Below are 72,089 nucleotides of genomic sequence, written 5' to 3' on the forward strand. Positions count from 1 at the left end.
ATACAATCTAAAAACACAATAATCAATTAATCTAACATCAAAAACATCAATTAATATATCAAAAAGCTAATCTACCCCAAAATTCTTGTAGGCCTGCCTGAATAGCCAGGTCTTTAGAGCTTGGCGGAAACCCATCAGGGAGGAGGCATGTCGAAGATCATAAGGGAGAGAGTTCCAGAGGGTGGGGGCCACAACCAAGAACGCCCTCTCCCTGGTCCTCACCAGCCTAGCTGTTTTGACTGGTGGGACCGAGAGGAGGTCCTGTGTGGCTGATCTTGTGAGGCGGCCTAATTGGTGATACTGGAGGTGGTCCTTCAGATAAACTGGGCCGAAACCGTATAGGGTTTTAAAGGTCAGTACCAACACCTTGAATTGGGTTCGGTAAACCACTGGTAGCCAGTGTAGGTCTATTAACACTGGGGTGATATGATCCCGGCGATGGCTATGCTTAATTAAACTTGCTGCCACATTCTGTACCAGCTGCAGTTTCCGGACCGTTTTCAAGGGTAACCCCACATAGAGCGCATTACAGTAGTCTAGACGAGAGGAGACCAGGGCATGTATCACCTGTGGGAGCAGATGTACAGGAAGGTAGGGTCGCAGCCTCTGTATCAGATGTAATTGATACCAAGCCACACGGCTCACTGCCGAAACCTGAGCCTCCATGGACAGCTGGGAGTCGAGAATGACCCCCAGGCTGCGGACCTGGTCCTTCAGGGGTAATTTCACCCCATTAAGCACCAAGTCGATGTCTCCCAGCCTTCTTTTGTCACCCACAAGCAACACCTTGGTCTTGTCGGGGTTTAGCTTCAGCCTGTTCTCGCCCATCCATCCACCCACGGCACTTGGACATGGTCTGCACAGCCAACTCTGGTGAAGATTTAAACGAGAGATAAAGCTGAGTGTCATCTGCATATTGATGACACTGCAGCCCAAAACTCCTAATGATGGCTCCCAGCGGCTTCACATAGATGTTAAAAAGCATGGGGGAGAGGATAGAACCCTGTGGCACTCCACAATTAAGAGGCCAAGGGTCTGAAACCTCATCCCCCAATGCCACCCGTTGGTATCTGCCTGAGAGATAGGAATGGACCCACCGTAAAACAGTGCCCCCCATTCCCAATCCCTCTAGGCGGTTTAACAAATACCATGGTCAACGGTATCGAAGGCCGCTGAGAGGTCCAGGAGGACGAGGAAGGTATATTCTCCCCTATCCAACGCCCTCCTTATATCATCCACCAGAGCGACCAAGGCTGTTTCAGTTCCATGTCCAGTCCTGAAGCCTGATTGGAATGGATCTAAATAATCTGCTTCATCCAAGTGAGCCTGTAACTGTTTGGCCACCACCCGCTCTATCACCTTGCCCAAGAATGGTAAGTTAGAGACTGGGCGAAAGTTGCTCAACTCTTGGGGATCCAAGGAGGATTTTTTCAAGATGGGCTTTATCACTGCCTCCTTGAGGGCTGATGGCATTGCACCCTCTTCCAAGGATGCATTTACCACTGCCTTGATCCCTTCGCCCAGTCTTCTTTACAGCTCATAATGAGCCATGAAGGGCAAGGATCCAGCAGACAAGTGGTTGGTTTCACAGTACAGAGCACCTTGTCCACTTCCTCAGCGAGGAGAGGCTGAAACCGATCCCACTGGACCGGTATGCAACTGGCCGACTCTGGTCCACTTCCTGTGTCCACGGTTAGTGGAATCATGCTCTTCAGGCGCTCGATTTTATCGGCAAAGTGTTTAGCAAATGTGTCACAGGAGGCTTTAGAATGTTCCATAGGTTCCTGAGCAACTGGACCGACCAGGCTTCGGACCACCTGGAACAACCTCCTGGGACAGCACTCTGCTTATGCAATAGGGGCAGCAAAGAAGTTCCTCTTCGTTGCCTTTGTTGCCACCTGGTAGGCTGCTATTGCTGCTCTAACCAGTGCCCGATCATCTTTGGTGCAAGATTTCCGCCACCGGCGCTCTAGTTGTCTCACCTCCTGTCTCAGACCCCGCAACCGTGGTGTATACCAGGGTGCTGTCTGAGTTCTATTCAGGGGGAGAGGACGTTTCGGAGCCACCCGGTCTACCACCCTAGTGATCTCCCTATTCCACTCCATCACCAGGGTTTTGACCGGGTGTCCTTCAGTCAGCTCCAAATCCCCCAGCACATTCAGGAATCCCTCAGATTCCATCAGGTGTCTGGGGCGGACCATCCTAATCGGTCCTTGACCCCTGCAGAGGGTGTGCGGCATTGAGAGGTCTATATTCACCAGATAGTGATCTGACCATGACACGGGATTAGACAAAACAGCCCCCATTTTCAGAGCACTTCCCTCCCCTCCCGAGACAAACACAAGGTCAATAGCATGACCGGCTACATGGGTGGGCCCTGTATTACTAAGGTGCAGTTCCAAAGAAGTCATGGTTTCAATGAAATCCCGAGGGGCTCCCATGAGAGCGGTCTCAGTGTGCACATTGAAATCCCCCAAAACCAATAGGTTGGGGGAGAGCAACCGCACCGCCGAGACCACCTTGAGCACCTCGGTCAGGGAGTCTACTGTGCAGCGGGGTGGGCGGTACACAAGTAGAATCCCTAAACTGCCCTTTGGGCCCAACCTCCAGTACATGCAATCAACAAACTTGGTCTTGTGGAGGGGGGGTCTGGTGAAAACCAAAGACTCCCGATAGATAACTGCCACACCCCCTCCCCGCCTACCAATCCTCGGCTGCTGTCTATACAGACATCGAAGACCATATGATTTACGACCTGGCTTCCTTCCTACATTTTTATGATGGCTGTTACTGGGCCCATCAGAGCCATTCCCTCAGTTCCTCTTACTGTGCACAAGCCTTTGTTAGTCGTTACCACCAAGTTTACGTCTCCCTCCCCCTTAGGATTCAGGGCCTGATCAGATGCCGGTATAATGTGGATCTGATGCTTTTTGCATATACTTTTAATTTGGACCGTTTGCATGACGTTTTTGCCAAAGCGAGTACATTCAGCTGCTTTTGCCTTTCATTCCAGATTAAATCAATGCGACAAAAACCCTGCTTCGCTGCGCTTCTACTGTGTATTACCTTTTAAACTCCTTTTTTTTGGCTGCACAGTTTCTTCACCATTAGATCATCCCTTTTCTCTGCCCCTTTAACTGTCTCTGGGCCTCATTTTGTTTCCTGCCATTGACAAAGCAACTTCCTTTCTCCTGCTTCCCCCCCATACATTTCCTGCCCTGCTCCTTTAAACAAAATCACATTCATCCAAATTATTCACCCTAGAATATCTAATTCTGTGAAAGCTCTCTGCATGTGATGTGAGCAGGCTTTCCCCCACCCCTTCATTCTCTCTCTTCTGCAGTAACACCAACAACTCCCCGAGGGTAGCAGGGAAGAGCTGGAGCTTGGGAAATTCCTTCCTGGCCGCCAGAGAGGGAGGCTCCCCTTCAGCCTTGGCCAGGTCTCTCGCTTGAGCTGGGGGGGGGTGTACTCAAGCTGCTATGTGCCTCTCGCTGGAGCTACACCCAGGCTTGGAGCGCGTGCAGCCACGGCAAGAGGAGGCTGGCAAAGGCGCTGCTGGGGTAATTTACAAGTGCCCAAAAGTGCAGGGGAAAAATGAGCTGCCCTGGTGTCTCATCCCAGCATCTGCTCCACTCATCCCACTCACGGAGAGCGATAATATTGAACGGTCAATGCTTCCTTTAGTAGCTGCTTTTAATGTCTCTCTAAAAATAATTGTTTGGGTTTTTTTTTATGTTTCCCAGAACGCATGCTGAGGCTTGTCCTGGGGTGCCAAAGGCACACCAATCTCATGCAGGGACAGCCTAACAGCCATGGGTGGGAGCAGGGGGGATGGGAGAAAGCCTGCACCGCAGGGAAGAGGGGCAGCTGTAGGCAATTCCCTTTCTTTCAAGCGCCTATTCCTCCCTTCATTTAGGGAAACACTGCCCCTTCCCTGCCTCCGCAGTTAACATTCTAATGTGTGGGCGCAGCAACAAGGAAACGCTGATAGCAATAAACGCACACGCATGTGAATGCTACAAAGAAAAACAGCCAATTTATTCATAGAGAGGGCGGAAGTATGTGAACTGTCAGAATCAATCGTGATGGGAAAAGCAGCATTTTTAATGCGGATCTTGGCTCATATGTGAACCAGCCCTCTGTTTAACCCTCTCCTGATGAGTTTCTCCATGCTGTGGCCAAACACATTCTTCCCAGTCCTTGTGAGGTGCGACCCATCACTTGCCAGCAGTTCATCTTCCAGGAAGCGTAACCCATGGTTCCAGAATTCAAATCTGTCATGTCGGCACCACCTTCGTAGCCCTTCATTCATCTGGAGTATTTTTCTTTCCCTTTCCACTCCTCTTCTAAGTACCAGAAGGATGGATGAGAAAACTGTCTGGACCACAATGTCCTTGAGTTTCCTTCCCAGAGCTTCAAAGTCTGATGCGATTTCTTCATAGCTCCGCTTCAGAGTATAATTCATTCCCACATGGATGAGAAGAAAGGGATGTATGTCATTGGCCTTCTGAGTGATGGCAAGCTTTCTGTCACATCTCTAATCCATCCTCCAGGGAGGCAGCATATGTGACGAGTCCATGGATCTTCTTGGCATACTTGGGTTTCAATCCCATGCAGTAGAGAATCTCCCACCACTACTACTCTTCTCTTTTTCTTGTGATGGGGTATGGTTTCATTGCCTGTACTCGACTGAGCTCCAGCCTCTCACTTGCTGTCCTGTGGGGTCTCCTGTAATTCTTCCCCTGCAAACTGTCCTCTAGTCTCATCCTCAAGTGTCTGGAAATGGTTCCATAGTTCTACTGGTGAAGCTTTTTCCTTCTAACTGTCACTTTTTCTAGCTTTTTCCTCCTGTCACCATTTTCCACGGTTTCCTCCACTTCGTTGTTGCTGTCCACAACAGTCTCCTCTTCTGCTTCAACTTGCTGCTGTTCTTCCATCTCCTGTACTTCTCTTTGCTGATGTTGGTTCTGCATGCTATCTAAGAATTCTTCATCTTCTCTTATACTCTTCGGTAAGGCCGTTTGCCATTCCAGGCTCCTCAGTTTTTCTTCCTACAAAAAGTACCCACTTCTAAGTACTGCTTGCACGCAGTTAGTGAAGGGAAACAGCTGTGAAAATCCTTCTGCAGTCAGGTGTATGAAAGGCCTTTTGCATTTCAAGATGACTTCATTTTTAATTTTTGTAATTTATGGCTTTTCCTAACATGTTTTAATGTGGCTTGGTGTTTTATTTCTCATTAGTTTTTATCTGCTCTTTTTATCTTATTGTTATATATATATTTTAAAAACACTTAAAAAAAACAATTTTGTCACTGATGTTGCAGCTTATAATTTGAAATAATATATAAAGTGATTCTTTTATTATATCATTTCAGTTTTGCCTCTAATGTTTTTGTCTTATTTATCTTATGCAATCTCCTACTGGAACATTTGCAATGAACCCTTTTCCTCACCTCTTGCAGAACACACCTTCCTTTTCTCGCCAACCTATATGTTATTCTTCTACATCTCATCAGTGACAGAGCAATATACTTTCCAATTTCTTATATCTTTTATCATCTGAAATTCATCTGATTCTCCTTGTCACTAACCAAAAACATTTGACCCATTGGTAGTTTCTGATGCCTCTTGTTCCTTTTTGCTTTCTAGGGCAGGTATTCCATTTTTAACATGACTCAGGGTGATGCATCTGACCTGGAGACCATACGTTCTGAAGCTTTCAAATGGCTGAAGCCCTTTTACTCAGAGAGTAACAGTTTCCTCGAGATCCAGCATGTGGAGGAAGAGCTACCTTGTGGAAAGGATCAGGAAGTCCTTGTGCATTACATTCTTGACCGGAAAGAACTGGGCCCTGAGGCTAATGTAGATTTCTATTACTTGGTGAGTGTCTACCAATCTGTCTTATTTGGGAAGGCCCCTGGAGCAGTGTCAGAAAGAGAAAAGAGAAAGAGTAAAAGAGAAAGAAAATAAAGAAACAAAAAAGAAAAACGTAATATAGAAGATCTTAAAAGCAATGACGTCACTAGGGTTGGTGTCACCCAGTGCGGTAACTCATGGTGTCACCCCCATAGACCTCCTCCCGTACCAGACCATACAGAATCCTTAGTAATGTTTTTTGTACTAATGTTACTCGTAAATCGTAATTCCCGTATATTACTGAATGTAATGGCAGTAGTAGTGACATAAACAACTAGCAAAATTAAAATTACACCTTTAAATTACAATTTCTTGCCCAAATTCTTGCTCTTATCACTAATGGGAATTAATTATCTTGCATATGCCCATAGTAAATTTTCAGATACTTTCAGACCCTCAGCAATTTTCAAGTGGTCTATGTAGAAGAAAAGTTTGGGAACCCCTGGAATAAGACATCTGCTTATGTCCCTATGCTGCTCTCGTCCCTCATTTTGGTGCCTGGGATGCATGCATGTGGACACACCTTTCAATTATGGAAAGTGATTCTTAATAATAAGTCTCCAGACACAAAGTTACATAGGTATTTATCAGTTGTTTAGTAGAAAATTCAGAGCTGCAGGGTCCCTTCATGATAGTTACAGCCACATACACCCTTTTTTACTCCTGGATTAAGAATGAGATCTTTGTTAATGCATTCTCTCACAACAACAAACATCTCTAGGAGCCAATCAGCATGAAAGTGGAGAGCGTTAGCAACTGAGAAGAGTCTTCTCAGTGGCTGACTCACCTCCTTTCACTCTGATTGGCTCCAATCAGCAGGAAAGGCAAGGAAGCATATTAGAAGACTCTTCTCAGTGACTAACACACTCCCTTTTCATGCTGACTGTAGGATGCTTGGAGACATAGGGACCCTGCTCCCCAAACAGCAGAGGGACTAAGATCCCCTGGGTGACTACCCTCCTGGTGTTTATGGACATGACCGTAATATATTTTGTGACGTGCAAGTTCGATATTATTTATTAAGTGTGTCTAGGATTACACTGATGGCATTCCCAAATATGTATTTTCACACAGACTTTGGTTTTCCATAACACAATGTTTGTCCAAGCCTCCACACTTGGGGGGGCACTACTTGCACACCCCTTCCATAAGCACATCAGAGTTGGATACACACCTGAACCAAGACCCAGACAAAAGGGCACTCAAAACAAAAAGGTAATTACAGTGGCTGAGTAGATCTTGTACAGTGGTTATACTGACTGGGCAGCCACTGTCCTTCATATTTTACAAAATACTTTTTCCTATACAAAGATTAAATTTCTGTGTATGAACAAGTAATATATGAAGTGGTCTCAATAGCGAGAAAAGTAAACAAGTGAATGGTGATCCAAATGTTTTTCATTCTCACGTTATGAAGCTAGCTGCCAGATGATGTATCACCTTCGCTACGCATGCAGCGTAGACTGAAAAAACAGCACCCAAGCCACCATTCAATACGTGCACCTGTTCTTTCCGACATGAATCTACAGGTCTCAAAAAGTAATGTGTGACAAAGTCCTCAAACACCTTATAACATGCCTCAAACATGGTCTCTTGTTCTACCAGCATGCCTTCATACCATCACTTTGCCAAAACATAAGGATAGGTAAATTGCTTTTAGGAAGGTTCACAATTATGATTTCCTATTTATTTAATCTAAAAATATTTAAAATACATAAAAACGGCCAGGGGAAGATATTGGAGAAATATAAAATAAATACAAATTAAAAGGGGGGGAGGTGAAGAGACCTGAAATGTGCTACTCACCATCTCTCAGCCTATCCTCCCCTTAGGATGAAAACAATGGAGAACCATGACCACCCCCAGGAAGAAGGGCACACTTAAAATGTAGAGGAAAAAATCATCTACAACCATAGTGTGAAATCAAATACTTATTGGGACACAGTATGAAGAAATATTTATATAAACATGACTCTCAAATATGTTTATGAATTACACAATCTGTAAATATATTTATAGTGCAATCCAATGTTTGTTTACTCAGAAGCAAGTCCCAATGTATTCAATGGGGCTTACTCAAACTGGGAAGTGTGCAGAGAACTACAGCCTCAAGTGATAAGGAACTTGTTCTTTCAACTTGTTCTTTTAAGTTGAGACCTTATCCCAGTCTGAGTCTGTGTTGGAATTGCTTTTTAATATGTTTTTAAGCCTTTTCTTTTTTAAAAAAATATTTTTTAAAGCTTTTAAAAAATATTTTCAAAGATGTTTTAATATATTTTAAAGTCTGTTTTTATGATGTTTTAAAGTGCTTTTAGTGCTTTTGTTTGCCACCCTGGGCTCCTACTGGGAGGAAGGGCAGGATATAAATCAAATAATAAACAAATAAACTTCATTCACCCAACCCAAAATTCAGAATCATGCCTCTTTAGGCTGTTTTCCAACTGTTTATTCTTGCTTTATGGTTATTGGATTTTAAATGGCGTTATTTCTTGTTGTGAGCTGCCTTGGTTTCCACACATACTGCAGATGTATAAATACATACAGCCCATATAATAGTTTATTGTCAAACCAGTTGGTCATTGCAGAAAAATCAGTATTAGTTTTTTAAAAATCAGTATTAGTTTCTTACAGAATAAAAACTGCCTACTTGCTTTAAAATAGGACTGGAGGCAGGGGAGGACAGAAAGAGAACACAAACACAATTCTTTTTTACATTCACTCCAAAGTCCCATTGATTTTCAGCACATTCATAACCATGTCTACTCAAAAGTAAATCCTATTGAATTCAATGGGATTTACTCTGAACATATGGGATTAGCAATGCTTTTACCCCCACAAAAGCAAGTATTGGGAAGGTTTTCAAAACACTGCCCAGGATCTGACTCCTACACACAAAAGGGGAAAAAACTGAAATGTATATACTTACCCAATTTATGAGATGTTCAGATAAACGGGGGGAAACCACCATTTTCTGGCCTTGCAATGAGGTTTACTAGACACTGCCACAGGTCAAACAAACACTTCACTGATTGGCTGCAATCCCGAATGGGCAGGGTTAAAGCTACGAAGTGCTATATAGTGGTTTAAAAAAAGATTTAATGGGGGCGGCTGACATTTTTATGTATATCTTGAGAACCGGACCACCTAGAAACTTAATTTTTTTTAAAATTAAAGCTGAGAATCACCCCCCCTCTGATGGTGCCACCCGGTGTGGTCCACACACACCACACACCCCTCGTGATGCCACTGGGTATGCTACAATATGACTCAGACTGCTATTTTTCTTTGTGAAGTTTTGGAACAACTCACCTGTTGCACAAGCATTGCCACATCCTGTGTTTTGAAGGTCCCTAATTCCATCGTAGAAGTTCCAATCACTTGCATTTCCCAGATTGCGGAAAGAAACAAAGTGATTTCCGGTGTTGAAAGTGATCCTTACCACTTTGTACCTGGAAAAAATAGTAAACATTTTTAAAATTAAGTACATTTTTGCAGTTCACAAAGTCACATATAGCCCAGCATCCTGTTCTCACCAGTGACCAACTAGATGCCTATTGGAATGCCAAAGAAGGTTATAAGGGGAACATCACTCTCCTCACATGTGTTCTCCATCAGCTGGTATTAAAAAAATACACATAAATATGTTCAATAGCAACCTATACAGAGACAGTTGAGATGTTATGGCTTAATCTGTAGTTAGTTTGCACACCATTACAAAGTCTGCAGTTTTCCTGTTTATGTTGCACATGTGGATTGGAAAACAGTAGAAAAGGTTGGAGGAGGAGAGGCTGTGGTGGAAGAGCCACCGCTTCCAAAGCACTGCTGGGTTTACACTGGACAGGAAAGTGGGACTCTTTCTTTCCCCTGCCCACCTTTTCCCCTGCCAGTACCTCTTTCTTTAAAGAATAAACACAATCTCTCCCTTCAGGGCCGGTTCTAAAGGGCAGCCAGGTGGGGCACTGGCCAAGGGCCCCTGGAGCTACAGGGGGCCCCTGAGGGGCCCCACCACTCCCCTTTCGCGATCCGCAGCAATAGCTGCAGATTGCAGGGGAGGAGCTTTCACCTGCCCGCCATTCCTTCGCCCCACCTACCTGTCTCCTGCCTTTTAGCATTGCCCTTAAGGAAGATGGCGGCTGAGGTTTCCCTAAGGTACTGAAGCCCCTGCCACCATCTTGGTTGATGGCAAAGATGCGCACACATAGCACGCACACGTGCCATCAACAAAGATAGCGGCGGAGGCTTCATCCCCTTAGGGAAACCGTGGCCGCCATCTTGGTTAATGGCAATGCTAAAAGACAGGAGTCAGGTAGGTGGGGGGCTGCGCGGATGCGCATGTGCACACACCAGGGCCCAGGCAAGCTGATGCCCAAGGGCCCCGGCATGCCTGGGGCCGTCCCTGTCTCCCTTTACCTCCATTGTGAGGAAAAAGAAATATTCCAGCTCCATTGCTGTGCTAATGTAGTTTTCCTCCAACTGTGTGTCAAAGATTGCTCCCCTGGGGCCCTTTGACCTCAGCACCCCAAGGGGGTTCTTTGCTTCTGAGAACAGTCCCAATTTCCTTGGGCCATTGCTTCCTGGGCAAACTCTCACTTTCCCAGGGCCAGGTTACACTCAATGCCAACCCTGGAAGGGGTACACTGCCGCCACCCCTTTACTAGCTCCCACTCTGAGTAAGGGGAACTCAGAGCACTAACTGAGATCCTAGAGCAGACTTATTGTTAAACTCTCTGCTGTAGAGCATTAACCAACATTAACCAACGGTAGTCAGTAGCGCCCAGTGATCAAGGACTGGATTTAGAGTCATAGCAATACACACCATTTATAAAAGGGTAATTTATTTAAAAGTAAAGAAAGGTAAATACAAAAGGAGAGCAGCATATATTTCCTTTAAAGCTGATTGCCCTCAACGGGGCTAAACAAGAGTTACATTTGCATAACAATTGTGAGAGATTCAAGCAGACAAGAACATAACAAGCCTGGTGTAACCCAGCTATACTCACTTGAGTATACTCAGTTGAACGCCTGGTTCCAAATAGGGTATCAGCATCTTCAGGCCAGTCAAGGTAGATGGAATAAGGGAACAAATAACTGAAGGATCACCCTTAATTCTTATGGGTTTAGCTGGCAACAGGGCCAATTAGCCATCCTAGGCCCCCTTCCGTGATCACCTTATTTGAAGATAAGGGGGGACTAGACAGTCCCACCCTGCGGTTCTGATCTGCAATACCCACTCTCCATGACTTTGATCTCAGGAAGCAGATAAGAAGTAACAGATAAGGTTCAGCTGCATCTTCTTGACATTAGCAAATTGCCTGTTTGGCACTAGATCTTCTCCAGCAGAGAATATCCCAGGGATCAGCTCCCAGAATTCCCTCTGGTTGAACCATTTTAGCTTGACCAAACGTAGCTCAAACTTAGCTATTCTTGACACTGTGGAATAAAATGACTTTGTATCGACTGGTCCAAAGCCAACTGACTTGCCCAAAATATGGGTCCTGGCTTAGGTTTAACATGGCCAAGGAAAGATCCACAATGGTGCTGTGGTTTCCCACCTTCTCACTGACGACTCAGACCCAGAAAATTCTTTATTCTTTATTTATTTATTTGCCTTGAAACTTTCAGAAAGCCCCAGAAAACCATGGCCCAATCTCTGTTACTCACTGACAAGCCCCTCTTCTGTTTCTAAAGTAACTAGCCCTAGTCAGCATCCATTTCCCTTCTGATACCACCTTAACCTCTTAATGCAAATCTCCCCATTCACTTCAGCTCAACCAACATCCTTCCCCCCCAATCTCTTTCCCTGACTGCATCCTAGAGTTTCTATGGGTTTCCATGCATGATTTTTAAAAATGGTAGCCTGTATGCTTCACTTTAACTCCATAAAATTTGCCTCTTGTTAGTATACTATTCTTGGTACTGATTTATTTTTCTCCCCTTCAGCCTGTGATTTTGAATCTATAGCGATGCAGTTTGTATTAGAGTTACCTGCTGAACAGGTTACACCAGTTTCTTTAACAAGTTAATTGTTTTGGCCAAACCACTTTCTTTGTGAGTTAATGGGACTGTTGAGTGGCCGATGTACATGTCTACAGATGTGGTCCACAGCAGTACTGTTGCTATATGGACTCTGGCAGGTGAGTGATCTCACCCCCCAGAGGGTGTTTGTTTTAGTCTGAACTGTAGCTGGGAACTGAAGAGACAGAAAGGCTTGCCCTGCTCTGTACACTCCCCAAGACACCTAATGGGGTAGCAAGATAGGCTGGGTTGTAAATGCTGTGAGTCTTTCCATTTTATGGTAAATAAAACCATTTCTCCTAAAGACAACAGTCTCCACTGATCTTCATAGAAAGGAAAACAAACTCAGGGTAAGTGCTTGAACCCCTGAAAGTCTCTCACAGTCCCAAAATTAAGGGCACGCACAACACTATTTATTAAGTTCTATGCCTGTCAATTAACATATGTTCAGATATAAGTATGCTTATTCCCTCGTCATACAATTAAATGTACATTGGATTTATCTTTGCTTTCCTGGCTAACTCTTGGGTGCCAAAATTCTGGAATGTATTCAAGTGTCAATGACCAAAGATTATAAAAAGGGTGTCAGGGTTGTATGTAGGAACTGTACACATGTGTGTAACTGAACATTTCATAACAAGATGATTTATAGCGCCTGGTACTTTAGGTTTGCTCTCAAAGTTGGAGATACCAAAATAAAGACTTAACAGCATCTTCTATTTGTACATTGTTGTACATTATTTTAGTACATCCCCTTCGGCATCTTCAACTTGAAGGTTGGCAGGAAAGAATTGTGAGTCATAAAGTACACTTACCTAATGCTATTAATACTAATCTGTGCTGGAAAGTTACAAGGATCAAATTGTTCCTTATTTCTTGGTTTTGTCTTGATTGCCACTGTGATGAGCAGGAAGCATGGGTCTCCATTAATAAAAGTCCAACTATTACAATAGTTATTGTATAGAAATAGAAAAGGACAACAAAATGGGAAGAACAAGAGCCCTATTCCAAAAGATTAGAGAAAAGAAAGGGAAATTTAAACCAAGAGTAGGGATGTTGTATAATCAACAGGGGAACACACTGACAGACCGAGATGAAATAAAGGGAAGTTGGAAGCAATACACTGAAGAACTCTATAAAAGAGATGCAAGGATGACAGATTCGTTCATGGAGGAACCATATGATGAAGAACCAGAAATTTTAGAATGAGAGGTGAAAGCTGCTCTTAAAATTCTTGGAAGAAACAAATCACCAGAAATGGATGGCATACCAATAGAGTTGCTACAAGCTACTGAGACTGAAACTCTGTCCAAATTTTGACAAACATTTCTCAAGAAATATGGAAAACTAAACAATGGCCCACAGACTGGAAGCGTTCAATATATATCCCACTTCCAAAGAAAGGGGATCCCAGAGAATGCAGTAATTATCAAACTATTGCCTTAATATCCCATGCAAGTAAAGTAATGCTCAAGATTCTACAACAGAGGCTCTTACCATATATGGAGCAAGAAATGCCAGATGTCCAACCTGGATTTAGAAAAGGAAGAGACACCAGAGATCATATCGCAAACATACATTGGATAATGGAACAGACCAAGGAATTTCAGAAGAAAATCACCCTGTGCTTTATAGACTACAGCAAAGCCTTTGACTGTGTAGATCATGAAAAACTATGGAATGCTTTAAAAGAAATGGGGGTGCCACAGCATCTGATTGTCCTGATGGGCAACCTATACTCTGGACAAGAGGCTACTGTAAGGACAGAATATGGAGAAACCGATTGGTTCCCCATCGGAAAGGGTGTGAGACAGGGGTGTATTTTATCACCCTATTTGTTTAATCTATATGCAGAACATATCATACGGAAAACAGGATTGGACCAAGATGGAGGTGTGAAAATTGGAGGGAGAAACATCAATAATTTAAGATATGCAGATGATACCATACTACTAGCAGAAACCAGTAATGATTTGAAATGAATGCTGGTGAAAGTTCAAGAGGAAAGCACAAAAGCAGGACTACAGCTGAACGTCAAAAAGACTAAAGTAATGACAACAGGAGATTTATGTAACTTTACAGTTGACAATGAGGACATTGAACTTGTCAAGGATTATCAATACCTCGGCACTGTCATTAACCAAAATGGAGACAGTCAAGAAATCAGAAGGTGGCTAGGACTGGGAAGGCAGCTGTGAGAGAACTTGGATGAGTGGGTGTGTATATGAGTGTGTGTTGTGAGTGAGTGTGTATGTTTGTATATATAAGTTGTTTGCATATATAAGTGTTTGTATATATGAGCTTATTATGTGCCTCGGAAAGAGGTTTTTCCATCAAGCGGGGGGGACTTGAGGGGGCCCCAATTACCGTAGTGATGGGCAGAGGGAGGTATGGCGTTGTGAGAAGGACGTGCCAGGTAAGGGGAACGCGGCCCAGACATGTAGTGGCTGTGCCTTGTTCCGGTCCTTCTCACACCCACAGGGATATTGGTTGTCCTCTCAGCCAACTCTCAGATCTCCAGTTGCTGCTCCTAAATGCCAGATCGGTACATAATAAAACCTCCCTCGTCCACGATTTGATTGTGGACGAGGCAGCCGATCTGGCATGTATAACCGAGACCTGGGTGGGTGAGCAGGGAGGAGTTAGTCTCTCCCAGCTCTGCCCACCGGGGTACTTGGTCCAGCATCATGGTAGATCTGAGGGTCGGGGAGGTGGGGTTGCTGTGGTCTATAAGAGTTCCATCTCACTCACCAAGCACCATGCCCATGCAGTTACTGGCCTGGAGTGTTTGCACCTTGTGCTGGGCCAGAGGGACAGGCTAGGAATCCTTTTGGTGTACCGCCCACCTTGCTGCCCAATGGCTTCCCTAACTGAGCTGACGGAAGTGGTCTCGGAGGTATTGCTGAGATCCCCCAGACTATTAGTACTGTCAACATCCATGCCGAGGCTACTTTGTCCGGGGCAGCTCAGGACTTCATGGCTTCCATGACAACCATGGGGCTGTCTCAATATGTTAGTGGTCCAACACATATGTCGGGGCATACTCTAGAACTTATCTTTGCTACTGGACATGGGGATAGTGATCTGGTTGTAGGGAGTTTTACATCTTTCCCTTTGTCATGGACAGATCACTGCTTGTTGAAGTTTAGACTTTCAGTAGCCTTTCCCCTCTGCAAGGGTGGGGGACCTATTAAATTGGTCCGCCCCCGGAGACTAATGAATCCTGAAGGTTTTCAAAGGGCTCTGGGGGATTTTCCGGCTGATAGGACTGGCGCTCCTGTTGAAGCCCTGGCTGATCTGTGGAATGGGGAGATGACCCGGGCTGTTGACATGATCGCTCCTGCGCGCCCTCTCCTGTGTAGAGCTCATACAGCTCCTTGGTATACTCCAGAGCTGAGAGCGATGAAACAGTATAGGAGGCGGCTTGAGCAGAGATGGAGACAAACTTCCCACGGATGTAATCATGCGTTGGTTAGTGCTTTTACCAAGCTGTATGTAGGAGCGGTGAGGGCAGTGAAAAAACAAAATTTTGCTGCCACTATTAAGTCATCTCTTTGCCGCCCAGCGGAGCTTTTGAGAGTTGTCCGAGGGCTACTCCATTCTGGCCTTCAGGACATGGTAGAATCATCGGTGGCCCGCTGTAATGAGTTTGCAGAGCACTTCCAGCGTAAGATCTCATGCATCCGCCGGGACTTGGACTCCCAATTTATAGCGGCTGATCCTAATGAGGTGTCTGGAGCACAGTCTTGTCATGTTTTATTGGATGAGTTCCAGTTGGTTCAGCTCGAGGACGTGGACAAGGTGCTTGGACAGGTATGTGCAACCACTTCGGTACTGGATCCTTGCCCCTCCTGGCTAATAAAAACCAGCAGGGATGGAACAGCTGGCTGGGCCAAGGAAGTGATAAATGCCTCTTTACGAGAGGGAGTGGTCCCTGGCTGTCTGAAAGAGGCAGCAGTGAGACCACTCCTGAAAAAACCTTCCTCGGACCCAGAAAATTTCAACAGCTACAGACGAGCAGCGAATGTTCCATTCCTGGGCAAGATCTTGGAACGAGTGGTTGCTGACCAGCTCCAGGCGCTATTGGATGAAACCGATTATCTAGATCCATTTCAATCTGGTTTTAGGCCCGGTTTTGGCACTGAGACGGCCTTGGTCGCCCTGTTTGATGACCTATGTCGGGAGAGAGACAGAGGGAGTGTAACTCTGCTGATTCTCCTTGACCTCTCAGCGGCTTTTGATACCATCGACCATGGTATCCTTCTGGAGAGGCTCGCGGAGTTGGGAGTTGGAGGCACTGCTTGGCAGTGGTTCTGCTCCTACTTGGCGGGTCATCTCCAGAAGGTAGTGCTTGGGGAACATTGCTCGACACCGTGGGCTCTCCAATGTGGAGTCCCGCAGGGATCGGTTTTGTCTCCCATGCTCTTTAACATCTACATGAAGCCGTTGGGTGCGGTCATCAGGAGTTTTGGAGTGTGTTGTCATCAGTATGCTGATGACACGCAGCTCTACTTCTCCTTTTCATCCTCTTCAGGTGAGGTTGTCGATGTGCTGAACCGTTACCTGGCCGCGACAATGGACTGGATGAGAGCTAACAAACTGAGGCTCAATCCTGACAAGACTGAGATGCTGTTGGTGGATGGTTTCTCTGATTGGATGGTGGATATATACCCTGTCCTGGATGGAGTTACACTCCCCCTAAAGGAGCGGGTTCGTAGTCTGGGAGTCTTCTTAGACTCTTCCCTTTCACTTGAGGCTCAAGTAGCCTCGGTGGCATGGAATGCATTCTACCAACTTCGGTTGGTAGCCCAGCTACATCCCTACTTGAGCAAGGAGGACCTTACATCAGTTGTACATGCTCTGGTAACCTCGCATTTGGATTACTGCAATGCGCTCTATGTAGGGCTGCCTTTGGAGACAGTTCGGAAGCTACAGCTAGTGCAAAATGCGGTGGCCAGATTGTTAACAAGGACCAAGCGGTCTGAGCACATAACACCTGTTCTGGCTCGCCTGCACTGGCTACCAATATGCTTCCGGGCCAGAGTCAAAGTGTTGGTATTAACCTATAAAGCCTTATACGGCACGGGACCACAATACCTGTCAGAACACCTCTCCCGATACAAACTGGCCCATACACTACATTCTACTATGAAGGCCCTCCTCTGGGTTCTGACTCATAGAGAGGCCCGGATGGTGATGGCAAGATCTAGGGCCTTCTCAGTGGTGGCCCCCGAACTCTGGAACAGTCTCCCCGAGGAGGTCCACTTGGTGCCGACATTGTTATCCTTTCAGCGCCAAGTTAAAACCTTCCTCTTTTCCGAGGCATTTTAATTTTAATTTTAACTTTAATTTTAATTTAAGCTAACTTAATTTTACATATGCTGTAATTGATTTTAGATTGCTTTATTTTTATATGTCTTTGTTGTATAATACTGTGTATTTTATTGTATTTCTTGTGTTCACCGCCCAGAGAGCTATTGCTAGTCGGGCGGTATAAAAGTCTAATAAATAAATAAATAAAATAAACTAGAAAAGGTCCTCAAATGCAAAGATGTATCACTGAACACTAAAGTCAGGATCATTCAGACCATGGGATTCCCAATTTCTATGTATGGATGTGAAAGTTGGACAGTGAAAAAAGCTGGTAAGAGAAAAATCAACTCTTTGAAATGTGGTGCTGGAGGAGAGCTTTGCGCATACCATGGACTGCGAAAAAGACAAATAATTGGGTGTTAGAACAAATTAAACCAGAACTGTCAAGTCAAGTCAAGTTTATTGCTTAGGGCCATAGGCCACCACAGGGTCATATATAGGGTACAAAGTATAAGATCCAAGTAGAAAACGTAAAAATATAGAATACAGGTATTAAAAAATTTTGAATTAAAAAACACAGTAGACAAGAAACAGTTTAAAACTAAGGACAACGAATAAAATTACATCATACTCCCATGGACACAAGGCCCAGGTCAGACCAGAGAAGATTTATCTTAAGACCTGACCTGTTTTTGAAACTTAATCCTGATTTTTGCCGCAGCAAAAGCAAAGTTAGCCACTTGCCTCGTAACAAAATTATCCGTGCCCACTAAGAGAACACAAACTCATTCCAGAATGGGCCTGTTCTCAAGAAGATGGTTAATAGGAGTAAAAAACTTGGACCGCAGATCATTATAAAGGGGACACCTCAGCAAGTAATGAGTAATACCCTCTATGTCACCCAAATTGCATATACAGTACCGAAGATGGATCGGTATATTTCCATATCTTCCTTCAAGAAGTGCAGAGGACATTGTTTGAAAGCGGATAGCTGTAAACGCTCTTCTCAAACAAGGAACTTCTAAGAAGGAGAAATAGGGCTCCATATTAAAGGTGGTTTTAAACATAGGGAACCAGCAGGAAAAGGATGACTAGGTGGAAGCATACAAATCCCATCGTTTGGCATAAAAAAGTATTTTATCCCTCAGTATCCTTTTAGCTCGTGGGGTTACAAAAGAGGGAGAGGACTCAATGCTTATCCCATAAAAAGCAAGGATTGATTTAATTCTAATTAACCAGGTAGATTGCAACAGATTTTGTAGTTGCTCATGGAGGCATTTTTTAGGCAGCCGGGAAGGATCCATGGCAGTTAATCTTAGCCAAAAGGGGGCAAGGGTAACATGGGCCAGGACTACTAAGGAATATAAACCATGTCTCAATCCTCAGGAAAGAAATCAGCGTTCCATGAGGGACTGCCAAGACCCTTCGAAGGAAGGCATTTTGGACTTTCTTGAGACAAAGAGGCTTTGCGTAACCCCAGATCTCAGCGCCATAGAGTAGCATAGGAATAATTTTCCTTTAAAACACCTCCAGAGCAGGTGGCACCAAGCTGCCTCCCTTAAATTTAAAAAAGTGCAACAGCGAATGAATGGAATTGATGGCTTTTAGTTTAGCTGCTGCAACATGTAAATTCCACGAAAGGGTGGAAGTAAAGGTAAGGCCCAGATAGGTAAAATGGAGCTGTTGATGAATAAGTCTACCATTTAGTTTCCATAGATGGAGTTTAGGTTGACGACCAAAAACTACAACTACCATCTTAGCGTAATTGATTGTTAAGTGCTCCTTCATGCAATAGGAACCCAGAGTTCTTAAAAGTCTCCTCATGCCTATTTGTGTGAGGAAAATTAAGGCAAGGTCGTCCGCGTATAGCAGTACCGAAATCTTTGAATCCAATAACGAGGGGGGAAAGAAATCGGGGCCTGCTAACACCTTTACAATATTATTGATGTATAGATTGAAAAGAAGCGGGGCCAAAAGGCACCCTTGGCGAACTCCTCTCTTTATGGGAACCGCGTCTGAGAGAAGACCATTAGGCCCCACTCTAATCCTAAGGTACGTATTAGTATGGAGTATACGTAGGAGACAGAGCAGACGACGGTCAATATTTGTGCACGCCGATTTCTGCCATAGCCTCTCTGTCGATTAGATCGAAGGCCGAGGAAAAGTTGACAAAGGTTACAAATAACTCTCTTCTCTTGTCAAGGGAGTACTTCTGGATTAAATGAGATAGGATAAAAGCATGATCAATGGTGGACTTACCCCTAAGGAATCCAGCTTGCTCTTCTGCGATAACCTTATTCTCGAGAGCCCAGGACTGTAATTTCCCCAGCAAATATTTGGCATAGTTTTGCCGCGACATCAATAAGGCTAATGGGTCTAAAGTTTTCCGGAGCATCTCTGGAGCCCTTTTTATGAATTGGGATCACGACACTGTTCTCCCAGCCTTTAGGGACAGAGCCAGACTGATTGATGTAGGTAAATAGCTTAGCAAACACAGGGGCCCACCAGTCAGGGGGCAGCTTTAAATAGTTCAGCCGGGATCATGTCCTAGCCTGGGGCTTTTTTAGAAGGAAGGGAGTTGATCAATGGGGAAAGCTCTTGTGGGTCCATCAGGGCCCACTCTTCACATGCCTGTAAGAGAGAATTGACATGAATGTCCGGCATAGAAGAGGCCACGCCGCCGGCAAAAAGGTCTGCAAAATACGAACACCAACGGGCCGCGGGGAATATTCCCCTTTAAGGCCTCTCGAAATTATAGCCCAGAAACTAGCTGGGTTGCGGTCAGCCAGCGCTGCTGCCAAATCCATCCATTGTTGGTGTATAAACTTTGCTTTTTTAGTACAAAGTAAATTCTTGTAGAGCCTACGTTGGGAGATATAACGACTGAGGTTTTCTGAGGAATCTACATTCTTAAGAATCTTATAACATCAGTCAACATCTTTTTAGATTGTGCACACTGGTTATCATACCACCCACAATACTTCCTTAAAGGGGGACAGGAGGTAGTCACCAATGGCCTCATATCCTCCAGTAAGATCGTATAAAGCTCAAGAGGATTTACAGAGGATAGGAGTTGATCACGCAGCCTTAAGGTGGCAGGAAAATATTAATGAGCAGTCATAACATCTTGCAACCTCCCATCCCAACGGAGCCTCCTCACCCCAAATGGAGAAAGATTGTCAGAGTGGATGCCACTGCGAATTAAAGGGGATAATGGGATGGAGAAAAGGGAGCAAATAGGCATATGGTCACTCTCAGATCTAACTAAGACTGTGAAGGCCTCAAAGTATTGACTTAACACAGGTGAAAGGAACATAAAATCAATGACACTCATCCCTCTGTGCCCATAAAACGTATATGAGTCTGCTAAAGGATGATTAGGAGAACCATTACAGATAATTAGGCAATGTTTAAAGATCAGGGCAAAAAGTGAACAACCTGCTGTGGATATTACTTGATCCCTAGAAGACCTAGGAGGGCAGAAGGATAGATCCTCCGGAGATAAGCCCAGTTTCATTCCCATTGTCAGACTGTTCGCGCCAAGCCTTGCATTGAAATCCCCAGTTAAAAGGATTAAAGGTTGTGAGACTTCCTGGAAAATATGAGATAGAGTCTGGTCCAACTCTGACCAGAATGCCATATCCTTTTGTCTACTCCAGAGCTTGGAAAAGTTACTTTTTTGAACTACAACTCCCATCAGCCCCAGCCAGCACGGCCACTGGATTGGGCTGATGGGAGTTGTAGTTCAAAAAAGTAACTTTTCCAAGCTCTGGTCTACTCCTTGCAGGAGGGGCATAGGCATTTATAAGAAATAATTGGAAATTCACTGACCAGGCAATTTGGACAACCAGAATGTTATTAGTGTCCAGAATTGACATTTAGGAGATGGTTAAATTTAAGTCTAGGGAGATCAGAGTGGCCAAACCACCCCTCGGTCTTCCTCCTTTAGCTGAAGGGACCGCAGGTAGAGAAAAGGACGCATACCCAGGGAGAGAAGGACAGAACTGGGAGGTAACCCAGGTTTCCTGAAAACATAATATCTGCGATTGCAAGCAAAATTCCTTAAAGGAAATATCTGGGAGTTTATTATGCCAGCCCGCCACATTCCATGAAGTGACCTTGGGGGGCAGCTGGTTTGGAGACAATCGCCGAGATGGAAGTCAAGGAGAAGGCGAGATAGTTGCGTTGTTCCGAGGTGAGGTCTGCATTTGAAAGTCATCAGAGCAATCAATTTTCTCACACAGGAAAGTTGGCCTACTAACATTTGAGATAGGAGCAGACAAATAGGGCAACGGAGCCATGGGAAGACATTTTGATGGATGGGGCTAATTCTGCGCTTTCCAGCAGTCTCAAATCCATCCAAGATGGGAAAGTATGAGTGTTCAAATACTCCCTGTTGGTTGTTGGCAAATTAACTTGTAGAAGAGAAGCTGGTGTAGGGCCTAATTCTGTGGAAGCCAAAGAACTGGAAACGGGCTGAGAGGTGCTTCTACTAGGTAGGTCCCTCTGGGATTCCAGAGTTACAAGAATCGGGACTTCCGAACGCAGAATCTTAAGTTCGAGGCAACGGGCAAGATGTCGTAGCCTCTCAATGATATCCCATTGCGTGGGGGCCAGGAGGGTAGCAAAGTTCATGAAAAGCTCCCTCTCCTCGTCTATAAGGAAAGAGAAAGCTTCAGTCAATTGGCCAGCCTTCAAACCACAAGAATAATTTGAGCAGGTAGCTGACTTGGGTGAGGGAGGAGGAGGAGGGCGGTGACTGGGTGCTGACGGAGTCGTTAGAGGAATCTTCTCAGGCGTAGACTGCTGAATAGAAAAGGGATCTTGTTTGAGCGTGGGGCACGATGTATAGGTGGCAGAGGATGAGCCGCTTGATGGAATCAAATATGTATCATGGACAGCCTTATCTGCAAAATGAGGATCCAGGGGGGACGGGACGGCGGTATTCTGGAAGTGCCTTTGAAGATAAATTCCCTTGGAAAGCATTCTGAGCCTATTCAGACATATAATACGGACTTTATCCGGGCCACTAAGGGTGAGAAGGATCCTTGAGCCCAGAAAGGTATTAGTTAGATAATCAACTTTATAGACGTCAGTCTCCTTTATCTGCCTCATAGACAACGCATGGAAAAGTGCAAGGATATGATGTTTCCGTTGAGGCTGAGGCTACCGGGAGTTGAGTCTGGGACAGTTTAAAAGAACAATTTTATTCCGGCTATAAGTTAGATTCCAATGAATATCTTTACTTTCAGCTTTGGTGGAGGCAATGGCCATCGGGGGAACAGTCCTAGGTGTTACAGGGGACTCCATACAGGTGCACAAAACATTGGGAGGCACCAAAGCAGGGGGAATATTCTGGGAGCAGTTAGATGTAGTACTAGGACGTCCCTGCTGTGAAACAACGTCTCTTTGGGGTATCCTAGATTTTAATATTGAGTCCAGTATTTTAAATAATTTGGCAAAGTTCATTTTCTGGGTCCTTGGCCGTTTATAATTCGTGACGTTTTTTGGCTTCTTTCCCAGAATGAGAGTTTTCCGCCTCGGTTGTCGTTTACGTATCCCATGAGGGTGGAGGAATAAGCGGGACAGCTGTGAATTGAGAATGCAACTTTTAAAATTCCTCAGTCAGGGTGGTAAGCAGGCTATTAGCTTCCATAATAAAAATTTTAATGCACAAGATGTCTCGCGGCAAGGCAGACAAAGCATCCAGCTGTGGAAGGTTCCCACCTCGAGGTTCAGTCTGTAAGCTGTCCAACAGGTGTAAATCAGGGGACCTTTGGTCAGGGATCCTAAAGGAGAGTTCAAGCAACGAGGGAGTTGATGGAGCCAAAGTCACTTTATTGTTTAACACTGTCGAGACGGAAGCTGTAGATTCACTGGGCGGAAAGACGGCCTGATCTAATTCCTGCGCCAGGGACCGTGAGGAAGGATGGATTATGTCCAATATGAAATTTTCTTTCAGGTCAGTGGACCAATCTAAGATCTCCTTCGCAACTGAACAGGAATCAGAACAAGAAGGAGGAGCGCTAGAAGGGACGCTACCGTTGGCGCATAAATTATTATTTCCCAGCATGAGTGGAGTCTTAGTATCTTTGTTCATCCGATGAAAAAATGAAGTAATTTTGGGTTGATGAATCGTCCCACAGGGTGGCCTGGAAGACAGGCTAGTTTCCTCAGTTAGGGAAAGGCCGAGATCTCTGTGCATCTTCCTCGTCAGAACCATTTGGGCTGTCAGCTGGCTTTAAGAGAACGCTGTCAAAAAAGGGATGAACTCAAAAAGGCAAAGTAAGGGGAGGATTATAACTCAACCGGAGTCTGTACAGGACGAGATGTTCCTTGTCTTCCTTATAAGAACATAAGAAGAGCCTGCTGGATCAGGCCAGTGGCCCTTCCCTTTCATGGGGTGTATGATTTGTTGTGGCCCAGAACAGATTTTGGGGTTGGCACCCCCAGTTACTTATTTTTTCTGCCTCTTTTTGTCCATGTTGGTTGTGGGTAGATGCCATTATTCGTGCCCTGCACCCAGGAGAAGCTCCGGGGTAGGTGGGACACACTGGTATATTATAGAGGATACCCTCCCCCCTTTTGTGGGATGTATGATTTATCCTGGCTGAACAGTTTTTTGAGTGGGGACCACCAGTTACTTATTTTTTTTCTGCCTCTTGGTTGTACATAGATGCCATTATTCATGTCCTGCGCCCAGCAGAAGCTCTGGGCCAGATGGAATGCATTGGTATGTTTTAGAGGACACCCTCCCCTTTTGTGGGGTACATGATTTGTCCTGGCCCAGAGCAGGTTTTCAGGTGGCACCCATAGTTACTTATTTTTTCCTGTATGCTTTTGTCTGCTTTGGTTTTGCATAGATGCCCTGATCCATGCCCTGTGCCCAGCAGAAGCTCTGGACCAGGCAGGACACAGTGGCACCTTGTAGAGGACACCCTCCCCTTTCCTGGGGTATATGATTTGTCCTGGCCCAGAGCAGATTTTGGGGTAGGTACACCGAGTTACTTATTTTTTTCTGCATCTTTTTGTCCATTTTGGTTGCGCGTAGATGCCCCTATGCATGCCCTGCACCCAACAGAAGCTCTGGGCCAGGTGGGACACACTGGCATCTTGTAGAGGACACCCTTCCCTTTCCTGGAGTGTATGATTTGTCCTGGCCCAGAGCAGAGTTTGGGGTGGACACCCCCAGTTACTTATTTTTTCTGCCTCTTTTTGTCCATGTTGGTTGTGGGTAGATGCCATTATTCGTGCCCTGCACCCAGCAAAAGGTTTGGGCCAGGTGGGACACACTGGTATATTATAGAGGACACCCCCCTTTCCTGGGGTGTATGAGTTGTCCTGGCCCAGAGCAGAGTTTGGGGTGGAACCCCCAGTTACTTATTTTTTATGATTTTATGACATCATTATGTATTTATGATAATATCAGAAGCATGATTATTTTGATTGCATAAATGTATCGTTATTCTTGACAGGGAGAGTCCCCCGATCACAGTGATATATCATACAGGGTACCTCAACATATATTTTGGGGTTCAGAGACATGTTAACTTTGGCTTGAAGTGCTGTAGCTGTCAACTTTTCTTCTTTTTTAGTGTTTTGAACTTTCAAGGAAAGAAGGAACTAGGAACTAGGAACCAACTTCAGCCTGTAATCTGGGTGTCGTAAGAGGTTTCTATGGTGCTGGCACACTGGAGTTTCACTTGTTAACATAAGCACTTTCTGGGGAATAGAAACTGAAAATAGTAAAGCTTTGTATAAAAGAAGTAACCAGTCTAAATGCTGAAGGTGCAGCAGGATGGAAGAGGCAAAATCCCAGATGAAGAAGAAAGGTAAAATTTGAGTTCTTTGGGTGGATTCAGTGAGGGTATTTTTCTCTCTCCAGGTAATGAAGTCAGCCCTCCTCCCGCTTCCCAGTGCACAATGGGTTTTGCAGCTCTTCAGTGGTGGAAAATACAGCAGAATTAAACTCATAAAAAGGATCCTACACCAGTATACTCCGGTGCCACAAAAGACAAATTAATAGAGTCTTAGTAATTTATTTATTTATTTATTATTAATTTTATTCCATTTATATACCACCCTTCGTCAAGAGACCCCAGGGTGGTTTACAACACAGAATGGAAGAAACACTATATATCAATACTTAACGTAATATCAATATAAAAAATTTAAACAGTTATAACGAGAAATACTCAGTAAAATACAAGGTCTCACAACGTAAGTTATTACCTACTTATCGCAGATTCAACTATAAAATGTCATACATATATCCTTTTATATATGTTTTTGTTGTATTATATTATGGGATCTTATTGTATATATGTGCGTTTTTGTTGTACACCGCCCAGAGAGCTATGCTAGTGGGGCGGTATAAAAATTTAACAAACAAACAAATAAATAAATAAAAATAAATATATAACAGCAACAACCTAAGATATAATTAAGGGAGGGGGAATGAAAGGTCTATCACTATTTAAATTAGTGACCACTCTGTTAAATCAGTTACTCACACTTCCAAAGAACTCACAACTGTGCATATTGGCCACTGTCATATCAGATAGTATTTTGGGCTTGGATTCCATATTCTTAGATGCAAGAGGCCTTTAGCCCCGGGGGGTGGGGGTGGGAGAAGAGAAGAGGATGATGACTAGCTTCTGTTGGTGGGCCATTCTGACAGGTGCCCACCTCTCAACCAGTCCAGCCAAGCAGGGCTTGAAGTTACCACTGATCAGTGCAGACTTCAAGCTCTTTCTGTGGGATTGGCTGTACTACGAAGTTCTCTCGATTCCAGCTGGCTTCCTCTCACCACCATTCAGCTGGTGGGTAGTGACAGCAAGCCTTCCTTGCCAGTGCATAATTGGAAGTGCAGTTTAAGGCTTTTGATTCTATATTGACAGCTGCATCTCCACCTGCCCCTCAGGTGGGTGTGGTTTGAGGGGGGAATGACCTCACAGATGAAATTGGGGGCCCTGTTGGTTTTCTTAGATCTGTGGGCTGGAGGTTTCTCATGCTTGCACTTTAGTCAATTACTTTAGTCAAGTGCATCACCTTCAACTTGCTTCTACAAATCTACAAATTAGAAGAGCTACACTGATTCGGAGACCTAATTACACAGCCACTCTCGTGGCTGTATACTATAGCCAGCATGGATATTTCACATTCCACAATGTTAAATTGAAAATACCCCCATGCCATTCTGATGCTTCCCATAAACTCATTCCAAAACAAAACCTTACAAAACTTATAGTCCTGAACTCAGAAACACTTACTTAACAACCCTCTCAATTGTCATGGTGATAAAGAAAACAGTCAGAGAGAATCAAGAGTTCAAAGTCTAAAAAGAGACAGAAAACCCCCAGAGCCCTTTTGGACTTTTTTCTGTCAGAGTTCTCATAATCTGTTAAAATTCATCAAAAATCATCCGTGTTTACAGAGTACCTGTAATCCTAATACTGAACTTGCCCCATACTCTGACCTTCATCTTCTGCAGTTTAAAAGTTAAAAAAAAATGCCTGGCTTATTTTTAATTAATTTAAGAAATTTTGGCTGGCACCAAATGATAACATGGGGCATGCTCAGTAAGAACCAACTGTCAGAGTTCTAAAAGCCTCACAGCTGCTGGGCTTGCCTAATCAGAGGGCCACACCCGCACCAGACTTTGATTTCATGTGAGACAGTCATGGCTTCCCTCAAAGAATCCTGGGAAGTGTAGTTTGTGAAGGGTGCTGAGAGGAGACTCCTATTCCCCTGAGAGAGCTCCAGTGGCCAGACTGGTTTAACAGTCAGCCATTCTGACTGAAGCTCTGTGAGGACCTCTCCTAGCAACTCTCACCACCCTTCATTAACTACACTTCCCAGGATTCTTTGGGAGAAGCCATGAGTACCTAAAGTGAAAGTCTGGTGTGGATATGGCCAGGGACAGCTTTGGTTTAAATTTGGGTGGGAGACTACATGTGCCTGCTGTAGAATAAAAAGGTGGGGGAAACGCTGAAAAGCAGTGATACTGTTCACAGTGTTTTCCTTTTGGAAAGGAAAGGGGCTTCCCCTCTGCCCAGTGCCCACCCACCCAATTTCCTCCCCTCCCTCCCCCTCCCCTGGGTCAGTGTTGGACTACGACCTGGGAGACCAGGGTTCGAATCTCCACACAGCCATGAAGCACACTGGGTGACCTTGGGCCAGTCACTGCCTCGCATCCTCAGAGGAAGGCAATGGTAAAACCACCTCTATACTGTTTACCATGAAAACCCTATTCATAGAGTTGCCATACATCGGGATTGACTTGAAGGCAGTCCATTTCCATTTTCAAACATGACTGCACAGAAATAAATCCCATTGAACTCAAAAAGTATGCAAACGATCAAACCCACCCTCCCTTCCCCGCCCTGCTATCCCCTCCCTATTGGCCCTTCCTTCCCCCTTCCTTTGCCCCTCCCTCCCCATCTCCCTCCCCTTCCAATTCACCTTCCCCTCCCCTTCCTCCTCCCCATGGTCAGTTGTACCTATCTTAAGCATGATTGCACAGACGTAAATACCACTGAACTCTATAAGCATGCAAATGATCAAACCTCCCCTCCCCTCCCCCTTCCTTTGCCCACCTCCAATACACTCCTTCCCCCTCCCCCTGCTCCTCCCCCATGGTCAGTTTTACTATCCTAACCATGATTGCATAGGAGTAAATCCCATTGAACTCAATAAGCATGCAAATGAGCAGACCTGCTTTTTCCCTCCTCCCCTTCTCCTCTCCCTTCCTCCTCCCCTCTCCACTTCCTTCTTCCTCTTCCCCTGCCCACACCAGCCCTCCCTCCCTTCTCCCCCTGGTCAGTTTTACCTATCCTAAGCATGATTGCACAAGAGTAAATCGCAGTGAATGTGATAAACATGCAAATGATCGAACCTGTCCTTCCCCATCCTGTTTGCTCCTATCTCTGTCCTCCCCTCTGTGTTTCTTCCCCTCCCTCCTCCCCTCCCCATCCCCTGTGGTCAGTTTCACCTATCCTAAGCATGATTGCAGGGGAGTAAATCCCACCCAATTCAATAAGCATGCAAATGATCAATCCATTCTCAGCAAGCTTGCACAGGATCCCATTTCTTACCTTCCGGATTAAAAAGCAGGGAAATTCACTAATAGGCAAAAAAAAATAAAAACCCTCTTGCAGTTTAAGAACATACCTATAGCCATCGGATATTTCTATCAAACTTTTAAAAGCAGGGAAAATGGGCAGCTATAGTGAATGCACCAGGGGAGAAGGAGACCTGACCTCCTCTCTGAGATATTGTCCTACCCTTGGAGCGGCGCGTGCCACCACGTGTGTACTGGACCCTTGCCCTTCCTGGCTCATTAGAAGTACCAGAGGGGGACTGGTCGATTGGCTCAGGGGAGTAGTTAATGCCTCTCTACAACAAGGCAGAATTCCATCATGCTTAAATGAGGCAGTTATAAGACCACTGCTGAAAAAGCCCTCCCTGGATCCCTCTTTACTAGCTAACTACCAGCCAGTCTCCAATATTCCATTTTTAAGCAAGATAATAGAGCGTGTGGTGGTCGCCCAACTCCAGAGATTCTTGGATGATACGGATTATCTGGATCCATTTCAATCTGGTTTCAGGCCTGGCTATGGGACAGAGACGGCTTTGGTCGCCTTGGTGGATGACCTACGCAGAGAACAGGACAGGGGGAGTGTGTCTCTGTTGGTTCTACTGGACCTCTCAGCGGCTTTCGATACCATCGATCATGGTATCCTTCTGGGCCGCCTTGCCGAGATGGGACTTGGGGGCACTGTGTTACAGTGGCTCCAGTTCTTCCTGGAGGACCGAACCCAGAAGGTGGTACTGGGGGACTCCTGCTCGACCCCCTGGCCATTGACCTATGGGGTCCCTCAGGGTTCCATTTTGTCCCCCATGTTATTCAACATCTACATGAAACCGCTGGGAGAGGTTGTCTGGGGTTTTGGGGTTCGGTGCCATCAGTATGCTGATGACACTCAACTCTATTTCTCTTTTCCACCTGAAGCCAAGGAAGCCGTACAGGTCCTAAACCAGTGTCTGGCATCAGTGATGGACTGGATGAGGGCAAACAAGTTGAGATTAAATCCTGACAAAACAGAGGTACTCCTGGTCAGTCGGAGGGCAGATCAGGGAATAGGGATTCAACCGGTGCTGGATGGGGTCGCACTCCCCCTGAAGTCTCAGGTTCGCAGTTTGGGTGTACTCCTGGACTCAGCTTTGAATTTGGAGACCCAGATTACTGCTGTATCCAGGAGCGCATTTGCCCAATTAAAACTGGTGCGCCAGCTGCACCCGTTCCTGGAGCTACCTGATCTGACTAGAGTGATGCATGCCTTGGTTTCCCTTTTAGAACCTATTAGTAACCTATTAGAATTCTTTGAGAGTGTCAACAAGCATATAGATAGAGGTGATCCAGTGGACATAGTGTACTTAGACTTTCAAAAAGCGTTTGACAAGGTACCTCACCAAAGGCTTCTGAGGAAGCTTAGCATTCATGGAATAAGAGGAGAGGTCCTCTTGTGGATAAGGAACTGGTTAAGAAGCAGAAAGCAGAGAGTAGGAATAAACGGACAGTTCTCCCGATGGAGGGCTGTAGAAAGTGGAGTCCCTCAAGGATCGGTATTGGGACCTGTACTTTTCAACTTGTTCATTAATGACCTAGAATTAGGAGTGAGCAGTGAAGTGGCCAAGTTTGCTGACGACACTAAATTGTTCAGGGTTGTTAAAACAAAAAGGGATTGCGAAGAGCTCCAAAAAGACCTCTCCAAACTGAGTGAATGGGCGGAAAAATGGCAAATGCAATTCAATATAAACAAGTGTAAAATTATGCATATTGGAGCAAAAAATCTTAATTTCACATATACGCTCATGGGGTCTGAACTGGCGGTGACCGACCAGGAGAGAGACCTCGGGGTTGTAGTGGACAGCACGATGAAAATGTCGACCCAGTGTGCGGCAGCTGTGAAAAAGGCAAATTCCATGCTAGCAATGATTAGGAAAGGTATTGAAAATAAAACAGCCGATATCATCATGCCGTTGTATAAATCTATGGTGCGGCCACATTTGGAATACTGTGTACAGTTCTGGTCGCCTCATCTCAAAAAGGATATTATAGAGTTGGAAAAGGTTCAGAGGAGGGCAACCAGAATGATCAGGGGGATGGAGCGACTCCCTTATGAGGAAAGGTTGCAGCATTTGGGGCTTTTTAGCTTGGAGAAAAGGCGGGTCAGAGGAGACATGATAGAATTGTATAAAATTATGCATGGCATTGAGGAAGTGGATAGAGAAAAGTTCTTCTCCCTCTCTCATAATGCTAGAACTCGTGGACATTCCAAGAAGCTGAATGTTGGAAGATTCAGGACAGACAAAAGGAAGTACTTCTTTACTCAGCGCATAGTTAAACTATGGAATTTGCTCCCACAAGATGCAGTAATGGCCACCAGCTTGGATGGCTTTAAAAGAAGATTAGACAAATTCATGGAGGACAGGGCTATCAATGGCTACTAGCCATGATGGCTGTGCTCTGCCACCCTAGTCAGAGGCAGCATGCTTCTGAAAACCAGTTGCCGGAAGCCTCAGGAGGGGAGAGTGTTCTTGCACTTGGGTCCTGCTTGCGGGCTTCCCCCAGGCACCTGGTTGGCCATTGTGAGAACAGGATGCTGGACTAGATGGGCCACTGGCCTGATCCAGCAGGCTCTTCTTATGTTCTTATGTTACATCCCGCTTAGACTACTGTAACACGCTCTACGTGGGGCTGCCTTTGAAGACTGTTCGGAAACTTAAATTGGTACAAAGAGCTGCAGCCAGAGTGCTAACCGGGGCTGGTTATAGGGACCATACAACTCCCCTGTTACAACAGCTCCACTGGCTGCCAATTTGTTTCCGGTCACAATTCAAAGAGCTGGTTTTGACCTACAAAGCCCTATATGGCTCAGGTCCAGACTATTTGACAGATCGTATCTCCCTACATGAACCTGTCCGGGATTTGAGATTTTCAGGTGAGGCCCTTCTTGTGTTCCCCACACCTTCGCAAGCACATATGATGCGGACACGAGATAGGGCCTTTACGGTGGCCGCCCCTAGGCTATGGAACTCCCTTCCGAGTGAGGTGTGATCAGCTCCCTCCTTGCCGTCTTTCCGGCGACAAGTAAAGACTGTTTTATTTCAATGGGCATTTGGGATAGAGAACAACCAGGATTAAGTGTCATAGGTTTGGTGATTACATTATATGATTTTATTATTTTAAATTGTCCGCTGTTTTTAACCTATATTTTATGGTTTTAATTTTTCTCATAGTTTAATTCTTTTTTAATAATATACTCTGTATGTTTTAATGATGTTGTTTTTAGTTGTAAGCCGCTCTGAGTCCTATTGGAAAAAGGGCGGGGTAGAAATAAAGTTTATATTATTATTATTATTATTATTATTATATTACCCTATGAATTTGTCAAAATGCAAACACCATTTGGGTTGGTCTTTCACAGTCCAATCCACTTCCTGTGTAGCTTGGAAGAATTTGGTAACATGTGCCTCTGAGCATATGGTGAGTGGTGGCAACACCTGCAATCAGCCCAAATAATAGAAAGAAGACATGTGCTGAGCTGATCTTGTTTTAGCATGGATGAAGCAATATTATTAAGACAGTTGATATAGTTCAGATGGTCACTTTAAAGATGTCTGATCTACTTTGCAATTTTAGTGAAGTTTTCTATAGAAATAATTTTCTTTTGTTTCTATTTCTGTGAGTATGTGAAATACAGCAACACTTTGCAAAATTTACACTAAAAAACTCCAAACATAATTGTGGAATAATGGCACTGACTTCTGCAGAATAGTCTCCAGTGTACTTCAGGAGTGTCTCAATTAGCACAAGATAAAACAGTGGGAGGTGAAATATATTCTAGCAAAATGCTAGGTGTGCTCTATGTTTTTAATTGACAGTGCCCACCTTGCCTTAAATAAAGTGGTTTAAACATAGCAGGCTGAAAACATGCATCCTCTTTTTTCCAACAGCTAGAGTCATTGCTGAAGTAGCAACATATTGTAACCAGTCTGATTTTACATCAAACTGCAGTTTCAGATTCAACTGTTAATGCACCCAAAAGAGAAATAGAACATAACCTCCAATTTGAAACACAAAAGGCTGTCTTCACCATCATAAGACATTGACCAATACAAAGACTTTGAAATTAATAAAAATAAATTTGATTTCTAGGATGAATAATGAGGGAAATAAAAATTTCTCATTTAGATTCTCTGTAGAAACATTAGTAACACAGGAAAGAAGCAAAGTAAGAAGAACACCAACAAACATAAAAAATATAATTCTCCATCTTTGGAGATGGCAGGGGTTGCCACCACTCACCATATGTTCAGAGGCACATGTTACCAAATTCTTCCAAGCTACACAGCAAGTGGATTGGACTGTGAAAGACCAACCCAAATGGTGTTTGCGTTTTGACCAATTTGTAGGGCAGTCCAATATCTCAGAGAGGAGGTCAGGTCTCCTGCTCCCCTGGTGCATTCATTATAGCTGCCCAATTTCCCTGCTTTTTACAGTTTGATAAAAATATCTGCGGGCTATAGGCACGTTCTTAAACTGCAAGGGTTTTTGCCTATTAGTGAATTACACTATAACTGTCACATATCAAGAATGGCCGATCCACCAGGGGGCGCGTGAAACCTGGCTGCAGCTTAGAGCAACTGCTCTGATTCCCGCCAAGCGCTTAACGGCAACTACAATGACTTTGTGGTAACACTTCTTGTTTCTTTCTTCGACCCCTGTTAAATGAAGCCCTGTAGCACGTCTGTGAGCACAATTTGCTAAGCTTTAAGGCCTTTTACTATCTTAATTTAGTGTTTTAAAAAATCGCACCTAACAAAGGCCCAAAATGGTGGCGAAAAACGGAAAAGCAGGGCAAGGGGAAATGGCGTCTGTTAACATAGAAAACCTGTTGGAAACAGTAATGACTCGAGTTCAGAGCATGCATACCCTATTAATAGCTTAATGGCAAAAAGCCTTTGATTCCACAAAGGATACACTGGATAATTTAGCACAAAAAAACCTGGCTATTGAAACGACAGCTAACGAAGCCATGGAATTAAGTGTTAAAACCTCTGACAAAGTCCAACTACTTTTAAAAGCTAACAGAGAATTAAACACAAAATTGGATGAACAGGAGAACAGAGCAAGACGTCGGAATGTACGCTTTCATGGGGTCCCCGAAGAAAAGGAACAGGGAGACATGATTACATTTCTTACAACATGGTGGTCCAAAGTACTCCCTGAAGTCCCTGTCACCCCACTAGATCTGGAGCGTGCTCACCGTAGCTTAGCACCCAAACCTAAAAGTACTGCAATGCCACGAGATATCATAGTGGCTTTTACTCATTTTCAATTAAAAGACGGATTTATGAGAGCCATTAGAGACAAAGGAGGCTTGAGATACGACAATAAAGAAATCATGGTTCTCCAAGACCTGAGTCTGGAAACTCTGAGGAAAAGACGAGAACTGAGGCCAGCAACAGAAAAACTGCAAACTGCTAAAATCAAATATCGCTGGGGTTTTCCTTTTCATCTCTGCATTGAAGTAGATGGCATATTACACACAGCTACCACAAAAAAAGAAACATGCCACACATCCTTCGCCTATTAAACTTAGAAATTCCTTGGGACACTGAAGAACTGGATAAAGAAGAGGAACAGCTAGATTTCCAAGATTCTGAAAAGTGGAATACAGTCTTCTCCAAGAAAAAACACCTCAGACTCAACAAACAAACAGAACCACTCTGCACTCCACGTCCTTTATGATCCAACTCTTTCACTCAGAGAGGAAAATGAAATTCATAACCAAATCCACAGGTCTAATATAACACGGTTTGTGTCATGTTTAACACCTCACTTAAGCAAATTTCATTATTACAGGTCACCTTTTCTTTTAAATGCGACCTGGTTTTTCAATTTAGCCATGTTAGGGCTTAAGACATTCTGTTGTAAAATATATATGTTATTTAACAATATTAAATATACAACAATTATAAAAAGGGGGGGAAGTAAGGGGAGGGGAAAAAATAAATAAATAAATAAAACAAGTCGAATTATAAATGGCGGGAACGGGGGGGGGAAATAATGTTAACTAGTGGTTTTTTATTTTATAACAGTTTTACCTGCATAGGATAACACACTCTTAAAGAGGTGTTACAGAGTCCCACCAAGAAATAGGGACTCTGCCAAAAGTGGGTTCAATGGTTCTATTCTGTATGATGTTAATAGTTGCTATTGTTTCTCTCGGCACATATCTGGCAAACTGAATTTGCTGATACTATGGGACATAAGTTATGTGGGCCGAAGCTGGGGAGTCATGCATCCCTCATATCATCCTTAATCTGATTATGGAAGGTAATGTAAAAATTTACACTCTGAATGCTAAAGGTTTGGGCAACCCAGTTAAAAGAAGAAGAATTTCCAATTTTATTTTAAAAGATAAGCCACACATAATTTTTCTCCAAGAAACAAAGAGATTTCACGACTCTTACCCCATAACTATTATAAAGAGCAATATTCCTCTCATGGTTCATCCAAAAGCAGAGGAGTAGCTATACTGATAGCACGGTCTCTCCCTTTTAAACACATACAGACCTATAAAGACACAGAAGGTCGTCTAATATTTGTTAAAGGACAACTGGGAAATCAAAAGTTGACTTTAGCATCCCTATATGCACCCAACAAAAAACAATTGCATTTCCTTACCTCTTCCTTATCAAAATTATTTGAATTTGCAGAAGGTGAATTGATAGTGGGGGGAGATTTAAACTGGGCTGCTGATCCAATATGGGACAAATCAGTAAACACCGCTTCAGCTATACCTACTCAGTCTACCAACAAAACTAACTTTCAAGATATCCTATCTAAATTCAACTTAGTGGATGCTTGGAGATCTTTACTACTCTTTTTACTCCTTTAGATATAAATGTTACTACAGAATAGATTACCTCCTCATAACTGACACTTTACAAACTACTTTACAGGAATCACAGATCGGGTCTTTCTTAATATCAGATCATGCTCCAGTATGGGCAATATTAACTATGAGAGAGAAAGATGAAATAACACCTACCTGGCAATTTGATAACTTTTTACTTACCAACCAATTAGCAACAGATGCTATCCAATTGGCCATTAGGGATTACTTTATGCACAATACAGGGATAGGAGTTAAAGAAAATATCATTTGGGATGCAATGAAAGCGGCAATACGAGGATGCTGTATTACAGAGAAAAATAAACTACAAAAACAAAAATCCATCCTAAAAAATAACCTATATGAAGAACTACAAAAGCTGGAACTTCAACATAAACAATCAGGCTCTATTAAAATTAGACATGAATTAGACACCATAAGGAAAAAAATAGAAGCCCTAGAAATCTCAAAAATATCAAAATCCATGATTTATCTCAAGCAAATTTTTTATGAAAAAGGTAATCGAAATTCCAAACTTCTAGCTAATCAACTACGTCATAAACTTTCTTCAAACAAAATATGGTGTGTGCAACAAAATAATGGCCAACTTACATATAAAACCCAAAAGATTCACTCTGAATTCATGTCTTACTACCAAACACTATACAAAGCCCCAGAACCTAAGAATACAAATATACAGCCTTTTCTCCAAAACTTAAAGCTTACAAAGCTAGATCATGACCAACAATCTATTCTAAACCAAAAGTTCACCGAGACTGAAATTAATGAAGTCATCAAGAAACTTAAAAATAATAAATCCCCTGCCAGATGGCTTTTCTACAGATTTCTATAAGAAATTCAAGGCACAACTGGTCCCCCATCTATCACGGATATTTAACACTATTAGGGAGGGTAAAGAGATCCCGTGAACTTGGAAAATATCACGCATAATAGTAATTCCCAAACCAGGGAAAAATCTGAATGACAAGAATAACTATAGACCAATTAACTTGTTGAACCAAGACCTAAAGATCTTTACCTCAGTTCTAGCAAACAGGCTTAGCCTCATCATGCCCGTTATTATCAACCCGGACCAAACTGGCTTTATTAAAGGCAGACAAATTTCAGACCCAATCAGACGGCTATTGAACATTATTTTGCATAGCAAAAAATATTATAAACCATTAGCAATATTTAAACTAGATGCCCTAAAGGCATTTGACTCGCTACACTGGGACTTCTTTTTCAGGTCTTGCAACACTACAAGTTTGGAAATACCTTCATTAACATTATACAAGGCCTATATAAACAAGGCTTAGCCAGCATCAGAATTAACGCATATGAATCAGGATTTATAAAAACTGAAAAGGGAACGAAACAAGGATGTCCCCTATTGCCACTTTTATTCGCCTTAACCATGGAACCTTTGGCTCAAGCGGTGAGAGAGGAATCCACCATTGAAGGATACAACTTTAATGGATCCACTCACAAAATAAGCCTGTTTGCTGATGATGTGGCCCTCCTTCTCTCAGATCCACTAGCGTCCTCAGATAGCTTAAAAAACTTATTTCAAAAATATAAGGACATGCCGGGATTCACCATTAATTACACCAAATCCGAATCCCTGTTTATAATCATAGGTCCTAATACACAAAAATTAGTTAAAGCAGCATTGGGAATCTCTATTTGTGCTAAAAAATTTAAATATCTAGGGGTCATTATATCAAAAAATATAAATAAATTATTTTATTTAAACTATAATCGAATTATTAGAAAACTTAAAAGTAATCTCAAATCTTGGAAAAATAACTCTCTCTCAATGCTAGGCAGAATAGCTGCATTATAGATGATGCTACTTCCTCGATTACTATTTCTATTTCAGGTTTTACCTATCAATATATCTAGCGATGTCATAAAATCATGGCAACGTACAATTATCAAATTTATTTTTCAACACAAAAAATCTAGATTAGCCCAAACTTTAATCTATAGAAAATCAAATTTAGGGGGATGGGGCATTCCAAACCTAACATATTATCACAATGCCTTTCAAATTTGTCAAATGGTGTACTTAATTAAAAACATAAAGGAGAAACACTGGGTGGAGATGGAAATCAACCTTGCCGCTGATGCTTCACTTAGGTCCTTATCCTTTCCCTCAGTAAGACAGCAAACTATCAATAACATGACCAATCCATTTACTAAATGTATGTTTCAGATCTGGAAATTATGGCAGAACAGATTGGCCCCCATAATTTCACCTTTGATACCTATTGCCTTTCATCCCAAATTTTATACTACTGACAGGGAATATCAGCTAAAAGAATGGAGTATGAGGGGACTCCATAGATTATGTGATTTCTTTGCAAACTCTCTTCCCCTTTCAGTTGAACAATTAAAACTGAAATTGAGAGGAATAAAACTGGACTGGCTAACATTAGCCCAGGTCCGCAGCTTTATTATTTTAAAATACACGAAACAACAAGCAACAAGATCTCTAACACAATTTGAGCACTTACTCCAAGATACACACAAGGGAGAAAAAGGTCTGGTCTCCAAAATTTACTCCATTTTGCTTAACTCATCTCTAAAATCCACTCTTTCTCTCAAGGAAATATGGGAGACAGATCTGGTCTCTGAAATACAACTTCGAGACTGGGATAGATTATGGGAAACGAAACCGTTTAAGACTGTCTCTAGCTATGTCAAAGAACATTCATTGAAAATGATACATCGATGGTATCGCACACCTGTCCAGATATCACACATGTTTTCCACGGCCTCTCCACTATGCTGGAGGGCCTGTGGGAACAAAGGAACATATTTTCATCTCTGGTGGGAATGTGAAACAATACAAGCTTTTTGGCTCAGGGTTTATGATGAAATGTTGATTTCTAAAGAACACTTTGATTTTACGCCAAAATTATTGCTATTAAACATATTTGATGCTACACACGCAAAGCTGCTCTCCAAAGAATTGATCATCTACATGACCTTAGCAGCAAAATTAACAATTGCATCGCAGTGGAAATCAGCAAATGACCTCTCAAAAAAACAATGGTATAACTCCCTCTGGATGGGAAGGAATAAGCTGAAGCTGAACCCTGACAAAACTGAGGTACTGTTTGTGGGAGACAAGGGAAGGCTGGGGGATGTGGACCTGGTGCTCAATGGGGTACGATTGCCCCTGAAAGACCAGGTCCGCAGCCTGGGGATCATTCTTGACTCCCAGCTGACCATGGAGGCTCAAGTCTCGGCTGTGAGCCGGGCGGCGCTGTATCAACTCCATCTGATACGGAGGCTGCGCCCCTACCTTCCCAACCATCTGCTCCTACCGGTGGTACATGCCCTGGTCACCTCTCGCCTAGACTACTGTAATGCGCTCTACGTGGGGTTACCCTTGAAAACGGTCTGGAAGTTGCAACTGGTACAGAATGCGGCGGCTCGTCTGATTAAAGGCAGCCGCTGGCAAGATCACATCACTCAAGTGCTGAAGGAGTTGCACTGGCTACCGGTTGCTTACCGGGCCCAATTCAAAGTGTTGGTTTTGACCTTTAAAACCCTATACGGTTTTAGCCCAGTCTATCTGAAGGAGCGCCTCCAGCATCGTCAGGGATGCCACTCAACAAGATCAGCCTCAGAAGACCTTCTCTCGATCCCACCGGTTAAAACAGCTAGACTGGTGAGGACTAGACAGAGGGCTTTTTCAATAGTGGCCCCCACCCTGTGGAACTCTCTTCCAAATGATCTCCGCCATGCCCCTTCTATGATGAGCTTCCGTCGGGCCTTGAAGACCTGGCTCTTCAGGCAGGCTTTTGGGGTGGGTTAGGTTTTTACTGTTATGGTTTAAAATTTTAACATTTTAATGTATTGTTTTATCTTGTACGTCGCCCAGAGTGGCTGGACAACCAGCCAGATGGGCGACTAATAAATTTAATAATAAATAAATAAATAAATAAATATAGCCATAATGGAAAAACTTACACATGAACTAAATCTAAGACGGTAAGGAAAAAACAGGCTCCTTTTATTTAACTTGGCACTCCTTTATTGAATACACTTCGGAAGATATGTTTATGCATCGCCCATCAATGGAAGCCTGGTGGATATGGAGACACTTATAAACAATGTAATAGCCTAACAGAAAGGAAACAGAATTTATTCACAATCATTTAGACTGCATATCAGTTTAGTCAGAGGTTGAGTGTCTGAGAGATTTTATTTTCTTTGTTAGCATTTGAATGCTTCTTTGTTTGTTGTTGTTGAATAACTATTGCTTCTTAATTATACTGGTGTCTGATGTAAATGAGAAAATTCATGTCATATAAAGATACCTGTGCAGAAACAAAATAAAATAAAAAAATAAAATAATAATAATAGTTAAAAAAAAAAAAGAATGGCCAAACTTGAATTCTAGATAAAGACCATCTCATTCTACCCTCAAATTGCTTGGTTCCCTGTACTGAGGGATATTCACTGTGCAAGTACATCACTGTTTACAAGGTGTTCTAATCCCCCAGGGCATTTTCTCTAAGGGCATTTTCATACGTGAGGCTTAAATTAGCTGTTGCTTCAGTCAGATTTGTAATGCCTATGATATAACCTATGTTTGTTCAAATGTTCCTTTACATTACAAATGCTTCTCTTCTTTGTGAACAACGATCGGGTGTCAAGGAAAGTAGCACAAGAGAAGCTCAAAGAGGACTGTTAGTCTCACAGATGAAATAGTAGTGAGTGTAGCCCTATATTGACGAAAGCACATTTGAAGAAGTATGGTACAAACATACGTGAAATTGAGTGATATGTGCATTCAAGCATCTGTTATTCTCAGTTCTTGACTGTTATATGCACCTGTTTGTGAATATACACATCCATGTCCATGAATATGTTCTTTCCATACCTCATTTTGTTGTTTATTTAAAACATTTATATACCTTCTTTATAGGAAAAACAGGACCAAACAGAAATGCAGCAGTACCATTTTGTTAACATGGGGCTATATGTGCTTAAGTGCTATTACTTTCAACTCAGATCGCATGCACACAAACATGAGTTTGTGAACATTTTTTTAAATCTCATTCCATCAGAAAGTGTGTTCAGACCTGGTTAATTATGCAACTTATTTCCAACAGGTCAGTCAGACACAGGAACCAACCAAAGGTAAGATAAGCAATTTTATAATAAAACACAAATAGCTAAAATAAATTGGAGGAAGTTCTGAGATACAATGGTAGTGTACTTGCTTTGCATGCAGAAGGTCCCAGGGGCATCTCCAGATAGGGATGGGAAGGACTCCTGCCCCAAACACTAGAGAGCTGCTGCCATTCAGAGTCAACAACACGGAGGCAGGTGAACCTATTGTTTCACTCCATATAAGGCCTCTTTCTATGAAAAAGTGATCATCATGGCTGAGTGAGAATTTAAAGTCGGAATTGACTTAAAGGCAGTCCATTTTCATTTCATAGAGTGGCCAGTTGTGCGGAGACAAATTTTGCCTAAAGCTTAAATTGAAGCAAATCTGGAGGTTCCTCCTGGGGTGAAACATCTGAGCAATTGAGGGAAGTCAAAAGGATTTCTCACAGAGAAGGGGGACAAAGGAAGAAAGGCTGAAAGAAGGAAGACTGGTTGTAAAATACAAGGTGTATTGCTTGTAAAGCATTTTTTTTCTCCCTTGGTGCTTTTTGCAGATTGTCTGTGAGAACGTGGGAGGCAGGGGGGGAGAGACAAAAGGCTAAGAAGAGTGGGGTATTTTACAGGCATCATTGCATGTGAGAGAACTTGCAGCTGATCTACAAAAAGCAGGTTTTTCCTCTTGTAAAACACAGCACTTTGTTCCTTCTTTCTTTCCCCACCCTCCATGAGGCTCTCTCCCCCCTTCTCACAGACAATCTGCAAAAATCACAACTGAGGGGAAAAGAACCACTTTAAAAGCAATTCCTCTTATATTTTACAAGAAACCTTCCTTTCTTTAGCTTTTCTTCCTTTGCCCCCTTCTTTGTGAGGAAATGCCACCTCATCTTGCTCTGCATCTGCTCTTCTTAGCCCTCTTTCTGTTTCTCCCTGCACGCCCTTCGCATTGGCTGCAGTGAGCCTCTGCAAGGAGAAACATTTGCCCAGCAATGCCCCTTGTATTTTACAGGCATCATGTGCAAGAGAGAAGTCCTCTCAGCTGATGTGCAAAACGCAGGGGGAAGAAACCCGCTTTTTGCAGATCAGCTGTGAGAGGAACCTTTCTTATAGGCAGCAATGCCTATAAAATACCAGCTTCTTTGTCCCCACATCCCATGGGGAGGGGAGAAAGAACCACTCTGCTAGCTCTATCTTTGGTGTTTTGGAAGCACCGAGCACAGAGCTAGCAATGCCCCATGTGCAGCTATTTCCATGCACCTGATTGCCAGCAGGATGTTGTGGCTTGGGATAAGTGGGTTGGATAATGATGTGATGTGATTGACAGGTGGGTATCTCCACACCTGTCACATTTGTCCTGTGAGGCTGATCCTGATGTATGAAGGAACCTGGACTTCTAAATTTGCCACTACACTGCTGCTCCTTGGGTGGCTGCTTCAGTGTAATTCCTTCTCTGGAGCTTCTGATTCTCCCTTTCCTACTCTTAGTCTCCTCAGGAATAAAGCTCGAACCCAAAGGGAGGCATCCAGAATTCCTATGCCTCCCCATGGAGGAGGGACTGGGTAAACATAGGATACTAGTATTCCTCTCTGTCCCGTCCAGTTGGGCTTTGGGGGAGGGCACAGCCTTCAAATGGCTCCTGGTGGGAGAGCAAGGGTGAAGCCCTCCTCTCTCCATGGAAGAGCCTTCTTGAGGAATCTGGCTATGTGCCTCTCCACTCTCCACTGGGTTTCACTCGTGCTCTCAGACACATAGCTGAGAGTCGTTCTTCTCCCCTCCCTCTCCTTCCACTTCTCTAGAATGGTTTTGCTCCACTCCTTTTGCTCTTCGTTTCCCCCAACTTTTATTATATTAATCTCTTTTGTGTAATTATTCCCATGAGGGAAACTCAACTATGAATAGGGTTTTCATGGTAAGCAGTATTCAGAGGTGGTTTAGAAAGCCTTCCTCTGAGGCTGAGAGGCAGTGACTGGCCCAAGGTCACCCAGTGAGCTTCATGGCTGTGTGGGCGTTTGAACCCTGGTCTCCCAGGTCATAGTCCAGCACTCTAACCACTATGCCACACTGGCTCTCACAGCCACTCTGTAGGGTTGCTAAATTCAAACGAGGATACAATACTATATACACCACAGATCTGTTGAGTTCTGAAAGGGTGCAATTCTGTTTTGTCATATTTTGTATTTAAGGTGGAAAATAGAACCAGAGACGCTTTGCAGGAATTATGATCCAAGAAGACCCCCAAACGTTACTCATCTGCTGTATGAAATCCGCTGGGGGAAAAGTCCCAAGACCTGGAAGAACTGGTGTAGAAGCGATCGCTCCCATGCAGAAATCAACTTTTTGCAAAATGCTTGTGAGAAAATAAAGAATCGGAAAAACATGCCCTGCTCTATCACCTGGTTTCTTTCTTGGAGTCCTTGTGGTTCATGTAGCCACGATATCATTGAGTTCTTGAAAGCACATCCTAATGTGAATCTGGAGATAAGAGCCGCTCAGTTGTTCAAACATGACAAGGAGCACAACCGGAATGGCCTCAGGAACTTGGTCAATTGTGGAGTGAAGATATCCATCATGCATCTTCCTGGTAAGTTGGGGGTAGACCAGGGATTTGGCAATGTAGTGATCTAAGTCTCACATGCTAGAGAAATATTTATTATTTATAAAGTAGCTCTAGCATCTGGATGCTGTACAAAAATTAAAACAGGACCTGCCCACAGACTTACAGTATAAATCAGAGGCGGGGAACCTTTTTACCCTGACAGGCCAGATCTGTATCTGCCATACCCCTTACTGGCCACATTTAACAGGTGGGCAGGGCTGCAGAGGTTTTAGAAGGAGTGTCAGTACAACCCCTTCCTGATCCTGGAGAAAGGCAGCTGATGGGTGGTGGGAACTTGCCTTGCTCTAGCAAAGGAACAATTAGGAGCTCACATTAAGCCCCAGTTATTCCTTTTAAGTCATGTGGGTCCCTGCCCCACACCTAACACCTCACATGACATCAGGTGTGGGGCAGGTAGGTGTGGTTTACTAATAATAGCCTGGTGGGCCAAATTGGAACCCCTGCTGGGCCAAAACTGCCCTGCGAGTCAAAGATTCCCCATTCTGGTCTAAAGAAGAGTTAAGACATAAAATGCCATGGTGTAGCAGGTTTAGTGCAGTCACACAGTCAAAAGAACGTACATTGCACAAAATCCCCATACAAAATTGTACTGCTTTCTACGCTTTTCTCCTGGCTTTTGGTTTAGTGCTAGATTTCTAAGCCAATTATAGTAGGTAATTTGGACAGCCCTTGACTTTGATGGAGTGGCATTTTTCATAGCTTCACAGGGTTGGATCCAAAGGTTCCCTTCCACTAGGACTTGAAAGAACTATTCCTGATCTAACAGAAAAGTACTGCGTAAGAAAAATACCCTAAATCTAGAGAACTTCTTCCTTTTGCCAGCTCTTTCTCAAATCCTTTTTATGGCTCACTAGAGTTTATATGCTATAGTCTGTGTCTTCCTTATTATCCTACTTCTCATAGTGGAATGGAACCCTTGGACGTATACTGTAAAAGGCATGACACAAAAGGAAAACAGATTGGGAAGGAGGAGGAAAAAAGCAAACTCAGGCAGTACTTCTTAGTTACATTTGTTCATTGTTTAAGAACTATGACAATCAAACCTATTTATTAAACTATAGGTTTGTATTGTAGTGATAGGACTTCAGTACCTCTGTGATCAGAGGCAACAGTGGAACAAAAGAAATACTGGTTTTCTATCTAGTCTCTTTTCAGCTGTTAAAAACTAGACTATCTCAGTGTGTACCACAGGTGTAATTGAGACATTTCCTTACAAAGTGCCCAACACTTAATACTACTTAACATCTTCCAGAATTTTGCACACAATGACCCAGTTCTCACAGTGTGCTAGTATACTATGCTCATTCAGTCCTGGCAAGAGTGGGGGCAAAAAGCTATGCACCTCAGCTTGTTGTAAAGTCCGAAGCAGAATTGTGTTTGTTTTTCCCAAATAAACTGAAGCATGAAGCCAAGAAGAAACATACTCATGGTTTGTTTGGAAGAAACGCATCATGATCCCAGGTTTGGATATAAAGCAAGAGCAATTGGGCAGCATGTTCTTGTACCAGGGCTGCAGTGGAACACTGGGAAGGACAGCTAGTTAAGGCCTCCTCTTGAGTACTGCCTCCAGTTCTGGACACCGGACTTTAAGAAGGATGCAGACAAACTGGAACAGGTTCAGAGGAGGGCAACGAGGATAATCAGGGACTGGAAACAAAGCCCTACAAGCAGACCTGGGCATATTTAGCCTTGAGAAAGGAAGACTGAGGGGAGATATGATAGCGCTCTTCAAGTACTTGAAAGGTCACCACAGAGGAAGGCCAGGATCTCTTCCCTATCATCCCAGAGTGCCAGACACAGAACAATGGGCTCAAGTTGCGGGAAGCCAGATTTCAACTGTACATCAGGAAAAAGTCCTAACTGTAAAAGTGGTACGACAATGGAACCAATTACTTAGGGAGGTGTGGGCTCTCCAACACCGGAGGCACTCAAGAGGCACCTGTCAAATGTGCTTTAATTTGGACTCCTGCGTTAAGCAAGGGGTGAGACTTGATGGCCTTATAGGCTCCTTTCAACTCTGCTATTCTGATTCTATGAAATTTGTTGTTATTATTTTTCAACTTTTTTAACAAACTACAGAAGAAATGCTCCCCCCCCCCGATTCACACACACACAATATTCCAGATCTCCATTGCTTGGGCAAGTAAGGTCTCATGAGGCTTCCTGGGCCTTCCTGGGCTCATTCACCTCTCTGCTTCTTCCCATGTCCTGCCCTGGACTAGGCTAGGCTGCTGCACAGTCTAGGCACCAAAGCCTAGATGTACTAATAATACCCACCACTTCCAGAGGCTGGCTGAGCACCAAAAGGGAAGGGGAGATACTGCGCAGTAGATAACAGTACTGTCCTTCCTCCAATTGCAAACCCTTAGGGTTGCCAATTCCCTCCTCCATCCATCAAGACTTGCATTCACTTCATTCATAATTTTAACTCTTACAATTACTGTGTTTGCATTCCCTTGCTAACTTTGCCCTTCCCCTCTCTTTGGATGCCTAAACTGTATTTCTAAAAGCTCGGCTGAAGCTTCAAATTATTGCAATGCTAGAAATTTGGGGACTGAAGGAAAAGTTCATTTGGGGGCCAGAATTATCATTTGGGAGCCATTGCTCTCATTTGCCCCCCATCGCTACACCCCGGGGGGCAGGTTGCCAACCTTCTTTGGACCTGGGGGCACATTTAGAATTCTGAGAGAGTTTTGAGGGTGCCAGTCACAAAACGGGAGTGTGCCATAACACAACAACGTGGCTTCATTGGCAGTTGGGCATGGATAACACAAAAGCAGAGAGGGTGCAGCTGTTGATGCTTCTCTCCCCTCCCCCCATGGGGAGTCACCAAGTGCTGCTGGTCCTGTTGAAAGGCACAAGAAACCTGTTTTCCCCGATGCTAATCCTAAACCAAAGCATACCTACCACCCTGTGCCCACTTACCTGAATTAACAGTCATTAACAACAGACTTACTTCTGATGCAGACATGTATACCATTGTACTGACACCAATAGGATGTTTATTTCTTCAGATTATCGCTATTGTTGGAGGACATTTGTGGCTCATCAAAAGACGCATACTGATTATTGGCCATGGTTCTTCTTTCCTCAAATAATGTATTATTTCCAACAACTTTATTTTGTCCTTTGGGTAAGTGGCTATTTGTCTTTTATTGAAAGAAAAACAACAGCTAAATCCAAAACCTTGGAGTATGCGGGAAGGGGATGACTTCTGGCATTCTGATGATAGAATGTGCTTGCTCTTCCCTGCTACCCAAATCCGTGTGATTTTGATGGTCTTCTGTTGGACCACAATGCTCTCTACAGGCACATTGCACATGGACAACATTTTTATTAATGACTTGGATGAGGAGGTGCAGGGAATGTTTATCAAATTTGCAGATGAAACAGAATTGGGAGGGATAGCTAATACAAGGTCAGAAGCATCCCAAACTCTGAGATTTTGGGGGCATGCCTGAGTGATGTCATGGGGTGGGTCCAAGTGATGTAATGGGGCAGGTCCGAGTGCCATCACAGGGCGGGTCTGAGTGATGTCATTAAGCATCAACCACAGTTGCTTGGAGCATACAATTCATACAAAAACATTTATGTGATTGGAAATTAAGATAGAAAACTTAGCTGAAAGATAGAGCCTGGGTAGGGAACATTTAATCTAGCCAACTCGCTTCTGGCAAGAAGGGTTTAAATGCCCTCAGGCCAGGCCAGTCACCAGAAAGCCACAACAATAGTCATGCTCTACCCCTTTTTTCTCCCAAAAGTGGGAATTTTGAGATCTGATGCATTTTCCCTCCAAGCCAGCTTTATACCAACTTGAAAAGTGTTTGGTCAATGCACCTATTGAGGCTATGACGTGTGTACAATTGGAACACTTTTCTGGGTCCTAAATCTCTGATGTCGGGGGGGCATGTATTCCCACTTCCTATCTGCAGGTATGGATCATTTCATTTCTGGTGCTCTACTCACCTCCACTTCCTCCCTACTGCAAAAAAAATAAAATTAAAAAATGGCAGAGCAGCCTCCTAGTGACCTAGCTGCACAAAATTCTTAAATTTGCATGGAATGGGCTGCTCACAGTTAAAGAGAAACAAAACACAGGTTTTGGTAAGTCCCACTCAGTTCAATGGGACTTACTCCAGGGGACAGAAGGAGAGGCTATATCTCCTCCCAACGCCTCCAGCCTTACCCTGATTGATGATCCTTACCAGAAGAGAGACAGTGAGAGTGTTCACCTTGATCTCTCAGTGTTTTTCAACACCATCATGGTGTCCTCCTGGAACAACTCAGTGGGGTAGGAGTTGGAGACACTGTAATGGACACAGTGGTTTTGCTCCCACCTGCAAGGTCACTATCAGAAAGTAGTACCACGGGACTGTTGCTCAGCTCCATGGCTTTTGGGGTATGGGCTCCCACAAGTGTCCATTCTGTGTCATATACAATTCAACATATATATCAATACAACCAATTCTCAGAGATCAATGAGATCAATGCCCACAAGAAGGAAGTAAAATTTAGATGATTGGTAACAAAACAAATCAACATAAGCAAAGGTTTCAAGGGACAATGATATAAACACACAAAAAGGTTATGACTGTGCCATATGCAACACATTGGGGTTAGCGGAAGCATATAGAAGGGTTTGGAAAAAAGTTTTAATTGATATTGTTTAGGTTTACAATATACTCACAAGAGGCAATAAGCCTCAGAGGTTCGACCAACTAACACAGGGCTGTCTCTGACAATACCTGTAAGCAGGAAAATTTCCTCTGTCTTTAGTTAGTTAGGTACGGGGGTTATATGTTGGGAGGGGAGTTGAATGTTACTCGGGGATTACAGAGCCACAGTTTAATGTTTTATCAGCATATATGGTTTTGCACAGAAATAATCTGGAGGGGTTGGTGTAATGATAAACAGCAATGGAACATACAGGTAATCAAACTGAATCAATGCAGTATTACATATGTCTGAACTTAAAGTATTGACACTAAATGTGAGACGCATGGGAGATGCCATCAAAAGACGAAGGGTTTCAGATTATATTAGGAATCAGAAACCCTCAATTATATTTTTACAGGAAATATATAAGCCAAAACCCAACTGTCATCTACTTCCACATAAATATTTTAGTAAACAATTTTTGGCTTTAGGAGGTAATCACTCAAGAGGGGTGTGAATTATATTTGCTAAATCATTAGATTTCCAGGTTCAAAAACAACAAATTGATTCAGAGGGTAGATACATCTTCCTTTCAGGTTTACTACAAAATCGCAACTTTACACTTTCATCAATTTATTCTCCTAATAATAATCAATTTTATTTTTTATCCAGAATATTAAGAAAACTTCAGAAATTTGCATCAGGAGAAATCCTAATTGGTGGAGATTTGAACATGATTTGTGACCCCAAGTTAGACAGAAGCATAGGAACACCAGCATCGGCTACAAGGAGTAAATCTCCTATGCACTGTCTATTACAGAAACACGGGTTAATAGATGCTTGGCGTCAAAGTAATGCTGGGATCAGAGATTACACATATCACTCACCCAGATTTAAAACTTTCTGCAGATTAGATTACATCCTAGTATCTCTAAACTTAATAACAAACATTACTAGAGTGGATATATATCCCAGACTGGTATCGGATTATGCTGCAGTTGGAACATACATAAACATTATTTCTGATACTCCATATACTCCAATATGGAGATTTGACTCATTCCTTCTTGCAGACCGATCAATTACCAAAACACTTCAGGAACAATTGGAAGAATATTTTGACATAAATAATACACCTGATTTTAACATTATATGGGATGCTATGAAAGCAATGAGAGGTCACTGTATAAATGAAATGGTTAAAAAGAAATGTAATATTGAACCTATTAAAACTCTACTATTACAAGAGGTGGAAAATTTAGAATCCCAGCATAAACAAAACAATTCTGAATACACACTAAGGAAATTACAAAAGAAAAAGAAAGAATTAGAGGCAATAGATTCTGCTAAAATAGCTAAATCCATTTGGTATACGAAGCAAAAATATTATGAATGGGGAAATAAAAACTCTAAACTATTAGCTCATGCCCTTAAGATGAGGCATACAGCCACAAAAATTATGGCAATATCACATCAAGAAAAAACATGTGACACTAAAGAAATCAATAAATGCTTTACGGAATTTTATAAGGAATTATATAGTAATATACCTACCAAAACAGAAAAGATCCAAGAATATCTTATTGTTTTTTCTCCTCCTACCCACTCAAATGCTCAGAAAAACTCTTTAAACCAAGACATAACAACAGAGGAAGTATCTCATGCAATCACAAGACTCAAGCACATTCTATAAATCCTTTAAAGAGACACTAATCCCACATTTAACCCAATTATTCAATTTCACTTGGGCAGGGGGAACTATCCCAGACACTTGGAAGACTTCCCATATAATTGTTATTCCTAAACCAAATAAAGACAAACTGAAATTAGAATCCTATCGACCAATAAATCTTCTCAATCAGGACCAAAAATTATTCACAGCAATAATAGCAACTAGACTTAATTCAATGATATCTGATTTGGTTCATACAGATCAAACAGGATTCGTTACAGGTAGACATATCTCGGATCCCATCAGAAGACTACTCAATATAATATATCATGCCAAACTTTATAACAAATCACTAGGTGTTTTATCACTAGACATCTATAAAGCCTTTGCTTGTCTGAATTGGAATTATTTTTAAAAAGTACTAGATAAATATCATCTGGGAGAAAGAGCATTAAATATGATAGACAGTCTATATGATACAACTGCTGCAATGATACGTACTAATTTATTTTTTATTTATTTATTTGTTTCATTTATAGACCGCCCATAGTGAGTGGCTCTCTGGGCGGTGTACAAAAAGGTTAAAATACAAAATATCAACAATAAAATCAGACAACAAACAATAAACACAAGCAGCAACTAAAGAAAAAAAGAAAAAAGAAAAAATTTAAATTATAACATAAACGCTTAAAATGCCTGGGAGCATAGCCAGGTCTTAACCTGGCGCCGAAAAGATAGAAGCGTAGGCGCCAGGCATACTTCTTTGGGGAGGCTGTTCCACAGTTCGGGGGCCACTACAGAAAAGGCCCTAGATCGAGTAACTGTCCTCCAGGCTTCTCGATGGGTTGGTACCCGGAGGAGGGCCTTAGATGCTGAGCGAAGTGACCGGGTAGATTCATAGCAGGAGAGGCGTTCCACAAGATATTGCGGTCCCACGCCGTGTAAGGCTTTATAGGTCAAAACCAGCACCTTGAATCTGGCTCGGAAACAAATAGGTAGCCAGTGCAAACGGGCCAGAACAGGTGTTATATGTGCTGACCGGCTGGTCCTCGTCAGCAGTCTGGCTGCTGCGTTTTGCACTAGCTGAAGCTTCCGAACTGTCTTCAAGGGCAGCCCTACATAGAGCGCATTACAGTAATCCAGCCTAGAAGTTACCAGAGCATGAACAACTGAGGCGAGGTCATCCCTGTCCAGATAGGGGCGTAGCTGGGCTACCAATAATTTGGACTCAGACCCTATACCAATACAAAGGGGCACGAAACAAGGATGTCCCTTATCCCCTTTACTATTTGCCCTTTCCTTAGAACCATTGGCCATGAAACTACATTCACATGTCCAAATAAAGCGTTATCAACCTAAAATAAATGGAGAAGAACATCTACTAAATTTATATGCAGATGATATGACATTAATGCTGGGGAACCCATCACAATCAGCCCCGTTACTTAAACTGATGTTGGAAACATTTACAAAAATATCTGGACTCAAGGTTAATTTTAATAAATCTTCCATAATGTTTTTTCACATTGGTCCACAAGATCAGTTAATGATTCTTAAAATGTTGGGAGTTAACATATGTAATTCTGCTTTTCGTTATTTAGGGATTTTAATTCCAAAAAAATCTCAAAAATATTTTGCATTAATTATTGCCCTTTAATACGTAAAATGAATATAGACTTAAACGAATGGAAAAAAATTAATTTAACCACTTTAGGTAGGATAGCTGCCACATGGATGAAAATAATACCCAAATTCCTCTATTTATTCCAGGTGCTTCCTCTTCTTATCACTCATAATACAATTCATAAATGGCAAAATATATTAAATAATTTCATATTTCAAAATAAAAGACCATGATTAGCATTAACCTCTTTTTACACCCAGACACATGCTGGGGGCTGGGGACTTCCAAACTTATATTTTACAGCATTTCAATTACGTCAGCTCAGTTTCATGATAATGAGATCAAAAAAGACCTTGGCCTCTCAATTGTGGTGTGCCACAGGGCTCTATCCTCTCTCCCATGCTATTTAACATCTATATGAAGCCGCTGGGGGCAATCATCAGGAGATTTGGGCTGCAGTGTCATCAATATGCAGATGACACTCAGCTCTATCTCTCGTTTAAATCTTCACCAGAGTTGGCTGTGGAGACCTTGTCCAAATGCCTGGAATCCGTGAGTGGATGGATGGGAAGGAACAAGCTGAAGTTGAACCCTGATAAGACCAAGGTACTACTTGTGGGGGACAAGAGAAGGTTGGGCGACATTGACCTGAAGTTCAACGGGGTGAGTCTACCCCTAAAGGACCAGGTCCGCAGCCTTGGGGTTGTGCTTGATTCCAGGCTGTCCATGGAGGCTCAGATTTCGGCAGTGAGCCGGGCAGCCTGGTACCAACTACACCTCATACGAAGGCTGCAACCCTACCTTCCTGTTCACCAGCTCCCACTAGTGGTACACGCCCTGGTCACCTCTCGTTTGGACTACTGTAATGTGCTCTACGTGGGGATACCCTTGAAAACTGTCCGGAAATTACAACTGATACAAAATGCGGCGGCTCAACTACTTACGAATAGTCGCCGCCGAGATCACATCACACCAGTGTTGTTCGACCTACACTGGCTACCAGTTGTTTTCCGAGCCCAATTCAAGGTGTTGGTATTGACCTTTAAATCCCTACACGGTTCCGGCCCAGTTTATCTCACGGAGCGCCTTCAACGCCACCAATTATGCCGCCCGACAAGATCGGCCACACAGGGCCTTCTCTCAATCTCGCCAACAAAAACAGCCAGATTGGCGGGTACAAGAGAGAGGGCATTCTCAGTGGTGGCCCCCACTCTTTGGAACTCCCTCCCACTAGATCTCCGGCACACCTCTTCTTTAAATGTGTTTCGGAAAGCCTTAAAGACCTGGCTCTTTCAGCAGGCCTTCGGGGTATCTGGGGAGGGTTAATTGTTATAACTGAAATGCCTCCTGCCCAGTTTTAATATTGTTGCTGCAGATGTGTTGTTTTTATATTGTATTACTGTATTTTATCAATTGTATTTTAACAATTTTGTAAGTCGCCTAGAGTGGCCATTGGCCAGATAGGCGACGAAGAAATTAAATTTATTATTATTATTATTATTACTTGGATTAGATTGGAGGAATCAGTGTTATCCACTGGTAAATTATGGAATTTACTTTTTTTACCAGTTCGTAACACATGCCTTAAAAATATTAATAACCCGTTTACAAAAACTACATTCATTATTTGGAAACATTGGCAAATGAAATTATCCCCAATATATTCCCCTTCGACTACCCTGCAAACTTATCTGAATGCAGGAGATGATTTTCTGAAAAAATACATGGAATCAAGGGAAAAGAAAGGATATTTTAGACTCAGAGATTTCTTTCCACAAGGAAGACCAATCACTATCCAACAATTGAAAATAGATATTCCGTTATGGAACTTAGATTGGCTACACACATTTCAACAAAATTCTGTATTGAAAGACCCTCAGATTAAAACATACGCTACTAAAAATATCACACAAATTGAAAAGGTATTATTGGAAAATGGTGATAATGGAAAAGGATTGGTATCCAAAGTGTATAAAATATTACTAGAAAATGACATGGGAAATCTAGCAGGATTAAAAAATCAATGGGAAAAAGATCTGGGATATGTCTTGGAGACATCTGATTGGACTTCAATATTTGTATCTAAATATAATAAAACTGTTTCAGCCATGCACAAAGATACTTTTTTGAAAACGCTGCATAGATGGTTCAACTTTCACATATTACTTCTTCAATATCCCCCCTATGTTGGAAGGGATGTAACTAAAAAGGAACCTATTTTCATATTTGGTGGACCTGTACAAAGATCAATAGATTTTGGATTTCAATTCAAGATGAACTCAATAAAATTACGAAAGAAACAGTACACTTAAAACCGGAATTATTTCTTTATTCAAAGGTGAAAACAATACATTAAAATCAAAACATCTGATATCCAAATTGTTACTGGCAGCAAGAATAACGATATTACAATATTGGAAAAATTTAGATGAGCTGAACATACAGATCTGGTATAACAAAATTTGGACATTAGCAATTTTGGACAAAGTAACACTGCATCTTCAATTTTTGACAGGTACAGCAAAACCAGAAACATTCCAGTCAACATGATGGAGATTTATAATTATACTTCACAACAAGATCTACACAAACAACTTCCTTCATCAGCAAAAGCTATCTGGTTTTCACAAATAACTAATAGGGTCCATACAGTTTTATTTCTCCCAGATATTATTCAGCTATACTAGATATTCAGGTTTCAAAATACTCACCTGTATATTATCACTTATCTATGTATTCTTACACTTTTGCATATTGGCTATATCAATATCATAAATACTGGCTCTGGGGAGAGGGGAGGGGATTAGGGTTACACTTATGTTGCTGTATTGATTATGTTAAATTTTTGTATAACAACAAAATGTTAATAAAAATAAATTAAAAAAAATAAACATCAGCACAAGAGAGCAATGCCTAATATACATGTTTTCTCAAATTATTTCCCCTAACATAATGCATTTTAATTTTTTCACTAATACCAGCATTTCATGCATACTTCCCCCTACTATGTACATTTTGGGGTTAGAAAGCCACATCATAAAATTTGGAAATGTTTAAGTTTTAAAGGATAGCTGCATTTTGGTTCACACATTTGAAAAATGAAGTAAGTAGATACAAAATGCAAACTGCATTGCATTCTTTCCCCATCCCATTACAAGCCCCCCTCTTTCCGCTCCTCAACCCCTTATTAACTCTTAGCTTTTTCCTTGCCAAACACTCCTTGCTTCTCTGCCCTTCCCTTTCCCTTAGAAGCAGCATTCACTGATTCCATCCCCTTCCAGATAACTCTAATTTTTAAACCCTTTTTTGACTTCTTCACTGGCTCGTGACTGGGTTCACTATGACCCCTTTTCCCTAGGGTGGCCAGCTGAAAAGGACAGGGCTCCCACAGTTGAATAGTTGTGTAGAAGAGGGGATTTCAGCGAGTGGTGCTTGTCGTGCAGCCCTGTCCTCTTTTTCAGCTGGCTGTACTCCTGCTCCTTCCCCGTTGGGTCTCCCTTCCATGTCTTGCCCTCCATCTGGACTCCTTTTTTGGTTGCCTCTGTTGGTTTGCAGTTCATTGGAAAGTATTTAAAATAAGCAAGTAAAAGCATCTGAATGTGAAAATACTATAACTATTCTTGTGCAACGTATACATTTTTGGTATTAACCATTCAAAATATACATAGATACTTGGTTTATTAAAAATTGTCTGTGAGGAGATTACTGATTTCATATCAGTTTCTTTGAAGCCCCTGTGACAGCTAACATGCGAGGAAGGTGACCTAGAGGTTGCAGCATAGATCCTGCAGGAGCACAAAGAGAAAAACATTAGCAGGTCACACAGTTTATTATTATTATTATTATTATTATCATTATTATTATTATTATTAACATTCATATCCCATCCTTTCTCCTGAAGGATCCCAAGGTGGCAAACACCCAAGAGATAAAACAACTAAAACTTCCAAAAACAATTCCAATACAGACGCAGACTAGGAAAGAGCTCTGCTTATACAGGGTTGCCATATTCCAGTTCCACAAATCCGGGCAGGCAAATTTGCATATTATGCAATTATGTAAATTAAGTATATTAATGGTTGCATTGTCTAGTTGTTTTATTTTTGTGCCTAGTAATTACCACCACAAACTGGGGGAGGATATGAGGATTCCTTTTTTAAAGAACATTACGTTTTCAGCCTTAAATGCCTAGACTTTAGTTTGCAATACTATGGAATATTTATTTATTAAGACTACGGGTGAACATCAAGAAAACTAAAGTAATGACAATAGAAGATTTATGTAACTTTAAAGTTGACAATGAGGACATTGAACTTGTCAAGGATTATCAATATGTTGGCACAGTCATTAACCAAAATGGAGACAATTGTCAAGAACTCAGAAGAAGGCTAGGACTGGGGAGGGCAGCTATGAGAGAACTAGGGCTCATCCAAACGGAGCAGGATAATCCACGTTTTCCATATCCGGTTCGTCATCTGACAATCCTCACTTTGCCTGTTTGTTCGCTCTTTCCCAATAAAAAAACCCACTTTTTTTGCGCCCACACACACAGTGAGAGGACCTGTACTTCTTCTCACTTTTTTTCCGGCTCCACCCATAACACTCTCCCTAGCAGCAAAAATATGACGTATGCTCCTCTCCCCCTTTGCAACAAAGCACAACAGGGAGCATGCGCTTGAACGTACGAACGCGAAAGTTTGAATTTCCTGATGGTTTGGTAGTAGTGGCTGTAATGGAGTTCCTTGTCGCTCATCACTCTGGAGCAGCGCCAGCCGGGGGGGTGTCTCCAGGTGCCCCTGACCATCCAGGGGGATTGTGGGCACTGCAAGGGATCAGCGCTTGTAATCTCCTGGCAAATCTCCCCATAACCCTTGGGCTCATTCACTGCAGGGTTCAGCCCCGGACCGTTATACAGCTCGGCAGCAAGAATGCTGCCCCTGAGGGAAGCAAACAGCCCCCCACAGGTGGCCGCTCTTGGCTCGGGCAGGGAATGCGGGCAAACAACCCCGCGTGCTGCTGTGTCAATCTGCGCTGAAGTGACCAGCACAGGCTTTGTGGTGTTCCCTCTGATAAAAGAAACATGCAAACCACTTATATGCCTATAATTCCTGTATTTTTGTTTGTTTGTATTTGCGATATTTCGCAAAACCGACTGTATGCTTTTCTACCTTTAACGTTTCTGGAGATACACATGATTGCAATTCCACTTATTTCTCCAGAACAGCAAGTAGCGATGTGTCATGTCTAGGAAGGTAGACCACCAGTCTCTATGGTTGCGGGTGGCTGAGATGCTCTAGCAAACCACTTATATGCCAATAATTCCTGTGGGTTTTTTGCTTGTATTTGCAATATTTCACAAAAGTGACTGTATGCTTTTCAGCTCAGCTGGGCTGTGGAGAACCTGCAGGCTGTGGTTGAAATTGACCAGAGCCTTGCAGGCAGGAAAGCAAAATTGACTAAGGGCATGTGAGTGTCTGTAATCCAAGAGGAAAGCCTCTATTTCTCTTCTCCCCCCCCCCAACTCTGGATGCCTGGAAGCAAAGACCAATACGTTCAAGAAGGGCATTTGATGCGGGGGTGGGTGAGGGGTGGGAGGTGGAGGTTAGGCAAAGATAAATATTTTCTCCCTTGAAAAAGTTTACAAACAACCACAATTGCAGATCTCTCCCTGAGCGGCTGCCCAGTTTGCAGGCTGGCTAAAAATTAACCGCTGTTGCTACTTGTGTGCATCTGCACAGTTGAAGTTGCAGGGGGGCCTCCAACACCACACCATTGCTCTGATAGGTTCCTTTTTCCCTGGCTTTCCCCTGACATTCGTGCACATGCGCAACAGTGGAAATACGTGATTGGCTGAGAATGAGGGAAGGGATATGGGGAACCGCCCAAGAACTGCCCATCAAACGCCCACAACTGTAAAGTCCATGGTATTGCATCCAAGCACCTGAAGGTACAGCGGATGATTCCCGGTTTAAGAAAGTAAATCGCATGATTTGCTGTCTAGCAGGAGCAGATTTAACCGCGCGAAAATGCGGAAAAGCACACGGTGTCATATGGACGACCGAAAAATAATGAAAACACAAAGCAATCATGTCACACATTTTACAGTCATCTGGATGAGCCCCTAGAAAAGGTCCACAAATGCAAAGATGTATCACTGAACACTAAAGTCAGGATCATTCAGACCATGGTATTTCTGATCTCTATGTATGGATCTTAATCTTGGACAGTGAAAAAAGGGGATAAGAGAAAAATCAGCTCCTTTGAAATGTGGTGTTGGAGGAGACTTTTGTGCATACCATGGACCACGAAAAAGACAAATAATTGGGTGTTAGAACAATTTAAGCCAGAACTATCACTAGAAGCTAATACGATGAAAGTGAGGTTATCATACTTTGGACACATCATGAGGAGACATGATTCACTAGAAAAGACCATAATGCTGGGGAAAACAGAATGGAGTAGAAAAAGAGGAAGGCCAAACAAGAGATGGATTGATTCCATAAAGGAAGCCACAGACCTGAACGTACAAGATCTGAACAGGGTGGTTCATGACAGATGCTATTGGAGGTCACTGATTCATAGGACAGTGGCATCACAAGGGGGGTGCGGACCACACCAGGTGACACCGTCAGAGGGGGGTGATTCTCAGCTTTAATTTAAAATAAATTAAGTTTCTAGGTGGTCCGGTTCTCGAGATATACATAAAAATGTCAGCCCCCCCTATTAAATCTTTTTTTAAACTACTATATAGCAGTTGGCAGGGTTGGCATTGGGTGTAACCTGGCCCTGGGAAGGTGAGAGTTTGCCCAGGAAGCAGTGACCCACGGAAATTGGGACTGTTCTCAGAAGCAAAGAACCCCCTTGGGGTGCTGAGGTCAAAGGGCCCCAGGGGAGCAATCTTTGACACACAGTTGGAGGAAAACTACATTAGCACAGCAATGGAGCTGGAATATTTCTTTTTCCTCGCAATGGAGGTAAAGGGAGACAGGGACGGCCCCAGGCATGCCGGGGCCCTTGGGCATCAGCTTGCCCTGGGCCCTGGTGTGTGCACATGCGCATCCGCGCAGCCCCCCACCTACTTGTCTCCTGTCTTTTAGCATTGCCATTAACCAAGATGGCGGCCACGGTTTCCCTAAGGGGATGAAGCCTCCACCACCATCTTTGTTGATGGCACGCATGTGTGCTATGTGCGCGCATCTCTGCCATCAACCAAGATGGTGGCAGGGGCTTCAATACCTTAGGGAAATCTCAGCCGCCATCTTCCTTAAGGTCAATGCTAAAAGGCAGGAGACAGGTAGGTGGGGCGAAGGAATGGCAGGCAGGTGGAAGCTCCTGCCCTACAATCCGCAGCTATTGCTGCGGATCACAAAAGGGGAGTGGTGGGGCCCCTGAGGGGCCCCCTGTAGCTCCAGGGGCCCTTGGCCAGTGCCCCACCTGGCTGCCCTTTAGAACCGGCCCTGAAGGGAGAGGTTGTGTTTATTCTTTAAAGAAAGAGGTACTGGCAGGGGAAAAGGTGGGCAGGGGAAAGAAAGAGTCCCACTTTCCTGTCCAGTGTAAACCCAGCAGTGCTTTGGAAGTGGTGGTTCTTCCACCACAGCCTCTCCTCCTCCAACCTTTTCTACTGTTTTCCAATCCACATGTGCAACATAAACAGGAAAATTGCAGACCTTGTAATGGTGTGCAAACTAACTACAGATTAAGCCATAACATCTCAACTGTCTCTGTATAGGTTGCTATTGAACATATTTATGTGTATTTTTTTAATACCAGCTGATGGAGAACACATGTGAGGAGAGTGATGTTCCCCTCATAACCTTCTTTGGCATTCCAATAGGCATCTAGTTGGCCACTGGTGAGAACAGGATGCTGGGCTATATGTAATTTTGTGAACTGCAAAAATGTACTTAATTCTAAAAATGTTTACTATTTTTTCCAGGTACAAAGTGGTAGGGATCACTTTCAACACCGGAAATCACTTTGTTTCTTTCCGCAATCTGGGAAATGCAAGTGATTGGAACTTCTACGATGGAATTAGGGACCTTCAATACACAGGATGTGGCGATGTTTGTGCAACAGGTGAGTTGCTCCAAGACTTCACAAAGAAAAATAGCAGTCAGAGTCATATTGTAGCAATGGACAGATTTTAGGGTAGATATCCCCAGTTACTTATTTTTTTCCGCCCCTTGTTGGTTGTGCGTAGATGCACCTATGCGTGCCCTGCACCCAGCAGAAGCTCTGGGCCAGGTGGGATGCACTGGCATCTTGTAGAGGACACTCTCCCCCTTCCTGGGGTGTAAGATCTGGGGTGGGCACCCCCAGTTATTTATTTTTTATGATTTTATGACATCATTATGTATTTATGATAATATCAGAATCCTGATGATTTTGATTGCATAAATGTATTGTTATTCTTTATGGGGAGAATCCCCCAATCACAGCAATATATCATATAGGGTACCCCAACATATATTTTGGGGTTCAGAGACATGTTAACTTTGGCTTGAAGTTGCTGTACCAGTCAACTTCTTTTTTAGTGTTTTGAACTTTCAAGCAAATAAGGGAACTGGGAACTAGGAACCAACTTCAGCGTCGTACCCAGATTTGATGTCAGAATTTTGAGGACAGTGGTTGATATCTTGGAGATCCAAGCTCTGACTTGAGCACCATATTTGGTTCTAATATAATTGCTGTGAGGAGGCTAGGCAGGGAAATTAGTATAAGGGCAGAAAAGGGCAGCACTCCTTCCCCAGAAAGGTGCCATAACAGAAGGTCCCGGATTCTATCTGCAACATCTCCAGCCAGGGCTGGATAGGGTCGCCATAACTCATAATCAACTTGAAGGTACATAACAAAAGAGGATTTATATCCTGCCCTTCCACTGTTAAAAATAAGTCAAAATTCAGATATTAATTTTAGAAATACTATAAGTTCTAGATCTAAATCCATTGTGCTACTGGTCCAACTTTGTAAATAATATTTCCCTGCTGATTTTGTTCCTTATAGCTCTTTAACATTTGTTGTAGCTTACTAATTCTGTATTGCAATACCATGATGTTGGTCTGTACTGTAAAATATTTCTCACTGGCTTGTGAAACTTTACACTGAACATCTAGGCTAAATGAGACAGGCATAATAGCCTTAACTGGGAACAATATCAATATATTCCAGGGCTATGGGAATTTCTGATCATATCATCAGTATGAGGTAGTGAAAGAAAATGAACAGAAACTATTTGAATTACTCCACATATCTCTTTTTAAAATATATATACACAGAAAATCTAACAAATTTTGTTAACAAAATTGGCTGCAATCCAATACACACTTACCTGGGAGTAAATCTCATTGAACCCAAAGGAGCTTACTTGAGTAGACATGTATTGGATTGCACTGTAAATGATACAAGTTTACTAGTCTCAAAAACCACATCTAAAGTATATTTAAAAGTACATCTAAAGAGACAATCTGATCATATATTCTACTACAGTAATCAACGCATTTATTCTGTTTCTCTTAAAAGATATATTTTGTCTCTCTACATTTAATATTTACTCCTCATCTTTTAGCTCCGTTTAAAACACAGGGGCAGAATGGCTATAATATGTGATCAATGCAGTTTGTAGCGGTGTACTACACAGGAGAAAGTTATTATAAACTACAAATCAAAGTCTATGTAGAACACTGGTGTGATATTAGAGTTACCCAAGGTAAAATATTTTAAATCTTTTACCGAAATTGTAAAAGGATTTTAGACTTGATTTTGTAGACTAAAGAGATTAGCAGGACCTCCTTATGGCTAAAGTATTATTATTATTTATTATTTAATTTAATTTATATACCGCCCTAAGCCAAAAAGGCTCTCTGGGCGGTGTACATAGAAGATAAACAAGAAAATATATGAATAGAACAAATATAAGAAAATCAAAAAGCAAAACAAACAAAGAACAGAAACCAAACAACATCAGAACATACCAGCAATGAAACACTGTTTTAAAATACACTACAAAACAATTTCTTTAAAAAGAATATTTAAAATTTTAAAAATATTTAAAATGCCTGGGAGTATAAAAAGGGTTTTACCTGGCGCCGAAAAGATAGCAGCGTCGGCACCAGGCGTACCTCATCAGGGAGACTATTCCACAATTCGGGGGCCACAACCGAAAAGGCCCTGGATCTAGTCACCGCCCTCCGAGCTTCTCGATGTGATGGCACTCGGAGGAGGGCCTTAGATGTTGAGCGCAGTGTATGGGTAGTTTCGTATTGGGAGAGGCGTTCCACCAGGTATTGCTGTCCCATGCCATGTAGGGCTTTATAGGTCAAAACCAGCACTTTGAATTTAGCCCGGAAACAAATAGGAAGCCAGTGCAGACGTGCCAGAACAGGTGTTATATGAGCGGACCGTCTGGTCCGCGTCAATAGTCTGGCCGCTGCATTCTGGACTAACTGTAGTTTCCAAACTATCTTCAAGGGCAGCCCAATGTAGAGCGCATTGCAGTAGTCCAACCTAGAAGTTACCAGAGCGTGAACAACTGAGGCGAGGTCATCACTGTCCAGATAGGGACGTAGCTGGGCTACCAATCGAAGATGGTAGAAAGCGTTCCGTGCCACCGAGGCCACCTGGGCCTCGAGAGACAAGGAAGGATCGAAAAGAACTCCCAAGCTACGAACCTGTTCCTTCAAGGGGAGTGTAACCCCATCAAGAACAGGATGAACATCCTCCATCTGGGCAGTGAAGGCACTCACCAGCAGCGTCTCGGTCTTGTCTGGATTGAGCTTCAGTTTATTAGCCCCCATCCAGTCCATTATCGCGGCCAGGCAACGGTTTAGTATGTTAACAGCCTCACCTGAAGAGGATGAAAAGGAGAAATAGAGCTGTGTGTCATCAGCATACTGATGACAACGCACCCCAAAACTTCTGATGACCATACCCAGCGGCTGCATGTAGATGTTGAAAAGCATGGGGGACAGTACCGATCCCTGTGGGACTCCACAACGGAGAGTCCAGGGTGTCGAGCAGTGTTCCCCAAGCACTACCTTCTGGTGACGACCCACCAAGTAGGAGCGGAGCCACTGCCAAGCAGTACCCCTGACTCCCAACTCTGTGAGTCTCCCCAGAAGGATACCATGGTCGATGGTATCAAAAGCAGCTGAGAGATCAAGGAGAATCAACAGAGTCACACTCCCCCTGTCCCTCTCCCGACAGAGGTCATCATACAGGGCGACCAAGGCTGTTTCGGTGCCAAAACCGGGCCTAAAACCGGATTGAAATGGATCAAGATAATCAGTGTCATCCAAGAGCCCCTGGAGCTGGCCGGCAACCACCCGTTCCAGGACCTTGCCCAGGAACGGAACATTTGCCACAGGTCTATAGTTGTTCAGGTTATCTGGGTCCAAGGAGGGTTTCTTCAGGAGTGGTCTCACCACCGCCTCTTTTAGGCAGTCAGGGACCACTCCCTCTCTTAAAGAGGCATTTATTACCTCCTTGGCCCAGTCGGCAGTTCCGGACCTGCTAGCTTTCATCAGCCAAGAGGGGCAAGGGTCCAGAACAGACGTGGTCGCCCGCACCAGTCCAAGGATCTTGTCAACATCCTCGAGCTGCACCGACTGGAACTCATCCAATAAATGGGGACAAGACCGTGCTCTGGATGCTTCATTAGGACCAACTGCTATAATATTGGAGTCTAAGTCCCGACGAATGCAAGCGATCTTATCTTGAAAATGCCTGGCAAATTCATCACAGTGGGCTACAGATGAATCTATAATGTCCCAAGGGCCAGAATGTAAAAGCCCAAGTACAATTTTAAAAAGCTCCGCTGGGCGGGAGAGTGATGACTTAATAATATCAGCAAAATATCCCTTTTTTGCTACCCTCACCGCTACTATATACTGTTTTGAACAGGCACTTACCAAGGCATAATTACATTCATCAGGAGTCCGCCTCCATCTGCACTCAAGCCTTCTCCGCTCTTGCTTCATCGCTCTCAGCTCCAAGGTATACCATGGAGCTGTATGAGCTCTGCAAGGGAGAGGGTGCATGGGAGCGATCGTGTCAACCGCCCGGGTCATTTCCATATTCCACAAATCAACCAGGGCTTCAACAGAAGCGCCAGTCTTCTCAGTCGGAAAAACCCCCAGAGCCCTTTGGAAACCCTCAGGATCCATTAGTCTCCGGGGGCGGACCATTTTAACAGGTCCCCCGCCCTTGCGAAGGGAAAGGGTCGCTGTGAGTCTAAACCTCAGCAAGCGGTGATCTGTCCATGACAATGGTATAGATAAGTCCCCAACCTCCAGATCACCATCTCCATGTCCAGTGGCGAAGATCAAATCAAGGGTATGTCCCGACACATGTGTCGGGCCAGTAACAAATTGAGACAGCCCCATGGTCGTCATGGAAACCATGAAGTCCTGAGCCGCCACAGATAAAGCAGTCTCGGCATGGATGTTGAAGTCCCCCAGTACCAATAGTCTAGGGGACCGCAACAGTACCTCCAAGACTACCTCTGTCAGCTCAGTTAGGGAATTTGTTGAGCAGCAAGGCGGGCGGTACACCAACAAAATTCCCAGTCTGTCTCTCTGGCCCAACACAAGGTGGAGACATTCCAAGCCAGTCGTCACTTGGACAGGGTGCTTGGTGAGTGAGCAAGAACTCCTATAGACCACAGCAACCCCGCCTCCCCGACCTTCGGTTCTACCACAATGCTGAACCATGTACCCAGGTGGGCAAATCTGGGAAAGAGCAACTCCTCCCTGGTCACCCACCCAGGTCTCAGTTATACAGGCCAGGTCGGCAGCTTCTTCCACAGATCGTGAACAAGAGAGATCTTATGACATACCGACCTGGCATTTAATAACAGCATGTGGAGATCTGAAGACTGACTGACAAAACAACCAGCAGTCCTGGGGATGTGAGGAGAACCGGAACAAGTCACAGGCACTATTTGTCTGGGACGAGTTCCCCTTACCTGGCACGTTCTCCTCACAACACCATACCTCCCATTACCCGTCACTATGCTAATTGGGGCCCCCGAAAGTCTCCCCGAACTATGTATAATACTCTCCCCCAGGCACATATTAAATAACTAAAACTCACAAATACACACACACTGGGTAACATTCACACCAGACAATACGTATTAACACAATACACGCAAAAATTCATACATACACACACACACACATCATTAACTCAGGCAATAAAATTCACACTATACAGCCAATCAATTAATTACATAACGACAAAACAACAAAACTTCCAAATAAAAACATAAATACCAACCAACTCAATCATTCATACAAACACCATACACATTCAACCATTAATTACATCCAGTATGTTCTTACATTGATCCCTTTGGGTTGAACATTGCCTGGGACTCAGGAGCTGCTAATCTTCCCCCCCCACCTCAAGGGCCCGCAGCATGACTCGGCTCACACATGAGAAACCTCATCCCCTGGACTCACCATAGCAACCTGACCAAGCAAAGGGCAGCTGCGGTAACAACAAAAAATTACTTGCAGGCTGCACGTGTGCCCGCCAAAGCTCTAAAGGAAAAAGCAAGGAAGTGATTGGGTGGCATGGATAGAATCGGGGTAAAACCGGCTAACTGGGCAATATGGCAACCCTGTACTATATAAGGCTCGTTGAAATATACAGTCAGGAAACTCTTTACAATAGTTTGAAAAATGAAATCAGGTACGCTCTCAGAATAGGCAAAACATGTCTGTTACCCTTGCCTGTGTCAGCCTACATTGACAGTAGGGTTGCCAGATCTCCGGTTTTCTGCTGGAGTCTCCGGCAAAAAGGGGCCATCTCCGGCCTCCGGCAATACTTCACTTAAACTGGTGGATCTCTGGCTTTTCAGCGGCCCCCTCAGCCATGCATGCGTGATTGACACACGCATATGTTGGGCTGTGGCTGGCCGCCTTCCCGCCCTTTCTCAGTCAGCCGGGGACTGCAGACACAGGAGGGCGAAGCGGCTGCCAGCAGGTGCCTCAAGAAGACTTGAGCCGCTGCCGTCATTGCATGGAAGCTGCCTTGGCACTGGGTCGACAAGCCGAAAGGAGTTCAACGAGGCTCAGTGTGGAAGAAGGAGAAGGGCACGGACATATACACAAGAGCCTTCCCCATCCCGAAAGCAGGCAGGGGCTCCCGGCCACTTCTCTCCCGGAAAATGGCTGACAAGCCCAAGGCGGTCCTTCTCCTCCTCCTCTCACCTGCGACCGGCTTCAAGCGCCGGCTGCCTTTCGCACAGTTCCGGGTCGCCGAGCGCCAACCTCAGCCTCGCCAGGTTTTTCTGATAAATGGGGTCACTTTCAAAATACATTTAAGGGCAAAGAGCGTAGAACCACTTAATTCTAATAGGGCTGGTAAAAGCTATGTTAGGGACTCATCACATTGTCTTTTAAGGCGAAGAACTACTGGGTGACCTTGGGCCAGTCACTGCCTCTCAGGCTCAGAGGAAGGCAATAGTAAACCACCTCTGTCTGAATACTGCTTACCATGAAGATGTTGGCATGTGTGCGTTGTTGCGTGAAACAGCATACATTACGTTGGAGTTAAGTTGAGCAAGAAACTTCTTCAGAGCATTAGAGCATGTTAAGAGTCTTTTATTAAGACATTATGGCTTAAGGCTTTAGGATCCCCCCCTCAGGAGAGAAGTTCTCAGTTCAGGTTTTGGTCTGGCTTGATATCTAGCATAGCATATTGCTTAGTGATAGAAGTCAGAACTCCACCAAGGTTAGCTGGAAGTTGCTGTGACTACATTTACCTCCACAGTTACAAGAGTAAGAGGGCACCTCTAGGTGCCAGGGGGGTGACAGACGTGAGGGGGTAGGAGGTGACAGGTGCAAGGGGTGAGGTGGCAGGCATGAGGGGGGAGGCAACAGGCCGGAAGAGGGAGGAGGCAGGAGGGGGAGGCAGTGGCAGGCACGAGGGGGGAGGTGACAAGCGGGAGGGGAGGCAGTGGCAGGCACGAGGGGGAGGCAACAGGCATGGGGGGAGGCAGGCGGCAGGACGAGCAGGGGGCACACACACACCATGTCACTCACCTCAGCTGTTCACCTCCATTCTGCTGCTGCCTTCTCCTACTTCATCCTTGCCCTCCGGTGCAGTCTGGCTCTCCACTTCCTCCCTTGTGTCTCCTAACACAGAGCACAAGGGAACAGCAATCCTGCACAGAAGCCCAGTGGGAGGAGCATGTCTTTTGCCCACCAATCACAGGAGCAGAAGACTTCCCCTGCTTTCCCCCCCCCAGTAACGTCTAAAAGTAACACCGGAAACGTTACTGTTGCTACAAAAAAGTAGGGAAATTACTAGTCATTCTATTACTAGCAAAATGTAACTTAGTTAGCCACTCGTTACTTAAAGTAATAAATTACAAGTAACGCGTTGTTTGTAATGAGTTACTTCCAAGCTCTGGTTCAAACCCATTCAGAATAAGCACATTACCCAACTCCTGGACCTGGGAACACCCGCTCATAGGAATCAGCCTTGCCAGGATTATGTTTCGGTTTATTGGCCCTCATCTAATCCATTACTGCATCCAGACGCTAGTTCAAGTTGCATTTTTGTTGTCTCATTTGTCCTTAAGATGGAAAATAGAACCAAATGAGTTTTGGAGGAATTACACCCCAACAGAACCACCAGAACATACTCATCTCCTGTATGGAATCTGCTGGGAGTGAAGTCGTAGGACCTGGAGAAACTGGTGTACAAGCAACTACATCCACCATGCTGAAATCAACTTTTTGCAAAATGCCTATGAGGAGATAAAGCGCTGGACAACCATGCCATGCTCTATCACTCAGTCCTTGTGGTCCATGCAGTGGCATACCAAGGGGGGAGCGAGCGGGGCGGTCCGCCCCAGGTGCAGGCAATAAGGGGGTGCATGACGCAGCTCCCCACTTTTGCCGAGAGGCTGGCGTTCAACAGCAACCAGAGGCTACAAGTGCCCACATGCGTGCGTGTTTGTATATATGCGTATCTGTGCAAGTGTGTGAGTGCTGGAAGAGAACCCAAGACATGCCAGGGATGGGCAGACAACTTTAAGGTGATGGAGCCCGGGTTCCCTCCCCTCTCGCTCTCCCCCTCCCCCTTCTCTTCCCCCGTGGCGTGGGCAGCGATCGAAGCTGATCCCTACTTCCCTGGGCCACCGGCTGCTGCTCAGTTGCTGCTACCACTGGTGTTTGCACTAACCAACCAGCTCCCCTCTCTCCCCTCTCTGGCTACTTCTGGCTGCACAACTTTTCCAGGAGCTCCCTCCTCTTCCTCCTCCTCCACAGTAAAAAAAAGAAGATCAAGGGGAACCCAAGGCACGGCCAACAAGGCCGAGCTACTCCTGTTACTTCCCAACCTCTATTATTAATTATTATTAAGTGGACTGCAAACGTTGGAGTCTTCCTTTCAGTCTCTCTCCTACTCTCTTGGCCCCTTTCTTCCCTGAGGAGGTGTTTTCTTTTTTGCCAGGATGTCTTCCCTCCCGGCTTGAAGTGCAGCCCCAGACCCATTCTCCTCCTGTTCCTTCTCCCCTCTTGCTGCTCCTTCCTAAAAGCCCTCTTGCATGCCTATGCACAAAGAGAGCCACTTTTGCCTGCCGATAGCCACAATTTTTTGGCCGAGAGCGGGATAATTTATAAGGGCTCCCTGCACCCTGTGTGTGTGTGAGCGTGTTTTCTTCTCCGGTAAAGTGGGCTTGCTTACACAGCAGTGAAAGAGTCCTCCACCAGTTACATTAATGGGTGCCTTATTGAACTCGGGCCAAGTCATCCCCCATCTCGCTCCAACCCTCGCAACCATGCCAGCAGCCTTCAGGCTAGGAAAATATATGAAAAGCTGGGGGGGGAGTCAACGTCCAGGGCAAAGGGAAGATGGGAGTAGAAGGTTTCTTGGGCTAGGCAAGCTGTCACCTTACAGATGACCAACTGTGGTATAGTCCTTTCCTCCTTTAGGAAGCAAACTTAGTAAGTTCATAACAGTTTTTGTTCGAGCTTGCTTCAGGGCCAGGAGCAGTTTGTGTCTCCAACACCTGTGGTACTACAGGTACTGTCTACGTTTCTTTTCTGGCCATTATTATTATTCATTTCATTTCATGATTATTACTGAAAATAATTTTGTCATATAGAGGAGGTGGGTGTTAAAAATAATCCACTCCGGATGTCAAATACGCCCGGTATGCCACTGGGTCCATGTAACCACCATATAATTAAGTTATTGTATGAACACCAAAATGTGACACTGAAGATACAAGCAGTGCAGTTGTTCAGTCATTGCACAGGTGCAATCAAAAAGGCCTCAGAGAGTGGCTGTATACTATAGTCAGTAGGGATTTTTCACGTTCTACCATGTTAAATGAAAATACCCCCCACACCCCTTTCTGGTGCTTTCTGTAGTTCCAATTCAAAACAAAAACTTACAAGGCTTATACTGTTGGATTCAGAATCGCTTGCTCTACAACTCTGGAAGTTTTCTTGGTGATACACAACTCCCCCACGGAGAATCCACAGGTTAAAGCGAAAAACGGGAAGAAAAAAAACTAGAAACTGTTTGGACTTTTTTTTCTTGAAATTGACATAATCTGTTGTCCTTGATTACAACTCAGAGATGACTCTAAGGTATCCCTAATGAATTGCCCGAGCTTGCCCCAAACACAGTACTTCATCTGAAGTAGGTTTAAATTAAAAAAATGGCATGGTTTATTTTTAATTATTTTTTTAAAAAATGCATTGTAGTGGGTGATAATGTACCGCATGCGTAGAAGAGTTCTTTCGGTTTCACTCTTCCTCCCCCTCCCCCTCCCCCTCCCCTTCCAGTTACTTGGAGGAAGCAGGGGAAGTCTGCTCCTGTGATTGGTGGGCAACAGACATGTGACTCACACCGGCCTTCTCCTGAGCTTGCTCTGTGTGAGGAAGCAAGAGAGAGAAAATGGCCGATGGAGGGAGAAAGCAGCAGCAGAATGGAGGTGAGTGGGAAAGTTTAGAATATTTTTTTCCAGTCTGATGTGCTTCAGAGTGAACAAATAAGAAGACCTAGAGCCAAGCTAAGTCTTGCTAGCTGGATCCTCCAGAAGGTCACGTTAACCTGCTTTTCTTGATTCTGCCTTGTGTAATTATAAGCATTAAACGGTGCTGTGCTTCTATAGCTAGAATGAATTGGTTTGGAGAAATGTACTGGTTTCCAAAGTAAACTCTCATGAAACCTACAGGCTTCTTTTTAAAACATCAAAGCTTCGGCTATGGGGCAGTATATAAATACAATAAATATATAAAATAAATAAATCAAGTAAGGAAAATTGTGGATTCCCATGTTAACAGGTTTAAGTAATTGGGGCACACCTATAATCATACCAGCAACAGAGGATACTGTGTTTTAGCTTGCATATTGTTTTGGAAAGTGCAAATTAGGTACATTTCCTTTTAAATGTGAACTGAATCAGATTTCTCCCCCATTCCTAGCTGAACTGTGGTCTTTACATGATTTGTCTTTCTTGTGAATATACACACCTTTAGCCCTTCCCATGTTAGACGCAGATACTTATTTAGCTGTGTTTAGGCTAACACATGAAGGGTTAAACCAGGGATGGGGTCAGGAACACACATGCAAGCACAGATGCAACCCAATATATCTGGGTGCAGCAGCTACATTTTAGATTTTTGTGCAATTATTGTGAAAGATTTTAAAGCTAGATTGATTGCACATGATTTTGAAGGGAAGGAGGATAAAGTCTATTCACAAGTAAATCACACTGAGTTCAGTGGGACTTACTCCCAGGTAAGTGGAGCAGAGCATGTGTGTGCTAGCAATGAGCTTCAGGGAAGAAAGGAGGAAAATTGTCTACTCAGAAGTAAATCCCATTGAGTTCAGTGGGGCTTACTCCCAGGTAAGTGGAGCAGAGCTTCTGAATATACTTTTAAAAAATTGCAGAGTCCTTCAAAGCTCCCCCCCCCATTTTTTGACTCTTTCCTTCCCTCAAGCTAGATTCAGCAAGTGGGGAAGGCAGGCAGTGAGAGAGAGTGCAGGTGGGGGCAGGGTGATTGAGCCAATGGAAAGGGCAGGCTGTGGGAGACAGCGGGGGTGGGAACACACATACACACACACACATCACCAGAACATACAATTACAGCCTTTAACTTCTAAATTCAGTCCTTTCCTTTAAATACTAGGTGATTTATCAATAAATATTATAAAATTTATGTCTGTTAAATGTTCAGTGTGTCATCATGTGACTCTTACTGTTGCTTGTTAAACACCTGCTCTTCAGGATAGTGCCACAAATAGATTCCAAAAAGTCTACTTTAAACTTGCTCCAAACCCCCTGTGGCATGTAATGAATGTAATGAATGTTCCAGTTGTCTGCATCCTTCTTGAAGTGTGGAGACCAGAACTGGATGCAGTATTCAAGATGAGGTGTAACCGGTGCTGAATAGAGGGGAACTAATACTTCACGCGATTTGGAAACTATACTTCTGTTAATGCAGCCTAAAATTGCATTTGCGTTTTTTGCAGCCACATCACACTATTGGCTCATATTCCACTTGTGATCAATGACAATTCCAAGATCCTTCTTGCAAGTATCCCCCATCTTATAACTGTGCATTTGATTTCTTTTTCCCAAGTGTAGAACTTTGCATTTATCCTGGTTGAATTTCATTCTGTTGTTTTCAGCCCAATGCTCCAGCCTATCAAGGTCCCTTTGTTTGTCTTTCACGGTATTCCCAAGGTTTTCCATTTGGAAAGGAAAGGGGGTTCCCCTCTGCCCAGTGCCCACCCACCCAATATCCTCCCCTCCCCCTCCTCTTCCCCTCCCTGCCCCTCCCTTGGGTCAGTGTTGAACTATGAACTGGGAGACCGGGGTTCGAATCCCCACACAGCCATGAAGCTGACTGGGTGACCTGGGGCCAGTCACTGCCTCTCAGCGTCAGAGGAAGGCAATGGTAAAACCACCTCTGAATACCATTTACCATGAAAACTCTATTCAAAGGGTCACCATAAGTCTGGTCGACTTGAAGGCAGTCCATTTCCATTTTCAAATAAATCCCACTGAACTCAAGAAGTATGCAAATGATCAAACCCAACCTCCCTTCTCCTCCCTCCTATCCTCTCCCTCTTGCCCCTTTGCCCCTCCCTCCCCATTCCCCTCCCCTTTCAATCCCCTCCTTCCCCTCCCCTTCATCCTCCCCGTGGTCAGTTTTACCTATCTTAAGCATGATTGCATGGAAGTAAATACCATTGAACTCTATAAGCATGCAAATGATCAAACTTGCCCTCCTCTCCCCCTTCCTTTGCTCCCCTCCAATATACTCCTTCCCCCCCTTTTCCCCCATGGTCAGTTTTTCTTATCCTAACCATGATTGCATAGGAGTAAATCCCATTGAACTCAATAAGCATGCAAATGATCAGACCTGCTTTTCTTCTCCTTCCCCTCTCCTCTCCCTTCCTCCTCCCATCCCCTCCTCCTTATTTCTCCTCCCCTGCCCACTCCAGCCTTCCCCCCCTCCCCACCTGGTCAGTTTTACCTATCCTAAGCATGATTGCACGGGAGTAAATCGCACTGAATTCAATAAACATACAAATGATCCACCCATCCCCCTCCTTCCTGCTCCCATCCCCCTCCTCCCCTCTGTGTTTCGTCCCCTCCCTCCTCCTTCCCTCCCCATCCTCTGTGGTCTGTTTCACCTATCATAAGCATGATTGCAGGGGAGCAAATCCCATTGAACTCAATAAACATGCAAATGATCAATTCATTTTCAGCAAACTTGCATAGGACAGGATCCCATTTCTTACCTCCCGGATTAAAAAGCAGGGAAATTCACTAATAGGCAAAAAACCTTGCGGTTTAAGAATGTACCTATAGCCCACAGCTATTTCTATCAAACTTTAGAAAGAAGGGAAATTGGGCAGCTATAGTGAATGCACCAGGGGAGCAGGAGACCTGAACTCCTCTCTGAGATATTGGACTGCCCTACAAATTGGTCAAAATGCAAACACCATTTGGGTTGGTGTTTCACAGTCCAATCCACTTCCTGTGTAGCTTGGAAGAATTTGGTAACATGTGCCTCTGAGCATATGGTGAGTGGTGGCAAAACCTGCAATCAGCCCAAATAACAGAAACAAGACGTGTGCTGTGCTGATCTTGTTTTAGCAGGGAGGAAGCAACATTATTAAGACAGTTGATATAGAG

At 43.7% G+C, this 72,089-nt stretch overlaps 1 protein-coding gene across 4 annotated transcripts; it reads left to right on the forward strand.

The window, feature by feature from the left end:
* The first annotated feature begins 24,991 nt into the window (after positions 1-24,991).
* Positions 24,992-53,807, forward strand: APOBEC1 (apolipoprotein B mRNA editing enzyme catalytic subunit 1). 4 transcript variants are annotated; one of them, XM_061583216.1, is made up of 6 exons: positions 24,993-25,078; positions 40,348-40,375; positions 42,529-42,926; positions 45,977-46,095; positions 48,291-48,409; positions 53,430-53,807. In XM_061583216.1, the coding sequence occupies exons 1-5, from the start codon at positions 25,045-25,047 to the stop codon at positions 48,360-48,362; spliced, it is 651 nt and encodes a 216-aa protein (XP_061439200.1). In that variant the 5' UTR covers positions 24,993-25,044; the 3' UTR covers positions 48,363-48,409; positions 53,430-53,807. The 4 variants fall into 4 exon arrangements, with proteins under 4 accessions (XP_061439210.1, XP_061439200.1, XP_061439231.1 ...); XM_061583247.1 differs by lacking the exon at positions 48,291-48,409 and adding an exon at positions 51,429-51,520 and having other exon boundaries at positions 53,430-53,806; XM_061583226.1 differs by lacking the exon at positions 53,430-53,807 and having other exon boundaries at positions 24,992-25,078.
* The last annotated feature ends 18,282 nt before the right edge of the window (positions 53,808-72,089 follow it).

This window comes from Rhineura floridana, chromosome 1, assembly GCF_030035675.1.
Source record: "Rhineura floridana isolate rRhiFlo1 chromosome 1, rRhiFlo1.hap2, whole genome shotgun sequence".
Lineage (NCBI taxonomy): Eukaryota > Metazoa > Chordata > Lepidosauria > Squamata > Rhineuridae > Rhineura > Rhineura floridana.

Bases quoted from the DNA above. Each gene is read 5' to 3' on its own strand.
- APOBEC1 (XM_061583226.1), top strand. From the start codon at position 25,045: ATGGAAGAGGCAAAATCCCAGATGAAGAAGAAAG. The intron at 40,376-42,528 runs GTAAGATAAGCA...TTTGTATTTAAG, and splicing joins GACACAGGAACCAACCAAAG to GTGGAAAATAGAACCAGAGA. The intron at 42,927-45,976 runs GTAAGTTGGGGG...TTATTTCTTCAG, and splicing joins ATCCATCATGCATCTTCCTG to ATTATCGCTATTGTTGGAGG.